At 33.4% G+C, this 71,701-nt stretch overlaps 6 protein-coding genes and 1 non-coding gene across 7 annotated transcripts in view; 3 read left to right on the plus strand and 4 right to left on the minus strand.

Moving 5' to 3' along the window:
- Positions 1 to 2,576, minus strand: part of LOC105786093 (nifU-like protein 2, chloroplastic) — a 2,634-nt gene extending 58 nt beyond the window's left edge. The window contains exons 1-4 of the mRNA XM_012612369.2: positions 2,324 to 2,576; positions 2,130 to 2,241; positions 1,374 to 1,684; positions 1 to 248 (exon numbers count right to left, since the gene is read on the minus strand). The exon at positions 1 to 248 is cut by the window's left edge and continues 58 nt beyond it. Coding sequence (XP_012467823.1) covers positions 60 to 248; positions 1,374 to 1,684; positions 2,130 to 2,241; positions 2,324 to 2,410 — 699 coding nt within the window. The 5' untranslated portion in view covers positions 2,411 to 2,576 and the 3' untranslated portion in view covers positions 1 to 59. The remainder of the gene's footprint in view (positions 249 to 1,373; positions 1,685 to 2,129; positions 2,242 to 2,323) is intronic.
- A 721-nt stretch (positions 2,577 to 3,297) lies between these two features.
- LOC105786092 (WEB family protein At3g51220) lies at positions 3,298 to 4,301 on the minus strand. Its single transcript, XM_012612368.2, has one exon. It carries the CDS (start codon positions 4,217 to 4,219, stop codon positions 3,518 to 3,520), a length of 702 nt encoding a protein of 233 aa, XP_012467822.1. The 5' UTR covers positions 4,220 to 4,301; the 3' UTR covers positions 3,298 to 3,517.
- A 22,342-nt stretch (positions 4,302 to 26,643) lies between these two features.
- On the plus strand, positions 26,644 to 44,179 carry LOC105786094 (DExH-box ATP-dependent RNA helicase DExH7, chloroplastic). The gene is made up of 35 exons (XM_012612370.2): positions 26,644 to 27,125; positions 27,248 to 27,353; positions 27,460 to 27,650; positions 27,797 to 27,850; positions 28,181 to 28,331; positions 28,417 to 28,835; positions 29,103 to 29,321; positions 30,243 to 30,354; positions 30,607 to 30,804; positions 31,225 to 31,304; positions 32,182 to 32,304; positions 32,500 to 32,586; positions 33,187 to 33,287; positions 33,991 to 34,048; positions 34,642 to 34,707; positions 35,106 to 35,188; positions 35,315 to 35,498; positions 35,658 to 35,804; positions 35,890 to 35,991; positions 36,087 to 36,239; positions 36,334 to 36,438; positions 37,154 to 37,294; positions 37,394 to 37,483; positions 37,567 to 37,623; positions 38,920 to 39,003; positions 39,637 to 39,735; positions 39,832 to 39,972; positions 40,238 to 40,308; positions 40,935 to 41,004; positions 41,083 to 41,175; positions 41,842 to 42,048; positions 42,770 to 42,862; positions 43,087 to 43,209; positions 43,550 to 43,640; positions 43,754 to 44,179. Exons 1-34 carry the CDS (start codon positions 26,799 to 26,801, stop codon positions 43,625 to 43,627), a joined length of 4,413 nt encoding a protein of 1,470 aa, XP_012467824.1. The 5' UTR covers positions 26,644 to 26,798; the 3' UTR covers positions 43,628 to 43,640; positions 43,754 to 44,179.
- Positions 44,180 to 50,144: 5,965 nt separating this feature from the next.
- Positions 50,145 to 53,322, plus strand: LOC105786096 (uncharacterized protein At5g49945). Its single transcript, XM_012612374.2, has 3 exons — positions 50,145 to 51,239; positions 52,575 to 52,778; positions 52,871 to 53,322. The coding sequence occupies exons 1-3, from the start codon at positions 50,250 to 50,252 to the stop codon at positions 53,099 to 53,101; spliced, it is 1,425 nt and encodes a 474-aa protein (XP_012467828.1). The 5' UTR covers positions 50,145 to 50,249; the 3' UTR covers positions 53,102 to 53,322.
- Positions 53,323 to 55,042: 1,720 nt separating this feature from the next.
- Positions 55,043 to 61,071, minus strand: LOC105786095 (uncharacterized). The gene is made up of 14 exons (XM_012612372.2): positions 60,495 to 61,071; positions 60,303 to 60,392; positions 60,144 to 60,205; positions 59,878 to 59,984; positions 59,688 to 59,777; positions 59,467 to 59,589; positions 58,894 to 58,971; positions 57,733 to 57,818; positions 57,599 to 57,647; positions 57,265 to 57,321; positions 57,068 to 57,198; positions 56,461 to 56,544; positions 56,157 to 56,226; positions 55,043 to 55,732 (listed from the first exon to the last, which is right to left on the minus strand). The coding sequence occupies exons 1-14, from the start codon at positions 60,755 to 60,757 to the stop codon at positions 55,295 to 55,297; spliced, it is 1,728 nt and encodes a 575-aa protein (XP_012467826.1). The 5' UTR covers positions 60,758 to 61,071; the 3' UTR covers positions 55,043 to 55,294.
- On the minus strand, positions 60,893 to 60,965 carry TRNAK-UUU (transfer RNA lysine (anticodon UUU)). The gene has a single exon. It is a non-coding gene; the product is annotated as a tRNA-Lys (tRNA).
- A 961-nt stretch (positions 61,072 to 62,032) lies between the features above and the next one.
- On the plus strand, positions 62,033 to 63,919 carry LOC105786097 (protein WHAT'S THIS FACTOR 9, mitochondrial). Its single transcript, XM_052634519.1, has 2 exons — positions 62,033 to 63,618; positions 63,775 to 63,919. Exon 1 carries the CDS (start codon positions 62,070 to 62,072, stop codon positions 63,345 to 63,347), a length of 1,278 nt encoding a protein of 425 aa, XP_052490479.1. The 5' UTR covers positions 62,033 to 62,069; the 3' UTR covers positions 63,348 to 63,618; positions 63,775 to 63,919.
- The last annotated feature ends 7,782 nt before the right edge of the window (positions 63,920 to 71,701 follow it).

Raw genomic sequence — 71,701 nt, forward strand, 5'->3', positions numbered from 1 at the left:
AAGTTTTACAAGCCTGACAATAAATGCATTATTTGTTAGTCGAAATTCTTGAATCTAAATCATAGAAGTTGAACCGCAGCAATGGTGGGAATTTTCTCTCGCAATTTTTGAGTAACAGCCACTCTAACAGTCATGACCCCTGCTGCAGGACCCGTGATTCTAACTTTAACTATTGGCTCCTCAATGGCAACTAATTCAAGAGATCCACCCGCTGCCCCCACCAGGTAGGGCCTAATCTCTTCAAGTACCTGGGATCACATACAAGTTCATAAACTTAACATTCCTACCTAACTTCTTCAAGTGCATACCAAGATTCGCAATGCACAATATTTTTACATAAATATTTAGTTCCAAATGAAACTAACAAACCAAGAGATGCATACCAAAAACAGGCCAATCAACCATCAGGACAATCTTGTACAATCATCCTAAATCCATGGCACTCAATATGCAAAGCGCTAGACTAATCCTACATTACAGCACTTATGCATCCAAATATTCAATCATCTAATTTGGATTCCGCAAAGGAACAAAGGCTAGGTTGCTGAGACTTGACTAGCAAAGGAAACATAAGTTGACCACTAGATAAATCATACACAGACCTGGTTACAGTAATTTAGATAAGATGACATATGCCCAATTCAAGCAGTACTCTGGGAAGGGGTTAAACTTTGAGCAAGTGACCATCAAAGCTTACCCAAAAACTAGAAACTATACTACTCATCTTGCAAGGATTAAGAATACTAGGGTAATAATCTAAAGGAAACCCCTAGAAATTAATTGGATTTAGAAAACAACAAAATTGAAAAAAAATGTTGACTATTTGACTTATGTAGTTAGATTGTTTAATCTAAAGAGATGATTTACCATGATGGTTAGATCTAAATGCTACAATAAGGTAGAAAATAATCATAGTTTTCATGTTTGGCAACTTAATGGAAGGACTCAAACATGGTTTGCACTGGATTAAAATCAATACTGCAGATTAGAGCTTAAGTTTCTTAATTATACTGTTTCACTTGACCTATAACACCTTGGAAGTGAGAAACTTGTCTAGATGTCACAAGTTCTGTTTTCTTTTCAGTATTAAAATCTTCTATAATTACTCAGCTAGAAGAATGGTAAAGTTATCATCAAAGGTTTGAAACAAATCTTGAACTATAGGGTCTAAATCCAAGTATAAATCACACATCCTCAAGGTTTATATCACATCTTGTTGCTTCCATTGATTTAAACAAAATTTTGGCTAATTCCCTCAATCTCTTTTTTCCTAGTTAGCTGAACAATATAAAGCAAAAGGCAGACCTCTTTATATGCTAGCGATGGAAATAAAACACACATTTTAAGAGCTAATAAGGCTGCAATGACATTACCTTCTCAATATTTTCTTCATTCAGCTCAAGGCCAGTTTCTTCATCAGTTATAGGCTCCACTGCAACAATTTCAGGTATCTTTTCCATTAAACGTTTCTCAATACCCATCTTCATTGTCGTAACAGAACTCGGACATGAGCCACATGCTCCTTGGAGCTTCAACCGCACAACATTACCATCAATCTCATGTAATGCCACATTCCCCCCATCAGCAATCAGATAGGGTCGAACTTCATCCAACACGCTCTCAACATTCGCAGCAGTTAGGGGCAATTCTAAGGCTGAATCAGGCGTGGCAACAGCCTTTACAACTGCATAGACTCAAAACAAAGCAAGCTTCCACAGATTTAGAATAAGTTCCAACATTCAACAATTCAAATGAAAATGGGAAGAATAAACTATATAAATCAAAAGGAGATTTAACCATTCAAAAAATATTCATGAACAATGCAATGAACATGATAGAATCTTTTGCATTCAACATATGCAGATAAATTAATATAACAACTATCATAATATCTTAATAGAATCAACCAGAAACTCGGAGGAAGAAGAATAAATAAAGCAATAGTAATCAATCGAGTACTGATAAAACAAAAAAGAGCCAGCTCCTGTTAGGCTCTTTAGGTCAACGAAGCTGAAATATCAACATCTAAGCACTTGCGACGAAATAATTGTCTCTAAGCAAACCGAGGTAATAGAGTTCGATATTAACCTAAAATTATAACAAAACCAATCGAAACGAAAGAAACTGACCTTTCCTGCGCGTGAGAGCAGGTGATCGGACCCGCACACAACGCCATGAGCAACGCCGAGCAGGATTACGCCCTTTCTCGAGCAAGACGCGGATGCCAAAGTAGCTAGAGGGCTGGGCAAATCGGAAATTATCATTACAATATACAAAATTCGAACTGAATTTTCAGGAAATATATGGAGAGATAGTTAGGAACCTTGGTAGTTAGGGGACGAGAAGAGGAGGGTTCTGGGGATTGATGGGCGTTGCAGCAATATGTAGGGATAATAACTATGGCCTGCATCTCTTTCCTTTCTGAATTTTGCAAAATATATAGTAATCAATAATGAAATAGATTTGTGATTAATCACTCTTTCCTTTCTAAACTTCCAAATTTTCTTGGGCTTTTCGTTTCTATTGGATTTCTACTTTTTCAAGCTTATGCCTGGAATCTATCTGCATTTGTATTTATTTGGTGATTGTGGCTGAAATCCTCTGTTTTTGTGCAATATAAATTAATTCGTTATAATTAAATAAATTATTAAAAATTATAAAAACGTGTTTATTATATTTTTATTTTTTATTAAAAAATAATAAATTAATTCATTTCTATTCTTAAAAACTTATCTTTGTGCATCAACATGAGACACATATAACTCTCAATTAGAGTAAAATTTAGAAGGATAAGATTGTATAGGGTTTAAATCAATTAGAACTCTCGATTATATATAAACTCTAATCTTAATCATCGATGTACCATAATCTATGTCGCTTATTTTGAGAGCTCAACTATAAATAGAGATCTCTCCCTCTATTTGCAATCATCTGATTATATGCTTTATTCTTGAATTAAGAATATTTATTCAAATATAGCGTATATTATTTTCTTGTGTTTTTTTTTATTTTTTTCATTTCGAGTTGTTTTCATCAAATTTTTTTATAAATACCTTAGAAGAATATTACTCTACGACAGTCTATTTGAAGCGAGATTAAAAGTATAACCCATAACACTTGCATCAAGATGGCCCAAGTTCTCCTTCCCTATTACAATTTCATCTAAGCTCCACCATAACTTTTTCAAATTCTCGTAACTCTCCACATATCAATATAAACAACCACTAATCACCGCCTCTAAATTTTGTCTAAACAAAACTAACCATAATAAAAAGGAAAATTCAATCGCAGCTAGTCTGAACAACGAAACACTGATAAATTTCTTTAATTACATTGGACAAATACAAACACCCTCTCTCCATATGTTACACATGAACTCCCATAATTTTTACCTTTATACGACCAAATTACGAAGATAATAATACATTAAATGAGAAGAAGAAGAAAAAACCCAAGTAAAACAGACATTTTTATGAGATGGATGGTGATCTTTTTTCTTGTTTAATTAACATGCATTTCAGGAGGCATAAAGAGGATTGTGAAGAGTAGTGGGGGAGCCTTTCTTCTTGAAAAGCCAATCTCCAACCAAAGGAACAATGGGTTTCTTCTTCATCAACTTCCTTTCTCTTTTCCCTCCGAAATACCCTTCTTTCTCACCTATACTCAGTATCTGAGACAAGGTTGGGTTATTCTCCATTCTTTTCATCAACTCCTTTCTTCTCTCTTCCTCTCTCGCTCTATCTTCTGATTTATTTCCCATCTCCATACTCACAGTTCTGGGTGTTGTTGTCTCCGCCGCCATTTTAGCTGCCGCCGCCTCAGCTCTAGCCAACTTTGACATGTTCTTGTGAAGTTCAGCATTAAGTGAAGCCAACGCAACTTCGGTTTCGGATTCTCTCTCCTTCAGCAGCTTCAACTCGGCCTTTGTTTCCTCCAGCTCAGTCTCGAGCTTCTTTAAGGTATCAAGAACCCCTTGATGATGGATACTCTCCTGGTCATCTTCTTTACGGCTTAGGGGACTGGGTGAAAACCATGTGATCTCTTGGCTAGGAGGGCGACTGTAAGTGTAAGGCTTTGGAGTATATATCTCTCCAACGAGAAGCCGCTCACCGAAGACAGCAACGGCTTCTTTGACTGAGCGGAAAGGACGGGAAGTGTCGACGTTGGAGCGATAATCTTTGGGTGGCTTTGACGACGGATTTGGGACTTGGGTTTCCATGGAAAAGCTGGAGATCAAATGAAAAAGCGTGCGTGCGTGTGTGTGCTTTGCGTGTAGACTATGGTGGAACGGAGGGGATATATTTGATAATGAGTTGGTTCGAGATTTCTTTGCTTTTACTACAAAAGATCACAGAGAGCGTAGTAGTGATTGTTTTTTGAAGGTTAAGCCTTGGAGGTGCGGGAAATGGACTGGTCAACTACTGGGGTAGGGTTGAATGGCGTACGTGCGGGATATCAGGGAGACATCATTAGCTTTAGAGATCTTTCCTCTATCAGACAGCTGCTTAATTTTAGGTGCTTGTACTGTAATGACAAAACTCGAACAGGACACTGCAACCCGAAAATCAAAGGTTTAATAGTACAAAAGTGCGATTCATTGTTGTCTGTTTGAGAACAACTAGATTGATTAAGCACCTACTAAATTCTAGTATGGTTCATAGAGATCAATTGTGTACAAAAACATGGTTTACTGTTGCCAATTGTATACAAGTGTGGTATGGTTTAGGTATTTGGAGAGCCTCTTACAATGGTGAAACTTGTGAGCCTTTTTTGGCGACTTAATTAATTAGGTTTTGTATAACTAGTTTTTAACTTTGATCATTATCGATCAACCCTATGAATAAACAGGTTTCCTTACTTCTTGTAATTACTTAATTAACTTAATGTTTGGAAAATCATGTAATTACATAATTCTAGCATGATTCAATAATTATTATAATTGATGGGTTTAACTGAATTGAGTATAATTAAAGCACTGTTTCACTCTCTATTTCTATGTAATTAGAAACAATTATTAATTATCTTATAACTTTTCATACAAACATACATGATTTAAGTTTAATAAATTACTTTTTATACAAGTTTACAAAAGTTATTTTTATAGCATAACAACAATTATATTTTAATTGTAGGATACATATTTTGTTTTTGTTTTTGTTTTAAATAATTATACATTCATTATTGGATAAAAATATTTTATTATTGAACACACCAAGTTCAAATATTTTAAGCATTTTTTACCTAATAGCAAATTAGGTTTATAAATGCTCTATCATAGTCAATTTTATTCTTACATGGAAATTATAGTGATTGAACACTTTATAAAACCTCGATTCAATTTTATTCAATTTTATTCAATTTTAAAGTAATGATTTAAAATTCACAACTTCGATTTCTTTGTGACACCTTATATCCGATTTAGTTAAAGGATTCGAATAAAAAATGTCACATTTAGTTACTTCGGTAACCTACTTTTTTATCTCACTTTATTGAAATGGTAACGTAGTGGTAATTTTTTTTTAAAATATCAGCAGGATTTTTGCTTATTTTACATAAAAACTTCCTGCAAAATTTAGATTTCATAATATATCCATATTCAAATCATCTCCCAAGTCAATTCTCAACAGTTCGATATTCCGAAACATACCACAAACTAAGCATATCACATTAAAACCATTTAATTGACTAATAATATTATAGTTATTGCAATCAAAAGTTAAATTTTTCATGTCACACATACAAAACTATAGCCAAATGACTTTACTAAAAACCAAGTACATGCAAGCTTGAAACAAAACAAAATATATGAACTTTATTGAGTCCAATATTTGTCGGTTGGATGCTAACAACTCTAAGTACAAGATCTCAAAATACACCTAGCCTGCATATGAAAACAAAACCTTACGATGAATAATTCCAATAGTATTACTATAACTCACTCAATATAGCATGAAATTTAGATGATTGGACTCAGTTGATTTGTTTCTTTCTTAGACCAATTCAAGTATGTTTCATGTCAAAGTTTATCCAATACATTAATATACACATGCATCCCAAATAAACCAAATTTGATATTTTAACTAACCAATCTATTTTAACGAACTTATTAACACTTTATGCTAACAAAGTATGTAACCTTATTTGATTTTGTCTCATTTCGTCATATCATATTACATTACCAATTTGAATCAAACCACTCTTCCTATTCAACATTTATGTTCGCTAATACATAACTCGGATTCGAACTAATTTACGGATCCTACTAATACTACAATTCGGCACCTAGTGCCTCATCGATACGTCCTGAACTAAACAAATTGCGCCCAGCGTTCATCGGTTCATCCGAAGCAATAATTGTGCCTAGCACTCGTCGGTATGTCCAATGGTTAATGTGCCCAACACTCATCAACCTATAGTCAAAGTAATTCTATATCGGTACATTCGACATAAACAATTCGCACCCAGCGCTCATCGACTCAACCGAAGTAGTAATTGTGAAAGCCACAGTTGGGATGTTCGAAGAAAATGTGCCTAGCGCTCATCGACTAATAATCGAAGCAATTTTTTTACTCGATTTTATAACTCATTAATTATTCTCAACTTTGTCCAACAATTACTACAACAACCCATAGTCTAATTTCATTCACAGTTTAGTTTTCATTCTATTGATCTCAACAACAACAACACTTTCGTTGAATGTCATTTCATATAAAACATGGCATGATTCGCCTCATGTTCAAGCCAAATGCACACCCTTACTAAATTATACTATTTCAAATTTTATACAATTTAACTCTCTATCACAATAATCAATCTTAATATTGTAATTTTAGTCAGTCACTCATGTGTAACTTTCTTCGTTTTGCCAACTTACCTAATAATGAAAATAAAAGGGAAAATAAATAATAAGTTGAGTTATAGTGATTCTTACAGGGAATTTCGAATTATTCGTCTATGACTTTAGCTTTTTCCTTCGCTCTTGAGGAAACCAAGTCGTTGATAACTACAAATTAACATAAACAAATAACACCATAAATAATCAACCTAATTCACAATCAATTATTATCTCAAACAATTTTACATTTCATTCCATTCTAAGCGTCAATTTATAATTCGAATTTATTTCCTGTATTTTAGACTCTCTATTATTGGTTTCTTACAAAATCTCATAACAACTCTACGATATCCACTTTAATTTCCCAAGTGAAAAATCTAACATTTAACTTCAAAATCTAGTCATTTTCCATATATACACTAAAAATCTATCAATTTAACATAGAAAACATAGATAAATCATTAATGGTAACTTCCTAAAACCTTAATAGTTTTACAAATTAATATAGAAGTTAACTAAATTAAGATTCTCCGATCTCAAAAACATAAAATTTATAAGAAAAGTATTAAATTGCACTAACCAATTTGTGGACTAAAACTTGAAAACCCTAAGCAATTTTTTTTTTTTGGCTTTCTTTCTTTTCTTTCTTTCGTGCGTGGAAGGATGGATAAGACAATCTTCTCTCTCCTTCCACTTAACTCATTTAAACCTTTAATTATTTATTTTTTATAATAAATAATAATAGTAATATATCAGCCCACATTTTTTTGTCACATATTTGGCATGTTTCATTACCATATTAAACTTTTGGACTATTAGTAATTTGAGTCCCTTTAACTATTTTCAAATTAAAATTTATAGCGATCTAACTTTATAATTTATATCATTGGACTAGATTAAATACTCAAATCAACTAAATTACTTATCATTGATTCAATTTATTTATAACATAAATTTGTAAATATTTTTATTAATTATTTACAGACTTGGTTCACTAGAACGAAACTCGAAATTGTACTTTTTGACACCATTGTACCTGGTTGTTACAGCCCCGTCCACTGTTGGATTAACACCATTTCAAAGTATGGGCTTCTCTTCATTAACAGTCAACTCATCATCGTTCAAATCGTCTAGATCAAACCTAAAACCCTTCAAGATATGGAACCTAAAACATTGAGTTTTCACTCTTCTTTTACTTGATTTTTCTATTTCTTTCAAAATGAAACTCTAATTTTGATTATTAGTTTATTTGATGGATTCGCGGGTCTTGAATAGGTTTGTGAGGGCCAGTTTTGGTGCGGTGATGATAATTGAGAAAATTGGCTGATGGATTTTGATGAACGCTTAGTGAATGTAGGATCGTACTTACGAGAGAGGTGGAAGGTAATGGTGTTGCTGGTAAGGATGAGAGAACCAAGAGAATGTCTGTGTTTAGGGAGCAATTCCAAGAGTTTCCCCTCTTCCGCCTTCATGTTTTTTTATCTTCTTTTCAATGGTATGCCAAGAAGGAGAGGTACAAGGATAGTGATGAGAGTTATAGTCAGTTATGATAGACTAACTAGTAGGTGGGTACCTTGCCAATAGTGCAACTAGTGAGGGTGTCGTGGTGGGATCAGTTAAGAGTAATGGCGATGATGGGATGTAATGGATGGTGTAGGGATCAAGCAGCAAATCCTAAAGTTAGAAACTTAGGGGGTCAAATTGTAATGTTTGTAGAAATTGGAAGGGTTTTTTTGTAAATTTCGTAATTTTCCCATTTTTGGTAATTTGTATTTTTTTGATATTTTGTAATAATATTATGATATTAAATAATAATTTTCATTTGATGTCAAATTTACAATTTTTTCTGAATTAACTTTCACTATAAAAATATAAACTTATGTAATGTGTTTCTAACATATAATGTTTCTAATCGAGGCCTTTCTATATTTCATTTTTTTCATTTGTCACTTTTTATTTATGTTCATTCTTTTTTTTAACGTATTGTATAAATTTGGTATTAGAGATCAAATACATCTCCTTATTGTTATTACATTCCATATTTTTCTTTATTCTTAATTTTGGAAACATAAATTGTAATCAATTTTAAAAATTATTAATTTTAATTTGATTTTAAATTTAATGTTAATAAATTAATTATTTAAAAGTTAAAAAGCAAAGCAAATTTTTTTCAACATTCATACTATATAAGGGTGTTTTGTAACACCTCATACCCGACCCAATCATCAGGTCCAAGCTATGGGATGTCACATTTGTTGTAGAAGCAATTATGATAATTTATATACAACTTCAATCACTAAACATTTAAATATGAATAATACATGTGTATGATATAATATACAATCATTTTCGGGTCTTATACGAGCTTACAAAAGCTCATTACTATCCCAGGATCTAACAATGACTAAACTGTAAAGTTTTAAAACTTTTTGGGCTAATGTCACGACTCTCATGGTTCGGTGTCACGACCTTGAAGACAGTAAGAAAGCTTCGTAGCTTAAGGACCAAATTGAAAAGTTTTGAAAACATTATAGAGTTGACGTCGCGACCTCAAATAGGAGATGTCGTGATAAGGGGGCTAGTGTCGCAACATCTAAGGAGTGGAGTTGCGACTTCCTTGGCAGAATACTATACTTCTTATTCCCATTTGTTTCAACCTAACATGCGACAACAATATTTGATCCTAAGACCATAAATGACTATCCACCATTTATAAAACATGTTTAACATGTCATTCCTAAATCATAAAAACCATTGCCATGTATGAACCATCATCATTTTCATATGTTCATAACTTAATACACAAACTCAAACATTTTTAACTTATAACCAAATCTATCCTAGGTGCATGTTATTTGACAAAATGAAAAGAACTTTACAAACTTCGTTGAGTCAGTGGCTACGATCTGGATGTTAAGTTCACCTTTCGGGGCTTCGAGAAATACCTATACTTGTGCATGGGATAAACAAACCGTACGTTAAGCGATAATGCTCAGTGATACTTTCGTGATTCAAGATAACATGACATTAACATTCGAGAACAACCATATTGAGTTCAAATACAATACTTATCCAAGTTATATCCTATTATGCCAAACAATTTCATATCATAAACATAGGTGAATACACATATACCTATATACCATCATTTCAGTATTTGCAATAGAAATTGCCAATACATACTAATTGCTAAGTACCAATTCTCATGTCTTAATAACATCTAATACCAATCATGAATAAATCACATGTACCTATATGCCATTGACATTATGCCATCCAAGTTTCATGTTCAACTCATATCATTTACTCATTTAACTTACCATCCAAATCTCTTTCTGGAGTCTATTGACTCATTCGAATTCGTTTTGGCCCTCATGGCTCGTTTTCAACCATTTTGCATAATCCCTTTTATTTAGTATTTTTAACACGAATCACATATATGCATACATATAATTCCAGGTACATTTATCAATTCACAAACTCATTTCAATTTCATGTAATTCATTTCATTACCACATTCTATTATCAATCTATTTCATTACATTTTCAAGTTTCCAATTTCATTTATAATGTTTCATCCGATGAAACCCTAGTAAAACATATTCAGATACATGGGTAAAGTGCACCACACCAAGTTACTCATCCAAGCTGAAATTGTATCAGGTTACCCGTTTGGGCTAAACCTCTACCACATCACATCAGGTTACTCGTCCGAGCTAAACCTGTAATAAGCTTTGTACAATCACATATCCCTAACCTTTTACTAAGTTCACACAGGCATAAATTATACATATCTTCATTTCCATCCCTATAATCTATCAATTTCACATGTTTATACCTTGTTATCAGTTACACTTTCATTTTCACATCTTGTAATTATTCACATGCGCATATTTATACTCTATAATTGTTTACAATTACCTGTCATACCTTGTAGACTGTACAATTACATAACAATTTGCCCATTTCATTTCAATTCAAACTAATTCGTGTATATATATATATATCTTCACATTGAATTTCACAATTTCATCCCAATTAATCATTGACTCACAAATAACTCATACCATATGACATGTTTCAATTCATTCTCATAATACACATAATTTTCCATAAAATCATATGTACTTTCCATTTTATTCTATTCAGTTCTTTTTCAGGATATTCAATAACAATCACAACAAATCAATTCATACAACAATTATATACTGACCTCGATGATTAATCATTAAATAAACAAGTATATGCAAGCAATATTTCTATCCCAAATCATAAAGTACGAACCGAAATCTCACGTCTCTTGTCAACAACTCTCATTTTTCCTCTCTCTCGACAGCTCAGCGTCGTTTTTAGCTACGTAAAATCATACAACAAATAAACTATATCAATTCCCATCCAGACATAAAGTCAAGCATATTTTACATTTTATTCAATTTAGTCTCTAAACTCGGGACAAACATAACTCTCGATTCCTAGCTTCGGGTTAAATCTGATTTCACATATTCTCATTAGGGACCTTATATTTCTATTTCTAACATAATTTTATGGCATATTTTATATTTATTTGATTTGGTCCCTAATGTAACAATGTTAACAAACAAACTAAATTAACTTTATAATATAGCCCTTTTCATAATCTAAGCTTAAAATCTATCCATTTCAAGCCTATTTCATCAATTCATTAATAATGACAACTTTTTAAAACTTTAATAGTTTATCAAATTGGTACATGGGCCATCTAAATCAAGCTCTCATGATTATAAATCTATAAAAATCAAAGAAAAATTACTTAGGGACTTACTTGAATTTATGGCCGAAAGTCTAAAGAATTTCAAGCTTTTCTTTCTTTTTCACCTTCAAGGACGGTGAGCTTTTAGGGAAGAAGATGATCCACTAATTTTGTTAGTTATAGATAGATTAATACGTAATTAGTTTAATTTAATCATGCCTTATGCTTAATAAATATTAATTTATTCATAATTTATTTATTAATTGAAATATTCATCAAAATCCACTAAAATCTATTCAAAATTGGTTTATTAATCATTTTATTTCTTTGAATAATTACTATCTAAGTCCCTAGTCTTTTCCTAATTGAAAATCTATAGTGATTTGACTTTTACAATTTAGTCTTTGAGCATTAATTAACTATTTTTTTGACTAAATTACTTAACTGAATTTCAATTTATTTTTATAATAACTTTGTAAATATTTTTATTTTATATTTACAGATTTATTTTACTAAAATGTAATTAAAGCTGTATTTTTCGATACCACTAAATTTTGGTTCGTTACATATTTTGAGGTTAACAAACAAGTTGCATCATTATAACTATTCAAGATTACATTGAACTTAATTTTTATAACTATTTAAATTAAACCTATAAATATAAAATTAATTTTAGTACTCTATAATTACTTCTTTAACTTATTTTCTTCTCCATTAATGGAATTCAAGTTAAGTGTACCCCAAAAATTGAATTTAAGTTAAAATTATAAATTGTAAAAAATTATCATATATTAAATTAGTAGTTAATATTCATATTTAAAATGAATAAATATGTAAATATTAAATATAAATTCTAAACTATATTTTAGAAAAATAGGATATTAATTTTATATTGTTGTGTTATGAATGGTAAGTATATATGTTGTACACTTCCGTGTATCATACGATATGTAAATTAGTTATTAAAATATTTTTATTTTTATTTTAATATTTCTAGTAAACAAAATGTGATAAACTTGTATAATACCCTTAAAGAATTTGAGAAGATAATTAAACATAAAACAAAAGGAAAAATAATATCAATCTAATAAATATGTAAAATGTAATTTTATCATTTTAATAGCTTATATGTTTATAATTTTAAAGGATTAATTTAAATTTTTATCATTTTTAGGGGTCAAAATGTAATTTTATCATTACTAATTTAAAATTTCATAAATGATAAAAGACTTAAATTAAAAATTTACCATTTTAGGTATCCATGGGTCTCTACTAAACTTAATCATGGGTCGGGCCACCCGGCCTGGTCCGAAGGCCCGCCCAAAATGTTGGAGGGTTTGGGTAAAAATATGGGCCCGAAAAATGGGCTTGGACAAAAAAAAGGCCCGTTTAAAAAATAGGCCGGGCCTCGGGTAAGGTATTTTTGGCTCGGGCCCAGCCCAGTCCGAATTCACTAAAAGACAAAAAAAATGTACTCTTTTTTTTATGTTTTTTAATGTTATTTTCTTATTGTTTTCTCCCTATTTTGCTACCATTTTACTATTATGTTGCTACTATTTTGTTGTTATTGTTTGGATATTGTATAAAACTTATTTTATTGTTAATTTTGTTATTATTTTAAAGGCATTTGTTGATTTTGTTATTATTTTAGAGGCATTTGCTTGTTAATTTTTATTTATTATTTAAGTCTAAATATTTTTTAAAATTTATTTTCAATTTGTTGGGAAATATTTATTTTGATGTTTTTAGTATTTTTGATGTATTATATATATTTAAAAATTATATAAAAATAATATGAAAAATTAATACGGGCGGGCCGGGTCAAGCCCGGGTTCTATAATTTTTATCCGAGTCGGCCTTGAGCAAAAATTTAGGCCCATCTTTCGGGCCTGACCCGAGCCTAGTAAATGAGTCTGAATATTTTTAGTTGAACTCGGCCCGGTTCATAAGCACCTCTAGTATTTACTAAGATCCACTACTGTTGAAGAGTACAGTAGAGCAGAAGCTTCGACAGCCACTGATTCATTTTCATCTTGAAGGAGCTCAAAGCCTTCAAGCCAATTTGTTTACCGCAATAGTATCTATTAGCACAATCTGCCAGCAACATAATAACAACAATTAGAATCAAAATATTAATTTTTTCCAAAGGTTGTGGAATTTTTAATTTTAAGAAAAATATACATGATGATAATTTAATTCTGTAAACAAGAAAAAGTTGATGAAGCTGGCTTAGTGATATAGAGGACAACTTAGCAATTTTAAGGTCTTAGGTTCAAGTCTTATTACGTGTAGATTCTTTTTATATTTATATTAACTTGTTAGTGATGTGTCTAAAATTCTAAATATGTTTTGGTTATTAACATCTATACTACTATTTAAAATCTTAATTGAGTTGGTGTCACCGGTCAATCGAGCTCCAATTTAGTTGTAAAATTATCAAAACCCCTTTATTTGTACCCAAAACATCAAAATCTTTATCATCTCAATTTTACCATTTCAACAAAGTCACATTTAGTCTTTATTTCAAATTTGTTTTTATAAATTTGTTACATAAAATTTTTACCTACATTGTAGGTGTACCACAATCTAGTGATAATTTATTGTATTATTGATTAGTGGAAATTACAGTTGGTCACTCAACTTTCATAAGTTTTCATTTTAGGCATCAAAACTAAAAATTTTGTAAATTGGGCATTGTTGTTAACAATTATTTTCATTTTAGTCACCCAACTTTAATAAGCTTTCATTTTGATCACTCATTTTATCTTTTAAAATTAATTTTATCTTTTAGAACTATTATATTTTTTACTGGGAAAACCAAAGGTTTTATAGGAACCTTGGATTTTTACAAGAAAAACCATTTTATCTTTTAATTTTTTTCTATATTAGAATTAGTTTTATATTTTCCAATAAAAGGAAAAACATTTGATTTTACATTGAATTATTTGTTTTTTTATAGAGAATAACTTATTTTCTTTTAAGTTTCCTTTATTTTTTTCATTGTTTAGAATTAATTTTAGTTTTTCTCAATGAAAGGGAAAACTTAGGTTTCATCTTCATAGTTGGATAACTTAATTTCTTGTAAAACTCAAGTTTTTTTAAAATAAAATAAAGTTATTTTTAAAAAAAAGTAAACAAGCGACTAAAATGAAAACTTATTAAAGTTGGGTGACTAAAATCAATGTACTATTATATTGAATTAACGAGGGTGACCAAAATGAAAACTTATAAAAGTTAAGTAGCTAAAATGAAAACGACTGTTAATAGCAATGCCCAATTTGTAAAATTTTTATTTTGGGCACTGAAAATAAAGATGTTTGCAATATGAGTACTGCTATTACATACTTTGATCATTTTAGTCACTCGCTGTTAATTTGTCATTATTTACATTAGTTTTAGTCATTCAAATTTAATACATTTTATTTTAATCACTGTTTTCTTTTTATGAAAATTTATAAAAGTTGGGTGTAGTTTACCCTTATAGTTATTTGTAATTATTATTTAAGTGTACTATTTTTTAAGAAATTAAGAGAGATGACCACGAACCCTAAAGGTAAATAAAAAATAGGGAAAACTACACCAACAATAACTAAACTTTGATTATTTCAATCACTAATCTTTCAAAAGTGACAAATTAGTCATTAACGTTTACAAAAAGTGACAAATCAGTCACCTGAGCCCATTTTCTATTACAAACGTAACGGACAGATGACGTGGCCTATTAGGGTGCCATGTTGGACATGACCAAACGTCCATATCAAATCCTTTTATCAGTTTATAAGGATTATCAATTAAATAAAAGAACTCTAGTCGAAAGAGGAAGAATAAGAAGAAATGGAGATACCCACTGTGATTTCGGTGTGCTACTGTGGAAACCCAACCAATTTAAGGACTTCTTGGTCCAATGACAACCCAGGTAGGAGGTTTTTTGGGTGCAAGAAGTATCGAAGTAGGTTTTAAAATGCATGCCATTTTTTCGCTTGGTTTGTTCCACCATTGACGCGTTCATGAATTTTGTTGTTGGATGTTTTGAAAAATTTACGACAATGGAGAATGCAATAAGGAGAGAGAGAAAAATATGGTTGATGTGTTGTTATTTGTAATTTTTTTTGCGGTTGTTGAACTGAAAAACCAGCTTATGGTTTTTTTTGGATTAATGGTTTGAGGGACATTGGTATTGTTCAAAGACATTGGTGAAGGTAGTGTTAAATGTAAGAAAGGGTTTAGGGGGTGAGTTAAAAGTATGTTATCTATAATTTGGTTTATGTAACGGATGTTGGAAATTTTAATTTATAGAATCTTTGATTTTGCTTTATGGAATGGATTAAAAACAACAAAGATATTTTGTACAGATGAAACAAAAACATAAAATATTGCAAAACATTGTAATTCATTCATTAATTAAAGCCAAATTGTTTACAAAAACAAGATCATCCTATATGACTTGTAACTACATATGCTTAGAAGGCCAAACTACTTCCAAATTTGCCTACAAATTTGTACAATTGAACTCAACTGAATTGTAGGCAAATTTACAAAAAAATGTAATTATCTACCTAAGTTTAGAAATCAGTAGCAATAATAGGCAAAATTACACAATAAGCTCAAAACAATCATAAGCATCTTGACTGGTATTCTTCAGTTCAATCATGGCATCCTCAAAATCCCTTGGAGTGCTTGCTCTGGCAGCTTTCCAAAGCAAGTCTTTCAATACTTTTTTTTAAGAAGCTTTCTTGAAATGTTGATGTAGGTGTCTAACACTGTTTCTTGTTTCTGTATTAAAGAACATCAAACATATTGCTTCTACAAGTCCTTACAAATAATTTAATTTTTTGACATCTTAGCAAAAATAGAAACATAAAAAGAAAATAAATTGTGTTTTACCTTCTATTTGTTAGACATGAAAGATATATTATATGAGCTCACAATTTCTAAGTCTAATAAGAGCAACTCTAAGAACCAACACCATGATGCTTGGTTTTCACTTTCAACTGCGGCATATACAATAGGATAAATGCCATTATTTGCATCTATCCCAATAGTTGTCAGTAGGTAACCACCAAAGTATCCCTTCAAGAAACATCCATATAAACCTATTATTCTCCTACAATCAACCTTATACTCATCTTTGCATGCCTGCAGACAGACATGCATCCTTTGAAATAATATGTTATCTAGATAATAAATCGTTGTTGTTCCAACATTTTGGGTCTCAAGCTTTAACAAATACTAAAAAATCTTCTCATATTGTGCCTTATATCCTATGTCAATTAATTATAGTACCCTAAGTTTAACCCTCCTACATTTGGTTAATGAGACAAGGCAAAGAAAATTAATTTTGACATCTTGTTGTGATGATGTCAAAGAATAATTAGATTCAACAATGATATTTTCTTTATAATGTTGAGTTACCCTAGCTGAGTTTATATGCCTATTTTTAAAGACATTAGAGCAAGTATGATTAGGGTTTAAACTCTTAATTTGTTAAATATGGTCATTAGGGTCAAGTGGGTTAATTCTAGAGGCCCATATGTATCATCAACAGTGTAGCTTGTAAACTGCCTTTAACCTCTTGTGATCATTTTTTGGGAACTTCACATAGTGATTTTTTACCCTACCATGCTGTCTGACAACTTCTTTTAGACTATCTTTTTTAGGAAATAACAATCCAATCTCAAGTTTTGGATTATTCATGTCAATTTCTATGTTGAACTCGAGCCAAGTTTTGTCATCTGAGTCAGATTCATGTGCACTATTTAATGTTTCAGATTTGCCACTATCAGACAGTTCCCATAATTGTACATTGTCCATGTTTAAGCCATCTAAATTAGCCCTGACCCTATCACATACATTTATTCCAACATTATTAAACATATCTTCACCTATTGTACAACCAAATCCATCAAAATCACTTAGTTCTTATTTACTCTCACTCTCATTAAAACCATCAACTAAACTTGCCAAACAAATTTAATGATACGAACTCGTCTGAAGGCTCAACTAAATTTGTTCGTGATCCAATCGAGCTACTAGCTGGTCCAACTACTCGAGCTCAAGCCAAGCAGTTCAAATAAGTAATTTCAGCCTTAGTTGAACGAGTTTAGAAGGAAGCTTCAACTGGACTCCTCAATCATGTTTGGGATGGCTCATCAAGTGCCCTTGCAATTTATTTCAAGTCGATTTCAACCTAGCTAGCTAATTAGCTACTGAATAAGATTTAAACATTTTTTTAATCATTTCAATTATATTAACTATGTTTTAATTTCCTACATCATTATTACATGTCTGATTGTTTTTGTTTAAGTCTATTAATTGTGTCATTGTTTGTTCAGCATTTATATTTGTCTTAGTTTGATTTATGTCTATTAAGTATGTTATAGTTCGGACAACATCAATGCATGTTTTAAGTCAGACTGATTAACTATGCTCTATTTTGGACAGCCTTAATGCATGTTAATAAGTCAGACTCCTTGATTGTGTCTTAGCTTATTATACATTTAGTTTGTGTTTTAGTTTGTCTTACTGATGCTTTTAACCGAGTTTAAATTTGTCCTGCAGGTTACTAAATAGACGATTGGACATTCATGCACTTTTCCATATTCATTAGACTCATTTAAGAAGGAACATTCATGGAACCAACAAATTCATGCATTTCTTAATGAGGAAGAATTCATGACCAAATCAAGGGAATTGAGTCTCATACATTCAGCACATTGAATGAGGATATACATGCACCAAAGTGGGGAATGAACTTCAAAGATCCATGCATCAAATTCATGGACCAACATTCTCATTATAGCGTCATTAATGGAAATGCATGTCCCATGCATTATACATTTGGTCAAAGGGGATGGAGAGGAATTAAAGGTGGCCAATTCATGGAACATGGAGCTTCTTTATTAGTAAGCATGCATGCACGCACCAAGGGGGAAGAAAGTGACCATTCATAAAACGATGAGCCATCAAGTTGAGCTGATCAGCCAGCAATTCAATTGACCATTTGATAATTGGTGTTCATACTAAATAACTCTCCAAATCCGAGTGTTCATACCTAAGGGCCATTGGGTTGCCACCAAATACATTCATCAGCTGATTTTCTATTTAGTGAACCTTCAAGCATTAATTCCAGCTCATAACAACATTATTCGAACAAGTTAATGCTTTCTTCAGCTTAATCATAAAGTCTACTACCTTTGGCTGTTCGGGAACATCAATTGACAAAGCCTCCAAGACCGTTCGGGAACACTGATTGTCAAGCTTATCATTTAAACCATTGAAAGATTCGTTCAGTTGAATTAAGTCATCCTTAGCTCCAATTAAGTTGTAATTATTTTGTGGCTATTCAGTTGGACCTTTAGCAGCCTATAAATAGCTTATTTGTAACTTGTTGAAAGAACTTTTGCACATTGAATGAATTATAGCAGATTTGTGAGTTGTTCAACTCTTGTTGTTCTTGGTGACTCGAATTGACTTATCTAGTTTTCTAGTGGCGTCATTCTATCTCCATTCTGAACTTATCACTGTTTGAGTGTGGCGTTCAACCCATCGATACCGATTGGTTCCTATCTTCCTAGATAGAGGGTCACGGTCCTATCAATTATCCATTACTCATCTTAATAGCCTGTTAAGATTCGGGTCTCTATTCCTTAATAGAGGTTCTTCTTTCCGATGTTAAGTTTGTTTTCCATCAATCCAACAACCTATCTTTTATTTATGTTCTTTGTTTTAAACTATCATATTATAAAAATAGCCTTTTGGTAAAAAGAATACTTAGTACTTAATTTAACGATCGAGCAACAAACAACTTAGTTTCGACAACAAATACAAGTTTGTATCATTTGGTATCAGAGCTAGTAAAATTAACTAAGTTTTATCGTGTTTCATACTCCTGGGTTATAAAAAAGTAGTAAAAAAATTTCATGTATAAAAAAAAGTTCTGTTGCAAAATACAAAAGTGAGCAATACAAAAGGGGGAGTTTCGGTTTTGTGCATTTCAAACAAAACAAAAGCTAGCTTGAAATGTTTATTTCTCGATTTTAACCCATCTGTTCTAAAAAAATGAATTCTAGCTACACTCCATTTATTTTCGTTTCTTTCAAACCTACATTGACCCAACATCATGCCTTTCTTTGTCTAACCCTTTGAAGCCAACCTACAAGGCTTGCTGATAAGTCTAAGGCAATCATTAAAAACTTTGAAAAATAAACGTGAGAGGTAAAAGTCAAGAGAGGAGAGTTCATTAAGAGGTAAAAGCCAATATTTGAGTGTAAATACAATTAAAGTACACATATTTTGATTCTTTGCGAGAGATTGGTGAGGGTTTGTAGTGAGGTCTTAAGCCATAATGTCAAGAAGTCCTAAAAAAAATGTTGCTAGTGAAGGCGCATCCAACTCTACCGAAGGTGGTGGTATGCGACCTGTAAGGAACATAGCTGATAGAAGTGTACCAGACTTGCAATACCAAGCCATACTTCAAGAGATGACCCGATTGCTACAACAGTAATTGGATCCAATCCAAGAGCACTTGGATCAAATCGAAGAGAGAACTTAACGAGAAAATACTTCTCCAAATCCAAGGAGAGAAAGAGGCCGACCGTGGTAACATGACAATGATCTCTATGAAGCTAGCGATGTGGAGAGCGACCAAGCCTCCAATCAAAGTGAAAGACGTCGAGGCCAACGAAATCGAGGGCCAAGGGAGCGAGAACATATCGATGATGATTTGAAGAGCATTAAAATGGCCATTCAACCTTTTCAAGGTAGAACCAACCCTGAAGCCTACTTGGAATGGGAGAAGAAAATTGAGTTAGTGTTCGAGTGCCACAATTACTCTGAAAGCACGAAAGTTAAGCTTGCTGCGATTGAATTCTATGATTACGCCATTATTTGGTGGGATCAGCTAACTATGAGCCGAAGAAGAAACGGTTAGCGTCTGGTGTCCACTTGGGCGGAGATAAAGGCCATTATACGCAAACGGTTCATTCCCGCTTACTATCACCGGGAATTGTATCAAAAGTTGCAAAGCCTTACCCAAGGCAATCGTAGTGTCGAAGACTACTACAAGAAGATGGAGGTAGCCATGATTCGTGCCGATGTAGAGGAAGATCACGAGGCTACTATGACGCGATTTCTTGCTGGCCTCAACCGTGACATTGCCAACATTGTGTAACTGCAACATTATGTTGAAGTCGTCGACATGGTCCACATGGCAATTAAGGTAGAGAAACAGTTAAAGAGAAAAGGAGTATTTCGAGCCTTTCCCAACACCACTTCAACATCTAGGTGGGGACAAGGTGTTAGCAAGAAAGAATTCCAAACCAAACTAAAGAGCCTGTTGGAGCCACAAAGCTTAACAAGCCAAGTGGTGAAACAAGTAAAGGAAAGATGGAAGCTGCCCCTAACCAAACCCGAGACATCAAATATTTTTGGTGTCTTGGAAGAGGTCACATAGCAAGTCAATGCCCCAACCAAAGTGCTATGTTCATTCGAGAAGACGGAGGAATCGAATCCAAATGTGAACAAAAGGAAGAGACTAATGAGCCAAACGATGATGAAGAAGACTTGCAATATGCTGTTGATGGCGAAATCCTTGTCATCAAGCAAAGTTTAAACCTCCAAAGTGTGGCGAACGAGCAGCAACGAGAAAATATCTTCCATACTCACTGCCATGTATAAGGTAAAGTCTATAGTGTCATCATTGACGGTGGGAGTTGCACCAAAATGGCCAGCACCATGATGGTGGAAAAGCTTGGTTTACCCACTACCAAGCATCCGCACTCTTACAAGTTGCAATGGCTAAATGACGGCGGTGAACTAAAAGTGACCAAACAAGTGCTTGTTGCCTTTTCTATTAGCAAGTACCAAGACGAGGTTGTATGTGACATGGTACCTATGCATGCCGGACATCTGCTGCTAGGAAAGCCATGACAATTCGATTGAAGGGTTATCCATGACGGTTATGACAATAGGTATATGTTTAAGCACCAAGGCAAGAATGTAACCTTAGCACCCCTTACACCGAAGCAAGTGTATGACAACCAACTTAGGTTGAAAACTTCTGTTGTAAAATCAAGAGTGAGTGAGGTAAAAGAAAGTGAAGTGCAAAAACAAGAAAAAAAAGAAAAGAAAAGAGATAATGAGTTTGAAAAGTAGAATTTTTATGCGAGAGAAAAAGAGAAAAATGAGATCGAAGAAATAAAAGAAAGTATGAAAAAAGAAAGAGAGATTGAAAAGGAAACGAGTGAAGAAGAATAGTACTCGAACAAAGGGAAGGACTATTTTTGCTAACCTACATTTGAGTTTGCCTTTTGATTTCTCTTCATTTCAAGTTCATAAAATTCCATCCATAGATGAGTTCCAACTTTATTATCTTACCGACGAGCGACGATTCCAATTGATCGAAAAAGGTAAGTTGGAGAGTAAAATAATCTTCAAATCTTCGAAGGTAAGAAAGGTAAGATACCTTTCGAGATTCAATCAGATTGGTACTCTTTGAATTCCGTTGACAAGTTTGCCCATGTTGTTTATCTTAAAAAAAATTTATAATGACCTATTTTGTTGTTATACGTTGAATAGAGTTGTTGAATCTGTTCCGAATAATGTCTTAAGGTGTTTCTCTCATTATTTGTTTTGTGCTGATTCGAATAACATCAAATTACAAGATGATTTGGAAATTGTTGTTATTGGTTCAACTATATGCCAACAAAATTTGATTGTCGTATATGATAAAGAATTGTCACGAAAAAAGTTTAATCTGTTTGATTTAGATTGTTATGTGAATTCTCTGAATTAATGTGATAAAATTTTGTGGATATCTCTATCTAGAGGTGTTCATGGGTTGGGTGGACTGACCCGACTGACGACTTTGCCGAAATATGGGAGGGTTTGGGTAAAATATAGGCGAAATATGGGCTTGGGCAAAAAAATGAGGCCGATTAAAAAAATGAGACCTCGGGCACCACTTTTTGGCCGGGCAGTCACCTACCGAATAATAAATTTTTTATTTTTTATTTTTAATTTTAAAATACTTTTAAAATACTTTTTAAAATTTTTTAATTTTAAATTTTTTAAATTTTTAAAATACTTTTTAATTTTAAAATATTTTTAAAAACTTTTTTAATTTTATTTTAATTTTAAAATAAATTTTGGTATTTATTTAAAAAAGCGAATTGGTAGGGCTCGGGCTTATGAATTTTTTCAGTAGGGCACTGGTAAAATTCTAAGCCCATATTTCGGGCCGGGCCAAAATTTTTTCTGGGCCCGGCCCGGCCCATGAACACCTCTATCTCTGTCTGTTCGAAGGAATTTTGTGAGTTCTGATTGTTTGAACATACCCCTGCCTAAATTTTATTTGTTTAACATATGTGAATTGTTGCTGAACGAAAATGATCACAACCATGTGTTCGAACTTGGAGCAAGTTTTCCTAAGTTATTGTTGAGAGAAGGTGAGCATCATAATTCTATTTTGTATAAATATGTTGGCCACTTTCATTTGCTCAACGATTTATCATTATTTTCGAAAACAAAATATGTGAATTCAGATGACTTACAAAGTCGGAATCAAATCTTTGATCTTGGAGATTCTTGTTCCCTATTATGGTTGAAAAGATTTAAGCATATCTTGCATGATTATAACTTTCAACTACTTCATGTTTCTTCTATGTTGCCAGCTATGAAACTTTGGAGTCAGAATGAAATGGTAAGACAAAACTTTGTTTTTGATCCCGGAGTTAACCTAAGTTTACATCTTTTGGAAGAAACACTTAATATCCATTATGTTTATACGAATTGCAACAACTTTGAATTGTTCCAAGGTCGTGTAAGTGATGGATTAAAAGAAATTCTTCTTTTTAATTTTGTTACTGAAAATGTTCTTGACTTTCAGGTTCTAGAAAGATTCATGTTCAATTCGATGGAAGGTAGATATAATTCAAGGAACTATGATCAGTAAAGATTCTTCTCAAGCAAATGGCCTAGTTTCAAGCAAATGGTCCAATTTGAGGATACAATTCAAGGAAGATATAAGTTGGACCTACCAGGTAAGTAGCATGTAAGTGCAAGTTTCAACGTATCTGACTTGTCTCCTTTTGATGTAGGTGGCGATTTGATGACAAATCGCCTTGAAGAGGGGGGATGATACGAACTCGTCCAAGGGCTCAACTAAATCCGTTCGTGATCCAATCGAGCTACTAGCTGGTCCAACTACTCGAGCTCGAGCCAAGCAATTTAAATAGGTAATTTCGACCTTAATTGAACGAGTTTGGAAGGAAGCTTCAATTGGACTCGTCAATCATGTTTGGGATGGCTCATCAAGTGCCCTTGCAATTTATTTCAAGCCGATTTCAACCTAGCTAGCTAATTAGCTGCTGAATAAGACTTAAACATTTTTTTTAATCATTTCAATTATATTAACTATGTTTTAATTTCCTACATCATTATTACATATCTGATTGTTTTTGTTTAAGTCTATTAATTGTGTCATTGTTTGTTCAGCATTTATATTTGTCTTAGTTTGATTTATGTCTATTAAGTATGTTATAATTCGGACAACATCAATGCATGTTTTAAGTCAGACTAATTAACTATGCTCTATTTCGGACAGCCTTAATGCATGTTAATAAGTCAGACTCCTTAATTGTGTCTTAGCTTATTACACATTTAATTTGTGTTTTAGTTTGTCTTACTGATGCTTTTAACCGAGTTTAAATTTGTCCTACAGGTTACTAAATAGACGATTGGACATTCATGCACTTTTCCAGATTCATTGGACTCATTTAAGAAGGAACATTCATGGAACCAACAAATTCATGCATTTCTTAATGAGGAAGAATTCATGAATAGATCAAGGGAATTGAGTCTCATACATTTAGCACATTGAATGAGGATATACATGCACCAAAGTGGGGAATGAACTTCAAAGATCCATGCATCAAATTCATGAACCAACATTCTCATTATGGTGTCATTAATGGAAATGCATGTCCCATGCATTATACATTCGGTCAAAGGGGATGGAGAGGAATTAAAGGTGGCCAATTCATGGAACATCATGCATGCACGCACCAAGGGGAAAAAAGTGACCATTCATAAAACAATGAGACATCAAGGTGAGCTAATCAGCCAGCAATTCAATTGACCATTCGGTAATTGGTTTTTACACCAAATAACTCTCAAAATTCGAGTGTTCACATTTATGGGCCATTCGGTTGCCACCAAATACATTCATCAGCTGATTCTCCATTCGGTGAACCTTCAAGCATTAACTCCAGCTCATAACAACATTAACCGAACAAGTTAATGCTTTCTTCAGCTCAATCATAAAGTCTACTACCTTTGGCTATTCGGGAACATCAATTGACAAAGCCTCCAAGACTGTTCAGGAACACCAATTTTCAAGCTTATCATTTAAGCCATTAAAAGATTCATTCAACTGAATCAAGTCAACCTTAGCTCCAATAAGTTATAATTACTTTGTGGCTATTTAACTGGACCTTTAGCAGCCTATAAATAACTTATTTGTAACTTGTTGAAAGAACTTTTGCACCTTGAATGAATTATAGTAGATCTGTGAGTTGTTCAACTCTTGTTGTTCTTGGTAATTCGAATTGACTTATGTAGCTTGCTAGTGGCTTCATTCTATATCCATTCTGAATTTATCACTCTTTAAGTGTGGCGTTCAACCCATCGATACCAATTGGTTCCTATCTTCCTAGATAGAGGGTCATAGTCCTATCAACTATCCATTGCTCATCTTAATAGCCTATTAAGATTCGGGTCTCTATTCCTTAATAGAGGTTATCTCTTCTGCTGTTAAGTTTGTTTTCCATCAATCCAACAACCTATCTTTTATTTATGTTATTTGTTTTAAACTATCATTTTATAAAAATAGCCTTTTGGTAAACCGAATACTTAGTACTTAATTTAATGATCGGGCAACAAACGACTCAGTTTCGACAACAAATACAAGTTCGTATCATTTAACATCAAAAATCACAATAAAGGCATTGGGGTCTTTGGCTTTTTCATACACACTAATGACAAATATTATTCAGTTACTATCTTATATTTGGCAAGCATCCACAACCTAGGTCCACATGCCAGACAATTTAATACAATCATATTCAGTTCTGTCATGCACATGACAGACAATAATCAAGCAACACATGTGCAAACTATACAACACAAACATACACATTGCTTTATCTAAATTTTGCATGCATCCACAACTTGTTTCATCACACAAAACAAAGGACATTAAGACAACATATTTCACTCCCATTAAATTTGAATAGCTTACAACCTTAAACAATTTTTTAAACAAATTCCAATTCCAATAGCTTACAAAAAAAAAAACATAAACCCATGGCAGTTCCCAGGAAATTAAATAATTGATAGCATAAAAGCATAACTCCATGTCAAGCCTGGGCGAATGCAACATGTTTGAACTAACAAATCTGAAAAATCATAAACCCAAATCCTGCTAAAATCGAAAAATGATGAACCCAAATTAGAAACATTATTAAACCCTATACCAAACCTGAATCATGTCCTTAAACCCAAAAATAACTCAAATTCTAAATAAACTTACTCGTTACAATCGATGAAACACCTTCGACAGGTTCTCTTCTATTAACAATTCCAACAATGTTGAAATTTTGCACAATAATTCCACAATTTCGAATATTTTCAATCCCTTCTCTAACTATTCTTTAAAAATTTCAATTGTTTTCCACTTTCTCCTGAACAAATTTTTTTCTTTAACCAAATTGTTTTTGCCTCTTTAGTTTATTCTCATGTTTTAATTGATTTTTTTGGCACATTAAGTTAATTTTTTTCGGATGATACTGTAGAAATTAATTATTCATTAAATGGACATCCATTCATGTCTAACATGGTACCCTAACAAGCCACATCAGTTGTCCCGTTAGGTCTATAACGAAAAATGAGCTTGGATGACTGATTTGTCATTTTTAAAAATTTAGTGGCCGCTGGTGTACTTTTCCCTAAAAAAATATCAAAAAGAAATTAATAGAAAATTCCGATAAAAGAAAAAGTTGCCCGTTAACGGTTACAATATTTTGCATCTTTAAAATGAAGCGATAAAGGCGGCTTTTTTACGGTAGGGTTTGGATCCTGGCGCCAGAAATTTCTTCTTCCAGTTCCAGTTAGGTCTAATTACCGATTCAGTCCAATCATTCACTGCGTTAAACACTGTCCCAAATTTGAAGGGAAAATATGGCTCCGAAAAAGAAGCCTCAGAAGCAAAGCAACCGAAAAGCTACTTCCGCTTCTTCTTCATCATCTAAAGCCAATCAAGCGACATCGTCTGCCCCTCGACTTCAGATATCGGCCGAGAACGAAAACCGGCTTCGTCGGCTTTTACTCAACTCCGGCCACTCTACCCAATCCCAATCCCAATCCCAATCCGAATCCGATCTCAATCCTCCTCAAGATTCTCTATCCAAAGCTCAAAAGGCAAAGAAGCTCAAAGCCCTGTACGAGAAGCTTTCTTGCGAAGGTTTCTCTAATGATCAAATTGAATTGGCTCTCTCTTCTCTCAAGGTTATATCATTTATTTTTTTCCATACATTTTTCTTACAAACGAAATTTCATTTTCTTTTCAATTTTGTCATCGTATCTCCTGACTATATTGATCGACCAGTTTATGTATTTACATTGAGTAGGATGGTGCTACTTTTGAGACTGCTCTCGATTGGTTATGCTTGAACTTACCTCGAAACGAGCTTCCTTTGAAGTTTTCAAGTGGAATCTCTTTGCATTCAGATGGAGGTGTGTATATGTGTGTGTGAATTTCTATCTAATAAATATAATGATCAATTTCAATGCCTAGTTTGTCTTGGCACTGATGCTTAAATTATGTGATCTAATGTGTTAGGAGGGTCTATCAGTGTTATATCTGTTGAAAGGGAAGACTGGACTCCTTCAGTGGACGCATCAACAAGGATTAAGGAAAACTTACATGGACTTTCTGTTAGAACCAAGAGCAGTGAAGATGAGAATTCTCTCAATATGTGCCAACCATCACAAGCAGATTGGATTCGGCAATATATGGAGCAACAGGAGGAGGTAAGGAAATAAAATGGACTGTTACTGATCTTGTATTCTGTTGCTGTCTCTGCTGTTTTAGGTTAGGGTTTATTCATTTGAATGTTTTCTACCTTTATTGGAATTTGTTTAAAACGGATTTTTAGCTAATAGTTTATGTCTGTCAGGATGAATCCAAAACTTGGGAGGATGAAGCAAGTGATGAGGGTTCAGCCGAAGAGGTATTGGAAACTTCTTTTTGATTTTTGTTCTGTCTCTATCTTCTAATATAATATAAAAGAATCTAAGGGACTTCCAATTGATGAATAACATTTCAGTCATTTATAATTATCTTGTTCTAGAATGTATTTTGCACTAGTTTTGTTGTCTTTGTCATAAAAATCCTACCCTTTTATGTAAGAATGGAGAAATAGCTACGCATTTCTAAGTATAGACTTGGAAATGGCCTTTCTCCTTTTTATTTTCCCCCCTTACTGCTAAATACTCAGGTTTAAGTTTAGTTACTATGACAAGGTATAATTTCATTCTTATGCTTTTTTCTTGGTTAATAGGTTTCTGGACCTAGGCCTTATGATGTTATTGCAAAAGAATACCATGCAGCACGATTAGAAGCTACAAAAGCTAAGGAAAAAAAGGATAAAAATGGCCAGGAAAAGGCAGGCAGTAGAATCCGCAAACTCAAGCAGGAGTTGTCTGCTTTAGGTCAATTTTAGTGTTTTTAGTGATTTATGTTGAAAGATTTATCACTTGATCACTTTGTAATGAGTTGTTTAATTTTGGTGAGCAGGATTATCAGATGCTGTTTTAGCATCAGATTTTTTGCATGAACGAGCATCTGCTTCTGTGTCTGAGGGCACAGTGACTAGTTCCATGCCTGAAGAGCAGCCTGAGATGATATCTCTAGGTGATGCTGAATGCAATTCAGCAGCCTGTGTGATAACTTCAGGTGTAGCAACAGGCAGTGTAAATGATACAGAGACCTCTAAAGAGTTGTCTACCAAATCTATTCCTTCTTTGTTACCTACTCAAGAAAAAGGTGACGCAGAAAATATGTCGGAAGATTTGGAGATTGGGGATTTCTTCTTAGAAGATTCTTCAATTAATGATGTTCTTGCTTCTGAAGTACTAAAATTGCGAAAGCAAGAAAAGATGAAAGAACTATACAGTGAGAAAAATTTGGAGAAATTGGATGGAATCTGGAAGAAGGTAATTCCCAGAATGCAATGATCTTGTGAGGTTAATATTACTAATGGTTGGTGATAAGGCGTTTCTGATACATAACTTTATATAATATTGATCGTGAACTTGCAATGCAATGGATTTAGGAAGCTGCTAACTATGATTCCTGATTTTTTTATTTTCAATTTCATTTAGTGCCATAATATTCACCTTCCAAGTTTTAAATGTTTGGTTTTGGCCTTGTTCTACTGAATTCATTATGACTTCTTTGGGATATGATCTAAATAATGACAGGGAGAATCGAAAAAGATTCCGAAGGCTGTTCTTCACCAATTATGTCAAAGATCAGGGTGGGAGGCTCCAAAATTTGATAAAATGCCTGCCAAAGGTAAAAGTTTTGCTTATTCTGTTAGTGTGTTGCGTAAAGCTAGCGGGAGGGGCAAGAGCAGAAAAGCTGGGGGGCTAATCACCCTTCAGCTTCCTAATGAGCAAGAAGCTTTTGAATCTGCTGAGGTACTTGTTTGTCCTTATGCTTCATGCTGATAATATGAGATACTCTGATTAAGAACGTACAGTGCAATGCTACTGGTGTCAAAACAATTAGAAGATGAACATTCTTGGAGAACTTTGGAGGAAAGTACTTAGTTCCTATGTTCGCTTTCTAGATCCTAGAAACTTGAATGCCTGATTAGCCATATGCTCATTTACATACTTATGTTGCATGTGAATATGACAAATAAATATGTTTTTGTCTTCAAGTTGACGCCTTGGGTGGTATATTAAGACTTTTTTTATTCTGTTTGGTGGTGTCTGGTCCTCAGGTCGATCAACCAGAAATTTTGGTTTATGTCTTCTGGAGTAGTAGCGCTTAACTACAAATATTCTTTTCTAGATTATCTAAGGAATGACAGCATTGTTGTTTTTTATTGGATATAGGGTAGGTACTGAAAATTAGTTTAATTGCATCCTTTGAAAAAGTTTTTTATGAATAAATAGTCTCAGATGCTCGTTAAACATGCTAATTTTATAATACCAGCTCTCACCACCCTTTTTTCTTTCTTTTTAATATTTCTTATTAATGCATGAAATGGCTTGATTGAGTATGATGCACGGGAGGGTATAATCTAACAGTGTGCTTGGAATTTAATTTGACAGTTACAAACATGATTTTAGGATATATCCTGTCTTCCTTTTGAACAACCTTTTTCATGCTTCCTTGTGCCCCTGTTAGATTATACCCTCATGTGGATCATACTCAATAGAGTTCTTCAATCTATGGCGTGTTCTGTCGAGCCTGTTGTATTATGTTAGTTCTCACATAATGGGTATATGACTGAATGTGAGCTTGTTCCTTCTTTGTACAGTTAATATACATTTGTTACAGATAAAATATATAAAAATGGTAATTTACCTACTCCTTGATTTTTTTTACAGGATTCACAGAACAGAGTTGCCGCATTTGCTCTTTGTCAGTTGTTCCCTGATCTTCCTACTCAACTGATAGTTACCGAGCCTTACTCTTCTCTCATTTTTCAGTGGAAGGGAGGTGATGCTTTAAACATCTATTTTGTATTTATAGATGCAAAATAACTTTTTGAAGTTTTGTCTTATTTATGCTAATGGTGTTATGGCATCTCTTCTAATATTATGCTGGATCCTCTTTCATTTTCTGGTTCAGTTTGTCAGTCTTGATGTTTTCTATCAATTCAACATAAGGAATAAGAAAGATATTTATCAGATTTCTAAAAGCAAGTGACCACTGCTGTTAATGTTTCTTAAAGTATTTGAACACTTTCAGGGGAATCATTGACCAAAATAGAAGACAATGAGGAAGATCGAAGGGCTGGTTTTGTTGATCGGTTATTGAGAGATGAGGATTCCAGATCAAAGGCTCCTGGTCATGATACTAATGAATCTGCTTTAAACGAGTTCCAAAAGGCCTGCCTTGAAGATAATAAAACCTCGAGTTCTTCTGTAGCTGATCCAGTATATGAAAGTATGTTATATTATTGTATTTGATGCATTTATACTAAATTATTTTGCTAAATTTGCCATTGATATGGAATGTGAAATGGTTAGTTTAACCCTATTGTTTTTTATGTCCTGTTTCTCAATTTTTCTTTTCTTCCCTCCTAAGGAAGTGCTCTTTTTAATCCATCCATGAAAAAATCTACACATAATAGTTAGAACTGAACTGGAATTGCAATGGATTTTTCATTCATGAAAATTTTAGATATTGTTTGGGGAACTCTGAATGTGCTCACATAATCAAATGAGGGAAGACTGGGCACATTGCTATGAGGATCATAGAAAAGAGTGTAAAGGTTTAGTTCGAGGTGTAGATCAATATGGTATTTTGACTATGGCTGGGTGATAAACTAATAATCTCTTCGATCTGACACATTTCTTATTGCAGGGAAAAGCCATGCAAAAGAAATGGAAAGTGTGTATTTGAGACAGGAAGAAGAAAAGAGAAAGCATACTCAGAGATACAAGGTTGGTGTATTCTTGTTGCTGTGTCTCAGGAATATAGTAATTGGATTTATAAGCTTTTGGTATAACTATACAAGTATTTGTTTTCAATTGGTTCTGCTATTGTTGTTTCTTTCTAATTGGATATCATTTTAATTTGCTTGGGGGATCTGAAACTTTAATTTTATCGCATTGAAGTAATTTGAACTTACTATTTGCTAATGATTAGTGTGAAGTTTACTAGCTTACTTGTGCACAACTTGCAGTGAAGAGCTCCTAATTTGTGTTGGAAGCTTTGTTGTTCCACCTATGTGTCAAAATGTTAGCACTTGCTGAAACATAACTTGTTATAATTTAGTTTAGCTCTGATTTAGTTGGAGAGAAAGCGCACGTGTGTGTTAGGGGAGGGGTTCTGTGTTTTATGAATGATAAATTTGCTTCTGTTGCACGAAATACATGAAGAGATTCTGAATCCTGTGGTGCCAATCTCCTAATCTAGAATCTGATGTCAGAATCTACTGATGCATGTACACCAAGAGACTATGAATATATGATGTTTGTCATAGTAGATTATCAACCTTCCACGCATATTTTTGCTGTAGTTTTTATAGCTGAACTTGTAAAATTCTTGAAACTATTTCTGGTGTCTTGAGTTTGCTATTTCAAACTTGATGCTTAAAGAGCGATATAATTTACCATCTCTTGCTAATGATCATGGTAATCTCACTCTTAATTAATGTTCCCATTCATGTTGAGCATTTTATGTTGCTCATGGTAACATCATGCCTGTTCTTGTAAATTGTAATGATGCTCCTTAGCATGCAACACATGCATTATGCATTTGGCTTTTGCTGTTAAAAGTTCTATATTTATTTTATTTTATTTTATTTTTGTTTTGCAGGAGATGTTGAAAACTAGAGCTGCTCTTCCTGTTGCTGGGTTGAAAAATGACATTTTGCAATTGCTAAAGGAAAATAATGTTCTTGTTGTTTGTGGTGAAACAGGATCTGGAAAAACTACTCAGGTTTAAACTTATATTTCCCTTATTTTTGTGCAAGCCCTTATCTTTCATGATCCTCCTTGACCCAGTTAACCCCCCCCCCCGGCCCCCAATATAGACCCAGTTAACTTGAGTTTCATGATTTGGTAGCTTTTTGCATTACTAATTTCTTTGCTTTTCCCTTTGAAATTAACTTATACTTTTGTTCCCTGAATGTAGGTTCCTCAATTTATACTGGATGATATGATTGAATCTGGACATGGTGGACATTGTAGTATCATATGCACACAACCAAGGAGAATAGCGGTGGGTGAATAATATGTTGATACATGCTTAACACTAATTTTTCTTGCACCTCTTCTCATTACTAACTCTCACTTGTTTCTTTTAGAAACCAATCAAAAGTTAATTCTGTCAACCTTTCTTCTTTATCTTCTTCCTTGTCTTCTCTCTGATGTTCTAAGATGGTTGTGGGCAATTTAAATGATTAGGTAGACATGATTAGAGCAGAAGAAGCTCGGCAATATTTTCACAAAGGAAACCCATAAATGGCCAATTGTTGCCTTTAATGCACATTAAGTTACGAATATATGCTTCATCTATTTGAATTCTTTTATTGCGGATATGCAGTAGTTTTCAAATGTCTGTTCAACTGGGAACTAGAGGGAAGAATTTGGGTAGCATATTACCACTGATAAAGTTGACTCATAAATGCACCAAGTCTGACATTCCTCCTAGAAAATCAGAAGTAATATTTGGTTTCAGTAGAGTTTGTTCTTTTAGTTTTTCAAGTCTCTGCCTGCCATATTAGTGCTTTATTGCAAATTTCATTTATGCTTTTATATATTTATATTTGTTTTTTTAGATTTAGTAAAAGTATTGTGTGGGGTGTCTATATCATTGCAGGCAATTTCTGTTGCAGAGCGAGTTGCTGATGAGCGTTGTGAACCATCTCCTGGTTCTAATTGGTCTTTGGTTGGTTATCAAGTTCGTCTAGATAATGCCAGGTGTTTATGTCCTGATCTTATAAGTTACAATAATTTGCTAGTTCCGATTGCATTTCCTCTGTGTAGAAAGTTGACATGTTAGTGATTTTGCTGTCAGAAATGCAGCAGCAATGATGAATCCTGTCTATAAACCTAAACTTTTTCTTTATGTTATTTCTTAATGAAATCTATCTGGTGTCAGATTCGATTGTGCATTGTGGTTTGATCAAGTTTTCTAAGCTCAAAATTCAGGGCGTAAAGGATGAATACTTTATGTACAGATATTCTATGGCATTTACTGATTTTGCAAACTGCATAGTGGTTTACTGATGATTGATTAGGTTGGCTTAAGATAGTTGCTTAAGGAGCTTGAAAATAATTTTATTCGATTTTCTGCCTTTTGTCTAATTTTTCACATGGCCCTTAAATACCTTTAGTGCTTGTTGGTGCTGACATTTCATATTTATGGTTATGTTTCATTGTCTTTTGAATTGCTTGATCACTCCATAAGGTAGCAAATATTGTTGCTATTACCTTTTTTTAAAGCTTTACATTCGTACCATATTGTATGTGCTCAGTTTGTTTTGGTAGAATTTTGTATTTGCTATTCACTTATAGAGTCCTATTTTTATTTCTTTCATTGAAAAGACTAATGTGGTCTTTTTTTAATTTTTTTTTTATTGAATAACTAATTTCTCCTTCTTGGGTATGTTGCATTTTCTAGGAATGAAAAGACAAAGCTTCTCTTTTGTACAACTGGTATTCTTCTGAGGAAACTTGCGGTAAAGCCCTAGTCAGCCACTATTATTTTAGTTATTGGCTTCTTTGAATCTATCATAGCTTATATTGGAAGTCTTTTCATTTCGGGTGCTTTTGATTTTTGCTTTGAAGTCTTTTTCTCCATCCTTCATTTGTAGTTGTGGTGCATCATATACTGTTTTGTTTGTTCCAACTGTACTTTTTCAGGATGCTGAAAGGGGATTTTGGAACAGTGAAGTAAATCTAGATACTGCTTGCTAGTTGTTGACATTTTCACTAGTTGCTGCTGTCTTTGGGTTTCACCTTCCTTGATTTTAACTTGAATATTACATGTGGATGCTTTATAAATATGCAGAAACTTTAATTCATGCTAGAATATGTTTCTATGGATGCTGATTTAGCTCAGAACTTGTACATTGTGGTCATATATTTTATGTGAAGAAAGATGGAACTCTTGAGTGGTTATATCAGGAATGTTTTGATTCAAAGAGGTTTTGCAATGTGTTTTGTAAAATTAGCATCTAGGCCACTCCTATATGAAACTACATTATGGTTGCTGTTTAATATACTTCCCCCTTAACTTCCCTTTTATGGTTTCTCCTTTCAATTTTCACAGGGGGATAAAAACTTGACTGGTGTTACTCACATCATAGTAGATGAAGTACATGAACGGTCTCTTTTGGTAAGTGGATGAATTTGAAGTTCAACTATGGCTATTTCAGGTGGATGTTTTCAAAATTTACGAGTTCTTTTGGTTTATAATGTCCTTCAATGATTTAACATTCATAGCAGTTGAGTTTTCTTAAATGAATTAATTTGCAGCACTTCATGCAAGACTTTTATTTGGTTTTGAGCTCTTGGCTCTAGAATGACTAACAAAACTATTTGTCTGGAAGTTGTTGAGATCATTCATATTGCCATAAAAAATAACTCCATAGCTAATCTACTCATAAAGAATTTGTGGGGGTCAAACAATCAGCCCATGAGGGAAATAGTTTTTCAATTCTAAATTTTCAGGCAATGCTGAAATGTTAGTCCAGATCTCTGAAATGGACTGATTTGTTTCTTTTTCCTCAACAGGGTGATTTTCTACTCATTGTTTTGAAGAATCTTATTGAGAAGCAATCTGTCTCTAACACACCCAAACTGAAAGTTATTCTTATGTATGTATATGTTTTTTTTTTTTTGTATGTTTCTTATCAATCATAGTTGTGTAAGCTTGTTTTTATCTCCATCTTGGCCTTACCTTATTCGTATCCTGGTTTCCGAATCATGATCTAAATGATTAGGTCTGCAACAGTTGATTCTGATTTATTCTCAAGATATTTTGGGCTTTGCCCAGTGATTACTGCACAAGGCCGGACTCATCCAGTGACAACTTGCTTTCTTGAGGATATATATGAACGTATCAATTATCACCTTGCTTCAGATTCTCCTGCTTCTCTAAGATGTGAAACATCCACAAGGGACATGGTAATTAATTTATTTTTATATTATTCTTACTGGGTGTTAGCTAACTGCTTCTGAAATTTGGAGCTGGAAAAAGGTAGAGTATTTATGAGTAGGTTATGAAATATGAAGGGTTATCTTTGTTTCTGTCATGCAAGTTATGAACTCTTCATTCTGCTGCAGAGGGGTCCTGTGAACAATCATAGAGGAAAGAAAAATCTTGTCTTGTCTGCATGGGGTGATGATTCCCTTCTGTCTGAGGAGTATGTAAATCCACATTACGATTCAAGTAGTTATCAATCATATAGTGAGCAAACTCAACAAAATTTGGTAAACTCTTTCAGCACAAGCAACATGGTTTATTCTATTTTCCTCGGTGAGAGGATGAATAATGACTTACAAATTCTTAACACAGAAAAGACTGAATGAAGATGTCATTGATTATGACTTGCTTGAAGATTTGGTCTGTCATGTAGATGAAACGTGTGATAAGGGTGCTATACTCATCTTTTTGCCAGTAAGCTATCCTAAGTTCTTTTGATGTCGATATACCTTATACTTTGATTTTTCTTGTTTTGATATTAGTTTGATACATATTCCATGGTTTAACAGGGAGTTGTTGAGATTCATACACTACTTGATAGGCTAGCTGCTTCTTATCGATTTGCTGGACCATCTTCCGACTGGCTTCTGCCTCTACATTCATCAATCGCAGCAGATGAGCAGAAAAAGGTTTTTCTAAATCCTCCTGATGGCATACGTAAGGTACGTTCTTCACTCATGTTTGAGATTTTTATTTGTTATGTGAACTTTCTCTAAAATTGATTTAACTCCTACTTCAAATGCATTTCAATTTCAGGTTATTATAGCAACAAACATAGCTGAGACTAGCATAACAATTGATGACGTAGTCTATGTGATTGACTGTGGAAAGCATAAGGAGAATCGTTATAATCCTCAAAAGGTTTGCATTCATATTTTCTTATAGTTTAGTAACCTCCATTGTTGATGTTTATGTTGCTTGGAGTACACATGGTTTGAGTCAGGCCCATTCTATGTTCTCAAGGAAATGCTCGTAAAAAGGTTTTGCTGAAAGAATCTTAAGTTAATCTTACTGTTGTTTAGCTCTATTGTAATAATTGATTTCTCGTTTTACTTTGACAACCAATTTATATCTATTTCCAATATCTTGTCTATGGAGTATATTTGTAATTGCATCCTATCATTGACCGAAGCTTATGCTAGATGTCACCTTGGGCATAGTCAGTGGTTAAGAACTTGTATAGGTTTTTAATAATCTAATTCTAGATGAGTGTTAAAAGAAAAAGTGTTCTAACAGGGGTAAACATAATTAGTTGCTAGGCCCAAGGATGGAAAATGCTGATTTCTGCTTTGGGCTTTCACTTTGGACTTGAGAAGTCAATACAAAATGGGAAAGATGGGTGTAGTTGGTAATGGTTGTTTATATTGGAATAGTATATCAAATTTGAGCAGAAACTTTGGAAGGGAATGCTTAAGCATTTTGCCTCAATAATAAGTGAATTGTTGTCTGTATACTTGCAGCTTCATTAGTGGTTACCAAAGAAAAAAATGTCTTTAGATGTTATGCATGGATTCCTTCTATTAAGTCTTTGGTTATGTGCTTAATTTTTGCTTATTTATCTTATATGTTGCTGTAGAAATTATCAAGCATGGTTGAAGATTGGATATCTCGAGCGAATGCTAAGCAGCGTAGAGGAAGAGCTGGTCGTGTTAAGCCTGGAATTTGCTTCTGCTTGTATACACGGCATAGATTTGAAAAGCTCATGCGCCCATATCAGGTAATTTCTTCTTTATTAACATATTCATTAATGTGCTAATAGCTAGGCTAAAATTCTCTTGTCCCAAATCTTATCAGTTTTTTCTTAATTATCATCTAGGTTCCTGAAATGCTTCGGATGCCTTTAGTAGAGCTCTGTTTACAAATTAAGCTACTTAGCCTTGGTCAGATAAAGCCTTTCTTATCCAAGGTACAAATATATTTTACAGTATCTATAAGTTGTCATATTTATTCTCTTCCATAGTGTTCTAATGGCATAGCTTTTGATTCTAGGCTTTGGAACCGCCAAAGGAAGAAGCTATGAACTCTGCCATTTCATTGTTATATGAGGTAAGTTTCATTCTTTTAACCAACAATTGTTACCATATAGTAATATGGGGATAAGATTTTGGGCTTCAAGATAGAAGCACTTAATTTTGTATTCTCTCTGTCGTGATTTCCTGCTGTCTTTATTAGATTAAGATATTTCATGTTTATAAGCATTATTGTTTGGTCATCCTATCATCCCACTCAACCGGTATTTTTGAGTACTTGGATGATAAGGAATCAAATCTGGATGCTAAGAGAAACGAATAAAAGACTCAATTAGCATGGTTTGATTGGGGAAGATTTTTATAAACCGCCACACTTTATGGAACCTTCCAAACCTAAAGTGATAAGGTCAACACTAACACAAGTGTTAGGGAATTAAGAGATACTAAATATCACCACTCTTAAATGCCTCACACACACACAGCTCATACAAGAGCTTAGCTGATCATTTGAAGAATCTAATTGTGTCAGCTTCCCTACACTAACTCCTTCAACTTCACTATGACCTTCATCTTGTTCAGATTGACGGACCTGCTTTTGAACAGTAACTGGATCATAAAATGCCATCTTACTACCCACTTTTGCATGTTTGACATTCTTTTTCAGTGGGGCTTGGTAAGTGTTTAGTTGTTAGCATCCACCAAGAACAAGAAAACAAAGGATAAATTGCTAAAAAGCAAGTTTTGATTCAAATTCGCATTTGCCCTTCACATTGAGAGTGCTACCCAGACTAACTTGGGACATCCCCCCAAGCATAGGTAACTTCAAATATTAAATCCATAAACTAATTCCCAATACAATTGAATCCCCAAGAATTAAATCCCCATACATGAATTACTTCCTAATATATGACAAAGCATTGAATAAAAAGATTGCATTTTTTAATGTGTCCAGGTTCATCCCCTTGAACAACCTTCATTAAAATGGCCATAACTATTTGTAAAAGACACTGTTTGATGCATTAGAAAATAGACTTCCAGATCTTTCCGTCCATCTATGGTTTATAATTTTTGAACATGTGAATCAACACAAACTTTAATTTCGACTTGATGCATGAATTCCAGATTTATTCTTGACCAGCATTTAGTTCTCCTACAAAAGCATTCTCATCTTCAACCCCAAAGTTGGATATTCATATTGTGGCCCATTAATCTTTTAAAGCTCAAAATATTCTTAGCTCCATTTCCTTCAATTTGGACCATAGTTTAGTAACTTAGTAGATTCTCTTGCATCATTGGACCTTGCTTTAGTTGATTTTTTTAGTTGGCAAATGATGATGGCCTGTGAATTTTGGTAATTGGGAGATTATTTCAGGTTGGTGCTGTTGAGGGAGATGAAGAGTTGACACCTCTTGGTCACCATTTGGCAAAGCTTCCTGTTGATGTTTTGATCGGAAAGGTGCACTTAATATATTTAATCCTCCCCCAATTCTTTTGACTATAAATCTTACTCCTTGCACTTTATTTAAAATAAAATTATGGGTAGTAAATGTTTTAATGATATTTTTGTCTCTTTTTACTAATTGTGTTAAGCTCATTGTATTCAATTTTGAAAAAAAATGTAATTTCTTTTTACTTAAATTCGTGTCTGTGCTGGTATGCATGCTATACATTTGTAAAGTAGGTCTTGCGAGAAATTAATTTATCTGCTGATCTGCCCTCTGATAAAAGGAATGCTTGCGTCCCCTAGGCACAGAACACATTTTAAAATAGTAAAAACATCATAAATTGAACCTAGAATTTGGATTAGGGTTTCTTTGTCAAAATACCTAGAGGAAGTGCCAAATCTGAAGATTTTACATAGACTATGAGTCAAGTTATGCTTGCTGTATTTTGATCTCCAGCCTTTAGTTTATTCTTGTTAAAGACTGCTGCCTTTTTTTTGCCTGATGTTCTTACATGATGAGGATTGAATTGTTTCCTTCTTCTCTCTATGAAATGGATTCTCATATCATTCAATCTTTCGTTGCATAAACTTCTATAGAGCGTCCATTGACTAGAATTTACTAAACTGTTTTTGGCTGAATTGCAGATGCTGCTCTATGGTGGAATATTTGGTTGCTTATCACCCATCTTATCTATCTCCGCATGTCTCAGCTATAAGTCTCCATTTTTGTATCCAAAGGATGAGGTTCTTTTATTTTTTATTTTTATATGTTTATATTGTTCTTGCTTTCTGAAAAGAAAGACGTTGCATCACTTCCGTTATTTTGTTTCTACATTACAGAAACAAAATGTTGAAAGAGCTAAATTGGCTTTATTAAGCGAGAAGCTGGATGAATCTAGTGACTTGAACGATGCTGAGAGGCAGTCTGACCACTTGCTAATGATGGCTGCATATAGGAAATGGGAGAAGATTTTCCGAGAGGTATGTGAATGATTGTGATATGTTTTCTAGCGATCATTAACTCTAAGAAAAAGTGATCAGAGTTGTCTGCTTCTGCTAGAAAAGTCTTGTTTGGTAAATGGCACCCTGATTCCTGATTGATTTGCACTCTGATCTTTAGAACCTTCCTTCAACAACATTGAGAGGGAAAGAGAATCATGTTCTCTTTCTCAGTGAATGCAGTTCTCTCTATCCGTTTAATTTGTGTTTAATTCATGTTACTTATGTGAAATTTCTATCCTTGCAGAAAGGAGTAAAAGCTGCCCAGCGGTTCTGCAAGATGTACTTTTTAAGCAGTTCAGTTATGTCCATGATAAGGTTTACCTTTACTTCTCTCTCTCTCACCCCTGATTGGAGTATTTTGGTACTTTCCTGTCATTTAGATGATAACTCACCATTCTTGAGATACTTAATTAGCTGTTGTCATATTATGAATTGGAATGAGTTGTCCAAATTGCAGATGATAGTTTTGACTCTTGTGCAAGTTCTTAAGTTGTCAATAGTATAGTGATATGTTGCCTCCTTGGTAGTGGAATCTTTTTGAATTTACAGTTGGTAAAATATGATGCCTGTTTATACATATTTGTTATTACGTATGTTTACCAGTTATGATCCATTTGGAGATCCCACTTAGAAGTGAAAGGATTAAATTGCTCCTATCATATTTGTCATGGTACTCTATCCAGAAGTCAAAGCTACCAAGTCGGTGGTAGTGCGATAGCTGCTTCTGCCTTTCCTGCCCTCCCATCTGCAGGGTCCACTTGGTGGTTGAGTAGTGTAGATTTAGATGTTTACCAAACTGCCTTTCTAAAATGTCCCTTTTATGAACATAAAATGATAACTTATGCAATCATGATAACATCCACTGAAGTATTCACTTTTCTTTTCTTTTTTAATTTGGCAACTAATCTTGGCCTTTTGACTTGTTTGCTTAAAATTTTCAGAGACATGAGAATACAATTTGGGACACTGCTAGCAGATATAGGATTCATCAATCTTCCAAAGAATTATAAGGTATGCATCCGTTGTTTCAGTTGATATGACTTTTATGGAATTTGATGCAGTATATGTTTTCTCTTGCTCATCTTACAGAGTGGGGGTAAAAGGAAGGAAAATCTTGATGGTTGGTTTTCTGATTACTCACAACCATTCAATATACATTCACATCATTCTGCTGTTGTGAAGGTAATTATGAACGTAATTTCTGCTCATTTTGTGTCTATTTGATTTTGAATTAGTTCACGTTTAGTGCTACTTTGCAGTTTTGCTCGCTTATGTTATGGCAGAGGTCATTTTTTGTGGTCTTTATTCACTTCATTTGTCTGGATTATTTGTTGTCCATTTACAACTTTATGAGCAATTTTTATTCTGTGGACAACCTATTTTATTTCTGAGGAGGCTATTAGATGTTCAGTTACATATTTGTCCCCAAACGGAATTATATCTTCTGTAAGCGTGTGTTGGAATCGTCCTATATACTGCCCACTTGGAAACTGGGCCCCTTTTTATTACTATTTTGTTGTTCCAGTCTTTTTTATATCACTAAATTTCTGTTTTGTTCTTTGAGAGTGCTATATCTTAATTTTCCTGTAATTTACATATATCTGTAGAACCAACTTTCTCCTAATTTGTGGTCAATGATTTAATCTTGAAATATCTGAAGTTCCTACTTTCATTAGTTGAACAGTTACTTATTTTCTTCCAGACCCTTAGTTGTACATTCATCTACTGACTTGTGAGGATTATGATGTGCTGTTAAGTGTTGTTTATTTATAAGTTTGTTGCAGCAACAGATGATTAAAATTAAAACTGCATCTTATTCTGGATATAATTGTATTATCATCTTTGAAGGCAATACTATGTGCTGGTTTATATCCTAATGTGGCTGCCACTGAGCTGGGCATTACTGGAGTAGCTCTCAGCAGGCTTAAACTCAATCCTGCAACAAAGGGTCATCCAGTCTGGTATGATGGAAGACGAGAGGTTCATATACACCCTTCTTCTATCAACAGTAGCTTGAAATCCTTTCAACATCTCTTTCTTGTCTTCCTTGAAAAGGTATGTAGACATCTATCTAGTGGATTTAATTTAATCGTCTATTGTCTTCTAATTTTCTTCTTTCTCCAATATTTGAACGATAGTTATTTCATACATGATATACATAGGTCTGACAAACCATTGCATGTTTGTTTCCTATTGAGTGATAACTAACCTAACAGAGGCTATAATGTAAAAGATTAGCTTCTTTTTCCTTGAAAAGTCTGTTTATTCGTTTGCTGGAGTTGTTTGTTATAATATACAGTATAAGTGTAAGAAGTTTCTTGAAAGTTGATGGGCATATGCTGCTGATAATGTAGATTTAGATAGTTTTTTCTAGTTTCAATCCGAATTGGAATTCTTTTTTCCTTTTTAATGAGCTAGGTTTGAATAGTCTTAATAATTTAACAGCTTCATGTTGCATAATCTTCTTGTTGTGCAATTTTAGCCTTTCATAGGAATAAACTATCCTATCTTAATTAAGAGCTGCAATGTAAAAGGGGCGTCATTATTTTGGTTCTTACTTCTTATGTCTTGTTTAATGTTCCTTGTAATGATTATCTTTTTGCTTATTCTAGTTTTCCATGTTCCATGTAAAAGGAGCTGCAATGTTGCACTTCCTGTTCAATGGTGAAATTCACTTTTCCTTCATTAAAAAATAGGACGAAAAAGGAAAACTTGTTAGGAGCAAGCTCCATCTTCAGTTTGCTTTTAGATTGCAATCTAATTTTGACAATAACAGGTTGAAACCAACAAAGTATTTCTGCGAGATACTACCATCATATCTCCCTTCTCTATTTTGCTGTTTGGTGGCTTAATAAACATTCAACACCAGGTATTTTCTGTATTCCTTAGTATTCGTAAGTAAATTTCTTCTTCATATGCTGGTGAATTTGATGAAATGTCTTATGGTTTGTTTCATCTTTGACTTATTTTGGGTTTATGTGCCAACATTGTACTGTTCCACCTTATTCGAAACTTTTGTTTTTTTATATAATGGTCCATTTTGGTTTTTTAGTTTCTTATTTGGGGAATAACTTTTTTTTTTTCTTTTTTTAGTCTGGATTGGTTGTTATTGATGGATGGCTGAAGCTGACAGCGCCTGCTCAAACTGCTGTATTGTGCAAGGAACTTAGATCTGCTCTTCATTCAATTTTGAAGGAGCTAATTAGAAAGCCAGAGGTAATGTTGTTTGTGATTATTTATAGTTCAGTTGTCTTCTTTTGATTGCATAGAATTTGAACCTCAGTACACGTGAAACGTGTGCAAATGCCTAAACTGAAGGGTAATGTTAAGGTTCTCAGTGTGTATTTTCTGTCAAGTTTACTATCTTTTTCTGGTTAATCAGTATTTGTTTAATAGCTCATAAGCATGGTATGCAAGATATTGTTTCTTCTAATCATGTTTCTTGGTTATTTAACCACATACAGTTGCTGAGATTCTCATTCAGGTATCGTCTTTCCTTGGTGAAGCCTGTGCCTATAATGCAGCATTACTTATTAATATTTTTTTCCCCTTATAGAATGCTACGATCGTAGATAATGAGGTAGTCAAGTCTATGATACATTTGTTGCTAGAAGAAGACAAACCCTCAAAATAGTTCAGCACTGTAGGTATGTCGCTTACTCGCTTTGAGTTTTATAATTCAGCTCGAGAATACATCATTAAATTTTGACTTACATCATTTTATTGTACATGATAGTCTTTTAATCTTTTCTTTTTACAGTGACTCAGCTCCAGTTTTGTATCATTTGGAAGTGACCAGTGGAAGTGCAGAGCAAAGTGAGGTTGAGTTCAAGAAGTAACACACTCTTGGTGGCATGCGAGTTCTCAAATAGCCTTCTCTTTTACTTCAAATTTTGGCTGCCCCTGTTTATTTATTTCCTTTTTTCCCCTCTCAAAGGCATGAACAGTTCATGAAAATGGTTTAAATTTTCATGCAAATATAGTTAACTAAGATTTATTTAATCTACAATTAAGGTTAGTCAAAAGGTAGTTGGTATAGAGTGGGATGGAACTAGGATAGGACCAAATGGAGGAAGGATTGATAACTGTAATAATGTTAATTTACTCCAGAAAGAAATTGTATTGAATCTACGAGTCTAAAGCCTAAACTTGGAAGTTTCATTACGACATAAATTAATTTTAAGAACACAGCTGTAGACACAAAGGTGTCGTCATCCTATCGGTTGAAAAAGAACCCATGTTTTCATGCTGACGATCTTTTCTGGAAAAATAAGAATAAAAAAAAGTTGGCAGTGCAACGAAATTTCGTAAATGAACTAGGTCGAAGATTATATATTCATTCTTCCACTTACGTTTCATTCAAGTATCCCAGAAAAAAGGGTTTTTTCATCTAAGTAGTTGATTACGCCATGGAGTTTCTAATGTGTGGGCGCCATCGCAGATAGGGATGCCCTCGTAGAATTGAATTCCATCACGGTTTTTGAGCGAGATTTTCCATGTCGACAAAGAACTAAAAGCCGCAAACCTTGAGTCTTTCTTTTTAATCTTCTGGGTTTTATGATTGCAAGAAAAAAACAACAGAAAGCTGCAGAATAACGGAAATATAGAAGCTTGCGGAAACAGCAAATGCTAGACGCAAACACTACTACTGACCAGCTTGAGATCGAAGCAAATCATAATCAGGCAGACAATAGAGGACATTGTCTATGGTTACATACTATGAAAGCAAAGGTTGAAATGTTGATGTCTGCCATGCATGCATGCATGATATATGTAACACTAACGGGGAAGGAAGATGGGGAGAGCAGGGCATTGAATCACGATGTGGGCGATGTTGCATTTCTTAATCATCAAATTCTGGAGCCGTATACGTCACCTGAATTACAACAATAAGAATACAGGTAAATATTGAAAGACTTCGTAAATTTTCGATGTGGTATTTATTGTATTGATGGTTTCTCTGTTTTTGCAGTACTTGAAACAATTAAAAGAGTTCATAAATCACCAATTCATAAATCACCAATGTTTTTACAATTAGAATGGTGGTCAAATTGGTTATATTATTGGTTTTCCGTTTCAAATCCAACCAAAACCTAAGTTAAATAGAGTCTCTATCTTCTTGATTACAAAATCAAATATGAAATTTCATACACCTTAAAATTCATAAGATGAAAAGAGCATTTTTGACGTTATTATACTTATTATGACTAGCATTAAATAGATCAAGTATTCACCCTATCCCTATCAATATCTCAAATCAATGATGGGTTAAATTCTAATCTTGCCTACACTGCATCCAAATTGGACTGAACCATTTGTTAGATTATTGTTCTCTTGTTTTGTTCCTTCAAAGCAATAGAGTAAGACATCGATTGTTCAAAAGAATCAATTCTTTTGATTACATGATAAACTTTTTTAAAAAACATTAGCGCTTGTGAAAATGAGGTGCTCTACCAACTGAACTAGTTCAAGCAACATTGGAAATTAGTGAAAGACTTTTTCTTTTAACCAAAGTAGAAAGCAAATTGCAAGAGTGAAGAAAAAAAACCAACCTAATCAATCAAGTTCAATCTTATTAGGTTAAATTTTTTTTTTGAAAAAACAAACTTTAAGTACATATAATTAAAATTTGCATTAAGATTAAGGTGAATGAAAAAACTATTATGTCGTGACAGTGAAATTAAAATTTTTATATTGAGAGTCAAAATTAAATCGTAAATTTTTTAAAGCTAACATACAAAATTTTCTATTTTATTAACTATAATTTTACAAATTTAAAAATTTTAAAATAATTTTATCAAATCAAAGGGTCAAAGGCTTCTTTTTAGCCCTTAATGTCGCCCTTGTTTACTTATGTCCGTTGCCATCCCTAGCAAACTCATATTAAAAGATAAAACTTGAGCTACCAATAAAATTTTTCACTATTTGCTACATTACTTGCTACACAAGCAGCAAGAAAACTACAATTTTGATAGTTGATTTGTCGATAGTGACAAATCTGAAAGGGGTAGGGAGGAATTTTGGCCTCCAAAAATTAAAAAAAAAAATTCAATTGAGTCCTCTTATAAATAGAGAAACTATAAATTAATATAGCGAAATTGCAGTTTGCCCTCAAAATAAAAAAAATTTCAATTCAATCCTCTTATAAATAAAAAAACTATAATATAAGATATGATAAAATTACACTTTAACCCTCTAAAATGTTTTTAACAAAATGATGAAATTAAAATTAATACATTTTGATGTATGAAAAATTATAATTAAATTTGGTAAATTTATTTTAGATTCACCCTGTTTGTTGAGCAGGTGAGTTGGGAAATCTCTCTTAGCTTCACATTTTCAATTTTATCTGCTCTTACTTTCATTTAAATTTTTTTAATAAATATTGGAATACGTTTTGAAACACAAATTTTGACTTAATGCGATTTAACTCACTTCATCTAGAACACAAATAGCAACATTACAAAATAGATGGTGACATGAAGATAAACAACATACCTTAAAAAAAATTATAAATTCACAAAGAAAAAGTAGAACTGAATTAAACTAATCTCTTTATTATTAAATAAATTAATTTATTTCTTATATTAATTTAAAATAAATATATATTTTTAAAATTAGTAAAAGAATCATAATAATTTTAAAATATTAACTTTATTAAATAGTAAATTTGGTATTATTTAATTTTTTTAATTCATCCATGTATTACATCACCAAAAGAAAATGTAGAAACATGTACTCCATTAAGTTCAAGCAACTGCTGCGGCATTTATTGCATATTGACCTCGTTGATATGGTTTCTTTTTGCCGTTGTTGAAAAAGATAGTTGTTCAATATTTTTAAAATATTATATATGGGTTTAATCTTTATAAGGATTCTATAGGCTCTTTGTAGTAAAAATTAAATAAATTTTGACATGTTTAGAATATAAATACTACTTGAAAAGAATAAAATATAATTTGAAACTTAATATACGACATTTGAAAAGCTTTTATTTGACCACTTTTGAAAAAATTTGGCCATTCATTTGAATACTTTTATATGAACATTTTGAAAATTTTAATCCTTATCTGAGTAACCCCTAAAACGTCATGTGTTTTGTTACGATCTTGTTGAAAAAGTTTATAGTAAGCTTTTACTTATTCAACATATTACAAGTTAATAGTTGTTATACTCTTGTAATATTTAGTAAAAATATTATTTTTAAATATTAATAAAGTTGAATGGGATTTTGTAATGGAAAAAAATGATAACTTTTAAATTATTATATTTCAACAAATGATAATTTTTAAAATATGAATAAATAAATAAAACAAATTTACTAAGACGAATTAAAATGATATCCCATCCTAATATTTGGTATTTTTTGTACTTCTTCTTTTTTTATTATTCTCTTTAATTTTAATACTTTCCCATATTTTTGGTATTCCTCATTTTTGATACTTTCTCATAACTGTTGGTATTGTTTGAAAAGAAGATTTGGTATTAGATATAATTTTGGAGTCAATAAAATATTATTTTCAGATATTAAGAAATTTCAATGGGAATTTGTAACGAAAAATTGTAATTTTAAATTATAAATTTTAATGTTAAAATTAGGTATTGAAAATTATATTTCATGATAAATTTTTAAAATGTGAAAAATTAAATAAAGGACTAAAAGTTATATTTCATGATAACTTTTTAAAAATGTGAAAAATTAAATAAATGAAAAAATACTAGATGAACAAAATTGGTATCCCTCATAGTTTTGGTATTCCTTCAAAAAATTTATACTTGCTTGTATTTTTGTATTCTTTCATAAATTTTGTATTCCCTCATATTTATTTGTACTCCTCATAATTTTTGTATTATTTTGAAAATGAGAATTTGGTAGGAGATACAATTTTGAAATAAATAAAATATTATTTTTAAATATTAAGAAATTGGTATCACACATAACTTTTGGTATTCTCTCATGCTATTTTATATTCTTTCATAAATTTTGGTACATTTGCATATTTTTTATATTCCTCGTAATTTTTATATTTTCTCGAATTTTAATGCTTACTCATTTTTTTGTTGTATCCTCGTAATTTTTGTATTTATAATTGTTAGAATCGACTTGATTAAGCAACAAGAAAAAAATAACAGAATAAATTGAGAAATTGAACACACAAATTTAACGTGGAAAAACCCCTCTAAAGAGATAAAAAACCACAAGCAAAGATAATTTTACTATAATGGCAAAAGAACGAAGAGTACAAAAGATGGAGATAAAACTAAACCCTAAAAAATCCAAAAACAAAAAAATCCTCAAAACGTAAACACAAAATTCTTTAAATGTGTTATGAGTATATCTTTCTAAGGTTGTAAAATAGCCTATTTATAGGCTAAATTAGTAAGTCAAATAAACTATGCTAATAAATGCTAAATATATTATACTAATAAATACTAAATCTTCTAAAAGAAAATATATTTTTATTTAACTTGACTTGCGAGCAATCTCTTAGAATTTGGGTCACACAACTCTAACAATAATTTTTTATATGCCCTCATAATTTTTGGTAATCCCTCGTACTTTCTTAAATGTTTTGATATTCCCTCATAAATTTATGTATTCCTTCAAAAATTTTTGGTACTTCCTCGTAATTTTTGTATACCTTTATACTTTTTGGTACTTCCTTGTATTTTTGGTATATTTTCATAATTTTGTGTATAGATTTGAAATAATAATTTAATATGAGATATAATTTTGGAGTAAAAAATATTGTTTATAATTATGAGGAAATTTTAGTGAGATATGTAACTGAAAATTTTGATTACTTTTAAATTATTATTTTCATGCTAAATTTTGTAAGAGAAAAATTATATTTCATGATAATTTTAAAAATATAAAATATTAAATAAATGAAATGAATTTAATAAGACGGACCAAAATTGGTATTCCTTTATATTTTTTTTACTTATAATTTTTATATTTCCTTATAATTTTTGGTACTTTCTCATTTTTTTTATATTCTCTTATAATTTTGGTATTCCTTCCTAATTTTTTATATTCTCTTAAATTTTGGTATTCCCTTGTTATACCCCTCCTTTAGTTTTGACATGTGGCAGTACGAGAGGTAACTTAGAAAGCACCCATGGGCAGTTTGTCTTATTTTATTAGTTGAGACCATCTAGCTAGTTATGAACTCGGCTAGTCACACTCGCATTTTTCATGCCACGTGCTTTTCGGCCACCCACTTTCAACCACTCACTACGGATTGTCCAAAAGAACCATTAGGCAGCCATTGAGGCATAACAAAGGAAATGTCAGAGCAGAGTCACACAATACTATGCTTGACAACAATTAACATATAATGAACATGCCACCTAGCCGACTACATGAGTAGGCCACTGTTTGTATTGTCGATGACATGACACTACCAAGCAAGGGGACCTTCCCCTACATATACCCCAACACACGAAGAGAGAGAGAGAGATCTATTCCACCCTTAGAAGCACCCTACAGATAACCCATACTCAGACAACTTCCCATTCTCCAGATATTTGTAAGTCTTTTCCTCCTCCCTTCTTACCCTTTTACTCTAGCTCTTAGCCTATCACAAGTAAACTGACCTTCAAACAACTACCACATTCTCCTCTCTTTCTCCTTGCTAAACAATAGTATCAATATCCCTCATAATTTTTTGTACTTGCTTAGAATTTTTGGTAATCAGTCAAAAATTTTGGTACACTTTCATAATTTTTTGTATGGTCTTAGAATTTTTGTATAGTTTCAAAACGAGGATTTGAAATGAGAAATGTAATTTTAGAGTAAAATAAATATTTTCTAATATTAAGAAATTTCATTAAGATTTTGTAACGAAAAATTGGTAACTTTTAAATTTTTATTTTTTCATACAAATTTTTGGTACAATATGTGTAAATTCATATTAATTTTTTTCTGGTAAATTTAATGAAATTCTTGCAAGCAGACTAATCAGACAGATTAATCAGAGTCATAAGATCAGAACTCGATTGGCAAATTAATTTAAAAGAAAATTGAATTGATTAATTGAAATTTTTATTTTTAATTAAACTATGAGGAATAGCATTTCCCAAGATTGGAGTGTTGATGGTTCAATGTTTGAGAGATTGGACATTGGAGTGTCTACCATATAGCTCGCCGCACCGCATAACAAAACACTGCGACTGCCTCTTTATAGTATCTCTCTCTCTCTCTATATAACGAATCAGAGCCCAAAAAGAACAGCAAATTCCCAACTCCAAAAATGGACCTTTCTTCCTTCCGCTTGCTTTTTCTCTTCTCTCTTTTGGTTACCCATCTCTCTTTCTCTCATGTCCTCGCTGATTCCCACTTCGAAGGATTTGACGCCGAAGAGGATGACCCTGTTGAAGATGACATCTTACATCACCATTCCATCCCATCGCCTCCTGTAACTCAGTCCGATTCACAGCCCCTTTCAGATCTTGAAACCAAATCCCATCCTGATCCCAATCCTGTCCCCACTTCGGATTCTCCGTCCCAGTCGGATCTTCAAAAGCCCTCCACTACTTCTTTCGACTACTGGGATGAGGACGAGTTCGAGGGTTTACCCATCGAACAACCGCCACCCGAACCTCCAAAAGTTACTGAAACCGCTACTCCCGATGACCCAGAATCGGAAACAACTTCGAAACCCCAAAACGCTACGGTTCCGAAGAAATCGTTCACGGTGGAGATTGCCTGTGGGTCTTTCTTGATTGTTTTTATAGTCAATTACTTTACCGGTAAACGTGAAAACGAGAACCTTGCTTTGGCATGGGCAGCCAAATTCGCTACAAAAGGTTCTATCTTTGAGAAAAATTTCAGTCTTTTGGGTGTGGGAGAAGGGGAGGACTCGCCGTTACTGTTAAAAGAAGGGCAAACCGTATTCAAATTCTACGCGAGTGGACGAAGATACTGCCAGGGATTGCTGGCAACGATGGAGTTAAAGAGCAGACATGATCTGATATCGAGATTGTTTAATTTGGTGGTCCCGTGTAAAGATGAAATTACTTTTGAAGTTTATATGAATGATGAAGCAATGGATCAGGTGGTTTTCGCGGTGGCAAAGAAGAAAGCGGCCAAAGGGATGCAAAAAGAGGTGAGAGATTTACAAAGATTTGCCGGGTTGATGCCGACTCCTAGTGGAAGAAAATGGGTGGTGGATGAACTATCCGTCATTTCCGAGTCAAAGGAGGTTGCTGGGGATCTGATTACCGAGACTGTGCTTGAGCAGGTTAGTTGGTCAAAGCTTTAGACTTATGTTGATTTTATTGTTTCCTTAATTATTTGTTTGATTTAATGGAATAATTTTATCTGCCACTTCGTAGCATGATTTGGATTTCTTTTGTTATTCATTTGAATAAGTTGATTGGTAAAGAAATTGGATTTATGGGGACTAATGCATTAGTGTTGTTTGTCATAGGTTTTGATTCGAGGGTTTTAGTACTTTAAAGTGGCAGGCTACAAGCCTGGTTCATGTGGTTGAATTTTTGTAGCATACAGTTCTATGAAATTCTTCTCTGATCTCTCTTGTTGCACTCTGTGTACTCGGAGATTCATTAGTATAGGAACAATAAAGTCAATGCTGAATGAAGCAATGCATGATTTTATAATAGTTTTGAAAATATTTAGGGGCATATCATTAATTTTAAGTCATTTTGGATAAATACCTAGTTAGAGTTCGTAGGGTTTATTTGCCTGCTTGATCCATTATGTTTTAAACATTAATGAAGATGGATGTATTTGAAAATGATCAGTAGGTAATCCAGAAGTGGAATTCATAACCATTTTAATTGTTAGTTTGTCATTCCTTTGCGTGGATGGGAGCTTCTGTACATGTTAAACCTTAAGCGTGTTGTGTACAATAGTTCAGGCCGCTGGCAAGCAGTTGCTTTAATTTGTTTTGAAACATGTATTTGTGCGAGTAGGATGAAAAGAATGGAACATTGCTACATTAGTAGCTAAAATCACAAGTTGGGTGTTAAATTTGCTGGTCGTTCCATTTTGTACTGAAGCTTGTGTGATCAGATTTTATCAAGGATTTCTTCTCTGTTAGATTCCTAGCTTTTTAAGGTCTTGATTGAAGGGATGGCTGCGAGCTTGTGACAGTTTGTCTTAAGGATTTTCATATAGATTGTCTTCTGCTTCTTTTGTCTCTTCAAAGTTTTTATTAATAAGAATCATGGCATGAAGTTCCTTTTAAACTCCATGGCTTATGGATAAAGGCAAAATTATCAAATTCTTCTAGCTGCAAGCGTGTGAGCTACACAACCATCGTACTTATTATTACTATTTGTAGTAGTCCTTTTTGGTTGAGGGTGTCCAGAGAGTGGGAGAATGCGATAATTTTTATTAGGTTTCAATAATCCATGTGTTTTGCTTTCAAGTTCAGTGAAGAGATTATGACCCATGTAATCCAGTACATTATGTGGTTCTTGCGAATAGTTCAGTTGTTCATACTAATTTTTGGGGCCCATTGTAACTACCCTTTTATTGTCCTGTTAAGGTTTGCTTCAAATTCACTTGGCAGATTTAACATGCAGAATTAATTGTGATTGATAACCTGCAGGTTTTTGGGGACAAAGCTTTTGAGAAATACGGAAAGAATTTCATTTCGATGCATTTTTCAGATCAACATCCTGGTCTGCTCAGGAAGATGCTGTTGTTTAAGTTTGCCCTCCCTGATGCCAACCACATGGCTGACATCACTCGCTTGGTAGCTCTTGTACCATACTACATTGACTTAATTGGGCGGTACAAGCTCAGCTCACAGGTGCTTCAGCTGGGACACTAGATTATATATCAAATTGTCAAATACATGTCCAACTTGGTAATCTTCTCGATTTCTTTTCTTTCTTATTGCAGGCTCGATCCAAAACTGAAGCAGCAAGAGTGAAGGCTGCCCAAGAAGCATACAAAGAACTTCAAAATGCAAGGCAAGAAGCATTGCAGAGAAAGAAAGCAGAGAAGAAAAAGATGTTAGAAGAGGCAGAGGCAAAGCTCAGTGCAGAAGCGGCTCGCAAGAGAGAAGCAAAAGATCGTGCTCGGCAGATGAAGAAGGCAATGCCAAGAATGAAGATGACCCGCGCTCATTAGATGGCTGTGGGCATTAGTAGTATGAATGCTTACTCATCTGCAGATTGCAGGTTATTAGTTCCCTGGTTTCTGTATGTCACTGGGAATGTATTTTTAGTTGTCAACTACCGATTCGGAATGTTCCTGAAGATACTGCTCCAGGAACTTGATAAAGTTTCTTCCATGGATGACATTTTAAACGCAATTCCCAAGTAATGATTTTGATGTGCTGATTTTGTCTATCGAATTGAGCAGTTTTGTTCTAGTTATCGTAATATACACCATACATACCAATCGGGGAATGATTTTAGAAGACAAAGAGGTTGGATTTTAATGGTACTAATACTTAATTTTTAATTATTTTAAGTATTTTTTTCATTATTAGCTGAGAAATTTTGTATTTTGATATTGTCTTTATTTTTATTTTATTTTTCATAGTTAGCTTCTACTTTGAGTATGGTTTATATAATTAAAGATAAATTAATAAAATCTCCCATTCCAATAAAATGAACTAAACAATTTAGACTAGATCATGAACCGTTTGATATAACAAGTATCGAATGGGGTTTTGTTAGAGAAATAGTAATACAAAATTTTTCTTTTCATTTTTTAAAAGATTTTCTAGCTGTAGTAAAATCTTTATTACAAACCATCGTAAAAAACGAGGACTTTTTCTATTATTTCTATATTCAAATAAGTACTCTTATTGGTATTTCTGAAAAAGAAAAAAATTTCAGCCATATCAAATATGGAAAATCCACAGAATGCTCGGAAGCCCCCGACTATCTACTGTAGATGAAGACAAAGATTACTTGGCAAAAACAATTGACAAGTGTCAAGATAATTTAAGCTATTATCAAATCCAAGCCGGTCTTGATTTAATAGCTAAAGCTAAATATCTTCTTCAAGAAAGAAATTATCAATTCAGAACTGATGGAAGAAGAATATTAGCATATCATTCATATCTCATTGAAGAAAATGATGACGGCATCAATCTGCTAAAAAAGATAGCAGCCATGGACGTTGAAGATTTTCCATCCAACATTCTGCAACAAATCAGAAGTGCATGGGAAAATTGTCATCAAGACATATCTACTATCCATCATTTTGAAGGATAAATAAATAAGACAAAAAGTCTTAATCAAGTCTTAATCATCATTAAAACAATGATGATGTAAGAAATGACATAAAGCAGCTGTGACACAAGCAGTGACAACATCGGTCATAAATGCAAGCATGACACATGGAAGCAACCATAACCATGCAAAAAGATGGAGACGTGGAAGCAACCACATCCACAAAGAAGCCGAGTCTTTATCAGAAACACTATACGGGATTCAAAATACAATTGTATAGAATTTTTAGAATTCCTCTATAAATAGGGAGGAAAGTTCAATTGTATAGCATCTTGTAAATTACCAACTACTTTACTTTTTAGTTTTCTCTTTTGTAAACTTTCCTTTTGTAATCAAAGAGTCTATATTCCCTTCCGCTCATACTCTATAATACCCTTCCTCCCCACCCCCGCTTGGTATCAGAGACATGCTTTCAATTTGATTTTTAAAACTTTGTAGTTTCTCTCAAGTCTAAACTAAACAATTTCTTTTTCCATTTATTTTATTTTTTCTTTTCTGATATTGTTTTTCACGCAACTTAGAGATGCTTAAATAAATAATCCTCTATTGTGCAATAATTTATGGTGTTTTTATGCAATATCTCTACTGTATATCAAGTCTTTATATTAGTGTTATTTTTCGTTCTTATTAATGAAAATATTTTTTATTCAAAAGAATAACCATGTTAAATAATCTTATATTCCAATAATATTATTATCAAAATAATTTTACATTTTGGTGAACCAAACAAATCTTATAATTTTATGATGTAATTCTACTTTCAAAAGGATCATAAGTAATATTCAAGTTTTGTTTTCTTCACACCTTAAAATGAAAACTAATCGAGTTATGTATACCATGTTTTGTTCATTACTGAAATGGCCTCAAGCATATTGAAGGCATTTAATTATATCATCAAGGAGATTACAAGTTTAGCAAGGAGGATGCCTCTTGAAATACTATTATTTTCTGATACAACAATGGGTACTTACTGATCAGAGCAGTTAGCATCTTTTATTATCCCTCAATTTAGGGCATCAATGATATTCTATAGATTGTATTTGGTCATGATTGACCCTATACCCCCTGCTAACTAACTCTATTTTCTAAACAACGTACCCGGTTTAAAAGTTTTGAACCTTCTCTTAAGAACTGAAAGAACAACAGAGCCAACAAACGGCCAAGTTGTTATGACGGCAATGTACACAAGCAACCAGATTGATTGTCTGCTCCGCCGTGAAAGCTTATCAATGCGTCCTTGAACAGGGACAATCAAATCCTTTACATTTTGCTCCACTTGCTGCATTATTTGCTTCTCAGGGTTTAGTTTATCTGTCAAGTCAACACTTGTTCCCTTATCAGAAATTGTACCTTCATCCTTCTTACTGTGAGTTGTATGCTCGTTTGAAATGTCTTCTACAAAAGCATCTGTTTGTTCATTGCTCATTGCAGTCACCATTCCATCTTCCATAACATTCAAATAAGGTGCCTGATCAATTGAACTTTGCAGTGGCTTGGGCATAGTAGAACCTTGCATCTGCAAGAAAACATAAAAGTTGAATGAATTTGTAGAAACAGGCAGTTAGTTAACACAAAAGCCTCTTCCCACCACAATTGTTAGGAGACTTGTCACCAAGTTAACCAATTTTCCCATTAAACATAAAGAATTCTAATGGAGTTGATCAGATCCAGATGGTCGCTGATCAGTTACTAGTTTGACACATATTTTGCTGCCTTGCTGGGAGGCACTGGAGAGAATTTTTGCTAGATTGGTTCAGGCAGCACGAAATGAGGTAGGAGAATTAACTATTTAGCTGCTAAAAGAGAATTTTAATTCACAGGCTTTTGACTTTGGAGGAGTGCCTGACTGCTTTATCATCACAAAATGGGTGCAGATATGTCCATTTAGTTCAAATAAAGTACAACAGTTTCCTACAAAACAAGTTAACTGAAACTTTTACCTTCTTTCTTCCTTCTATATGTGGGCTAGTCCTTAGAACACCAAAGAACTCATTAACAACTCTTACCCACCTGCAAATCAATGAATAAGAAACCGTGTAACTTGACACAATGAACCTTATATTACAACTTGTTACATAATCAGACACAGCTGCTAGTATAACAAATATATGAAATTACACAGTCATAGCATGTCTTACGAGATGCTCAATCCTGAAATTGTGAACATGATATATATATATACACAAAGATAAGCTTTTGTTTGCGTGCGTATATGTATATAGTATCAAAGATGCCAATTATTACCATATGCTAGACGCTGTTATCCCCTCATAGAATGCTAGATGTCCTCCATGCGGTGTAGTAGCTAGAATAATATTTTCATTGAGCCTAGAAGTAAATCAAACAGAAGGTTAGCTTTAAAAAGAAGGAAGTCATGTATAATATTGTCCTTGTTAGAGATGGAATATTGATGATGACATGAAACATGGGTAAGACGTATAACTTTACCATTCAAGTGGAGAATGTAATAGAGCGTTTGGCAATATCAACAAGGTATACTACCAACATGTTAAGACTCATTTCAGTGTTGGCAGTTTAGACTAGTAGTTCAGGTTTTACTTGATGTTGGAATAAAAATGCTCTGCTCATAAATCCCTCCTTGTTGTGACTGCTATGTTAATTGTATAAAAAGATAAGATGCAATGTGAGCTTGAACACATAAAGAGTTTCATACAATAAAATATGTCATGCTGATAGTGGAACTGCAAATTTAATGCACATAAACCTATAATAATACTAAGGAATCAAATGGTTCCTCTCACTTGAATCTAAAGGAAGTAGCACACTGACCAAGTGCCCCAGAGAAGGCTTTTAAAGAGAGGTTATTGGAGAATGAAGAGTGATTTCTTACCTACATTCATCCCATGGAATAGCTTCACTGGTGCACACTGGATCATCCAAAGCACTGACACACAGGAGAGGCACTGACACATTTTCTACATAATTAGTACTGCTTGATCTCCTATAATACGTATCCACAGTCTGAAACGCATGGTGGCCTTTATTAGAATGGAAATATGGAAAGGAAATAGAATAATAATTTTTTACCTCAAATTTCCCAAGAACTCGAGTAGCATGGTTGTCAAAATCCCTAAGAGAACTTGACTGTGAAAACACAAGCAGAAAAGAATTAGGAGATTCTTCATTAGGAAAAAAGAAACTGAAAATTTCTTTGAAACAATGTTGGGCGTAAAGAGGATGAAATAAAATGAGATGAGGCATTTGATTTGGTGGAAGTTTATCTCCATTTGAGGACATATTACATCTATTTTCAAACCAGTAATATCTGTGTCAAAGCAGCTAGCAATGTTATCCTTCTAAGATGCTTCAACTATGTGACTGACTTGTTTGTTCTTGCATACAGTAGGAATTTTTTGAGTACCTTTTCAATGCCTTCCCAATTTGCAAGACGAGACAAGATAGACTGATGCCTAAATAAAAGCACAAAGTATATTATGTAAAGGTACCTCGAAAGTAAGTAAACTGATTCTGCAAAATGAAGTAATGAATACGTACAATTGTGCATAACCTTGCAGGCCAACTGTTAGTGCTCTGTCATATAATTTCTGCATAGGTCGACGGTTTATGAACCTATCACATATCTGCAAGGAAGAGATTTAGTACATAACCTTTCCAAAAAGAAGACAAAGTGGCAGCACTTTAGTTAAGAGTTCATGAGAGACAAAAGAGTAAGTGAGATTTGATTTAAGCAGGAAGTGGTCCAAGATGCCACTACAGCCATTGGCCATCCATGACAGACTTGGCAATGGTGGCAGTAGCATAATTGCAGAAGGTTTCTCCCCTTATATCTGCAATAGGAAATGCCGACATATTTAAGCTCAAAAGAAACAGGCATGTTTTCAACTGATATACCTATATAAGGCAAGGAATTACTTGGTTCCATGGTTAGGTCATGTGGGACCAGATCAACGTAATGGCAGTTGACTATCCCTGTTTGTTCTTCTAAACTTGAACCTTCTGGTGGGGTTTCGAAAAGCAATTACCTCGCAACAAATGCATGGAACTTTATTCTCAATAGGGATAGTTAAGTCCTCTTATCATCTATCTCCTTTCTCTCTCTTTTCTATTCCTATATTTTAGGCCAAAAGTGGATGTATTAAATTACAGATGCCTTTGTGGGCAAGACATGTGAGGCGTAGGCCGCTAGAAGTCAAAGGTGTTGAAGACGAAAAGGAAGACAAGTAATCTTAGTTTTAGAAATACTCCTAATTAGAATAATTTATTTTAGCAAGTATCTTATTGCGTTATTAAAAGCCCTTCCTTTTTAGTTTCCTTAATTTTGGTTTCCTACTCTAAAGAGTAAACCCTGTGTACCTCCATTTAAGAAGGATGATTCTGAGTAATAAAACAAGTTAGAATTTTATTTCAATTCCAAGGTTTAAGACTCCCTTCCTAACTAACCTAAGGTTAGGAGCCCCCTTCAACGATAGGTTAGGCTCATGCTACAAATCTCAACATAGGGAAGCTCCCTCAATTGAAAGCGAACTTTCCTGTGAATCACCTGGTGACTCGATCCATCAGCCGTGAGCTTAACACATTAATTTAGTGCAATAGAAGCTTTCACAATTTGGGAGCAAAAGAGGATATAGAATTTGAAAAATGCAGATGAAATAGAGATCGGAGTCTTGGTTGTATGATAGCAATAAAAATACTAACCAAGAGGTCCCAAGGAGAGCATATAGCTGCAGCACCAACAAGAGGAGTATTTGCCCCATCCTCTCCAAGATATTTTACCTGAGAGTGGAAGGAGAAAGCATATATTTGAGCTTGCAAACAATAACTAAAACAACTCTATATGTGGAAAAAACAAAATATTAAGAATTTAGCCATATGGACATCATTTGTCAAATGGGACAAGGACATTACTAAAAATACATTGAACTTAGAAGGCTGGAGCTGAACCACAATTATCTTTTATAGCAAATATTGTGCATTAGGAACAAACAGAAAATGGGTTTATATTCATAATTCAAAATTAAACCCAGAATTAGATTTGACATTTCTTTTACCTAACCTGACTGCAGCAGATGAAACAAAAAGTAAATATTCATCTGAAAGTTAAGAGTAATAAATCAGCTAAAGTACATAAATATCTTCACAGGTGATACAGTTAGAAAAAAAATAGAAGAAGCATTATCACATCCAAGGAAAATTTCTAAATGACGTGCAAGTTCTAACACTCAACTACTTTCGTGATGCTCATAAACATAATCAGAAGAATTCAGATACCAGAATATTGGCACCAATGCTAGTTCCAACAGCATACAGAGGAGCTTCTGGATATTCACAACGTATATGGTCAATGATTTTCCGTAGATCTTCAGTCCATCCAGCATTATAACAGCAATCAGACTGAAAATAAGTTCATTTACGTGGAATTGACAAGTTTGAAAATGGTACTTAGATGATTCAGAATCTAGGCAGAAAAAGGGTTCCGTAACAAAACTCACCGTTAGAGATACACCTCCCAGTCCACGATGATTGCTTACAACAACATTCCAACCCTGTCTTGCCAAGTTGAAAGCAAGATGCTTCACATACTGTACACGCAGCAACGCTTCTTTAACTACTTCAACGACAATATGAGAGAACAAATATAAATATAATATCTATACATTTAAAAAGAAAAAAATAACTTACCGCAGCAGCAGAATCGCTGGTCAAGCCAGGAATCACAATCACAATCGGAGTTTTATCACCTTTAAGAGCAGCGGAACTATCAAGCATGCAGGAGGTACCACCCACAACTGTTATTAGTTACAGATGCACAATATTAAAAATTAAGCCATATATATTACTTTAAAGAATGAATTCCCTCCCATTCTTAAATTTGAATAACACACATGAATGTTCTAAAAAATTAAAAATAGAAGAATAAAATCATGAGAAGATGAATAAAATCTGACCATCCGTGTAAGTTAGCCAGTCCAGAGCAATTGTTCCACCATCAAAAGCACGGAATAAATGTCTAAGAATAATAAACGCTTAGCAGATTAACATTTATCCAAAGAAAATGAAATTGAAAAAAAAAATTGAAAAAGGAATAGAAAAAGAATTGAACTGACCGTCTATAAGTAAGTGGAGGAGGCCTTCCCAGAAAACTCAAGAAAGCAGTCTGAAGATGAGGACTAGAAAGCCATGGAGTGGCCAAGTACCTGCGCCATTGTTGAACAAATCGTAAACAAGTAGAAGATGTAAATTCGAGTTTCGACTGATTAACTGAGAAATCCAGGAATAAAAATAAAAATAATATTTACCTTCCTTGGAGTATCTTACAGTTGGCGACGACTGATTGGGCGAGTTCGGAGCAGGAGTTGTAATTTAACGTAACGGGATCGCCTCTGAAAAGAGTGAGTAAATCCTGAAGAAAATGAATCTCCAAAAAACTGTAAAGAAATATGAGAAAGAGAAAGGAAGCGGCGAAGAAATAATGGGAGAAGGGGATTAAAGCAAGTGCTTGGAAAAGAAGATCGTAGGGAGAGATGGAGGCTTTTGCTGCAGCTAACGGTTCCCAATCCATTGATTTTGGAAATGAATCCAATGAGAACAGGGAGAAAGAAATAAAAAAAAATGAGAGGAAAATCCAATGAGTATATGGATAACATATGACGTTGGGATTTCAGTGAAGTTTGTTTAGACGAAAAATTACAAAAGCCGCCGTCTGTGGGAATCGAAGCCACGACCACGTGGTTAAAAGCCACGCGCTCTACCGGCTGAGCTAAGACGGCTTGCCTGAAAATTTTCTGTTTGGATTTTAAATCTATAAACATATCTACAAGATAAAATTTTGTCCGAGGGTATTTTTCTGAGTACGGGGAGGCTGTGCCTGTGGTAGCGAAGATGATTACGTGTAGACTTTTTCCCATTAAATGGGGTTTAAATATGCATTTATTATTCATATTTCAAATTTTAATTATTTTATTAAATTTAGATTTATTATTTAGTTATATGGCTATTAAGTTATTATTATTTTTATTTTAAAAGGGACACCAATAAATTTAACAAAAAAATTAACAACATTAATAATTGGACCTGAATTTTAAAATTTAAAAAATAAAAAGACGAAATTTCAAATTTATGAAAAATACAATGACCCATGGTATAATATTAAAAATTTTGTTAATTAAATAAATAAATTAATTTCAAAACATCAAAATCAATTAAATAAATTTATTCAATTTAATCTCTTTCTAAATTTTAAAACTTTATTTTATGTTTCCAAATTAAAATCAACTCTATTAACTCATATTTTATAATGGTCTACAAAACCCAAATTTCTTTTGATTATATGACCTTCAATATTTCATGCCAAGTTTAAAGTGAAGAAAAATCATTATAATTATTTTTGTTGCATCAAAGTTGATTTATAGGAATTTAGTAGCATCAAGCGGTTAAGTTAGTCTAAAAAGAAAATTTTGTGATATATTATATTATATATATATATGTTAAAAATGGTATTAGAATTGATTTCATAAGTCTCTATAATATCAATTTGAATGTTTTTCATACAAATTTATTTGAAGATATTACTAATTTAGTTTTGAGAGAAATATTGAGGAAGAAGTATTTAATGATATAATTTTTTATCTTGTTATTGAATTTTATTGAATGTTATTTTTTATATTTTTAATTAATTTTTCGAACAACAGTATTTTTGAGATTTTATTTTTCTAAATTTTTATATAGAATTTTCTATTTTCAATAATTTTGAATTTTTTTTACAATTTTTATACAAAATAAGAGTCAGACTAAAATATTATTATATTAATTTAAAACAAAAATTTACCAATGGTGCTGTTAAGTTCTCCAGTTCAAATGCAAACTGCATTGATATGCTAAGCATGGCGCTCTGGAGAAGAGTCCCTCACCGGCTGCTTCTAATCCGCAGCTTCGTTGACGCCAGGATCAAGTGGGTTCGTGACCCATACCTAGACATTGCCGTCGAAAGAGAGAAAAACCTCAAAGAAATCCTTTCCCTCAAAAACCAAATCCTCTCCTCTCCTTCCAAATCCCTCCCCCTTTCCTCTCTCTCCCCTCTCAAATCCCATTTCAATCTCCCCACCTCTACATCCAAGCTCTTTCAAAACTACCCTTCCATTTTCTCCCCCTTCCAACCCTCTCCCTCTCTTCCTCTCCACGTCAAGCTTACCCCTCTAGCCATGACTCTGCACAAAGAGGAGCTAGCTATTCACAACTCTCCCCCTCATCGAAACGACGTCGTAAACAGGTTGGTTAAGCTCTTAATGCTGACTAAAGCAGTTAGGCTGCCTTTACATATCTTAGACAAGTTCAAATTTGATCTCGGCCTTCCCACTAATTATATTACCTTTCTTCTTTCTGATTATCCTGATTATTTCCAAATTTGTGAACATAAAAACCCTTCTGATGGAAAAGAAACCCTTTTTTTAGAGCTTATTTCTTGGAGGAATGAACTTGCCATTTCCGAAATGGAAAAGAGAGCTTCTTTTTCTGACGGTGTGAAATTGAAAAAAGGATTGCCGTTAAGGTTTTCGATGAAATTACCCAATGGGTTTGATTTAGAGAAGAAGGTGAAGAATTGGGTTGACACATGGCAAGATTTGCCTTACATTTCACCTTACGAGAATTCATTTCATTTAGGGCCTAATAGTGACCAGGCGGAGAAATGGACTGTGGCAGTGCTTCACGAGTTGTTGTGGCTGTTGGTGTCAAAGAAGACTGAAGGAAAGAATGTGTTTTGTTTGGGAGAGTATTTAGGGTTCGGGAACCGATTTAAGAAGGCGCTGATGCATTTTCCGGGGATATTTTATGTTTCGAATAAGATTAGGACACAGACCGTGGTGCTTAAGGAAGCTTATAGGAAAGATTTCTTGATGGAGAAGCATCCATTGATGGGTATGCGGTTTAGGTATATTCATCTTATGAATAAGTCGGAAAAGTTTCGAAAAAGAGATGGTGTTCCAGTGTTTAGGAGGAAAAGAAAGGTTATGTCAAATGCTGATGAAGGGGAAGTTATAAAAGAAGATGATAAGAGTGTGGAGGAAAATAAGGATTTAAACTTGTTGTCTGGTTCGGGATCTAATGATGGTTTTGATGACGAGCCTTCTAAAGCTCAGGTAATGGATATATAGTCTGTAAAGGATACACCAATAGATGAATAAAGATAAATATGATTTCAGGGAGAATTCTGCTAGAGCAAGCATGGCTGCGTATACTTGGCGTATCAATGTATTTGAACTGCACCTATGCAAAAGAAAGAAGCATAAAACCAGACATGGGCTTAGAGGGATGATCAGTTTCTCAGAATGTCGATTTTTGAAGTTAATATAAGTAATTATGAAACAGGGCAGACAATGGGACGATAGTTGTGCAAATGATGTGAACGCAATGGTCCGAAATTGGGTAATGACTTTGACTGGATGAGAATGTTTAATCTTTGATTTGTGGCTGTATAGGCTACAATTAGTTTATGCCTACTATAGTATTTACAAGATGCAGTTGTGCTTTTTAAGTTTCACACTCTATTATGATGCTGTTCTGTGTTGAATGTGTAAACAGGCACAAGCATCTTGGTACTATCCATTGAACAATATAAGGTCACACATTGGAGATGACAGAGTGACCAAGTGTAAAAGTTTTGTCTACTACAGCCAGAAATATTATAAGAACTGATTCAATGAATTGAACAAAACTTTTGTTTGAATGTGGTGATGCATTAGTAAAATTGTGGAAGTTTGTTGATCACTTGGTCTTTATAAAGGGCCACAAGGGGTCATCATCACAATATTCACAAATCTTAAGGAGAAACCTTATAGAAAGTGCAAAACATTGTAAAAGTGAGGAAGTTGGATCTGTAAAGAAAGAATATGCTGATGTTGTAGGAACTTAGAAAACAGAATAAGAAATTTCAGCAGAAACTTAAGTTTTAAGCTTCGATATATTGCTAAACAAACAAGGAGTTAAGCTCAAGCTATAAGGACATAATGCTTGAATAAAAACCAAAAACAAGAAGAAGAATTTGCTGAATGATTCATCATCAATTTCTGAAAACAAAAGCATTACATATAACAAGTAATCAACTTGTCAAAAGATGAAAAACATCACCTAAACATACCCAACTCCACTAACAAAGTCTTGAAACTTATAAAACTTTGCTTGCACGCTTGGTTAAGTTGGTTTATCAAATCCATCAGCGCCAAATTACATCAAGTGTATCACTAACATAGTTCTAATGTAACTAAGCAACAAAACATCAACTAAAAAGTAACAAAACAGCAATTTATGCTTCAACTGCAACTAGAATGGCTTGAACTGCTTTGGTTTGCATGTAAGCCACCTTTTAACACTCCTCCTTGGCTTCCATGCTGCAAACTCCTAATTTGGCTCTCAAATTTTTGAACCTTGATACACAAAGAGACTTTGTCAAGATATCAACTAACTGATCTTCAGAACTGCAATGAACCAGTCTGATTTCTTAAGATTGTTTCATTTCCCTAACAAAATAAAACTTGATTTTAAAATGCTTTGTTTTCCCATGAAACACTGGATTCTTTGCAATTGCAACAGCAGATTGATTATCACTTCTGATCTCTGTTGTTTCTCTTTAGTGCAAGTCCATATCTGCCATGATATTCCTTAACCAAATTGCTTGGGTAACAGCTCCTGCAGCAGCTACATATTCTGCCATGATATCACTAGTTTGCTTCTTTGAGCTCCAAAAAAAAAAAAAAACTAATCCAAGGGTAAATAGATACCCTGAAGTGCTTTTCATGTCATCAATCGATCCTGCCAGTCACTGTCAGCAAAACCAAGGAGGTTCATGCTGTCAACCTTGGTAAACATCATTCCGAAGCTCAGAATACCTTTAACGTACATGAGAACTCTCTTTGCAGCTTGAAAATGATTCAAATTGCAACAGTGCATGAACCTGGATAGGAGACTGACTGCAAACATTATGTTTGGTCTTGTGGCTATTAAGTAGAGCAAACATCCCACTAGGCTCCTATAGGTTGATTCATCAAACTTTTCATAATTTCCTTAACTTGATAGCTTTTCTCCAACAGCAACTGGAGTGTTGGTTGCTTTGCAATTCTGCATGGAGAATCTGTTTAGAATTTTCAAGGTAGATGCCTTTTGGCTTAAGAAAATTCCTTGCTGAGTTTGAGGCACCTTCATGCCAAGGAAATAGGAAATTTCACCCAAATCTGACAATTCAAACATGCTCCTCATTTTGTCTTTGAAATCTATTAGCATGGCATTGTTTTCACCTGTCACCAACAAGTCATCCACATACAGGGAGACTACAAGCAGTGTTTCTTCACCTTCCTTCTTCACATACTATGTTGGCTCACTAATGCTTCTCTCGAACCCCAAGCTTGTTAGGTAGGTGTCGATTCTGTCATACCAGGCCTTTAGTGTCTACTTTAAGCCATATAAGGTTTTTCTCAGCTTGTACACTTTGTCTTCTGCACCAACAACTTTAAAACCTTCTAGCTATTCAACAGATATTTCCTCATTAAGAAAACCATTAAAGAAGGCAGAATTTACATCAAGTTGATGTATTTTCCACTGCCTTTGAGCACCCAATGCAACCAACAGTCTGATTGTATTAAGTCTTGCCACTGGTGCAAATATTTCAAAGTAGTCAATCACATACTTCTGACTGAATCCCTTTACTACTAACCTTGCTTTCAGATTTTTCAAAGTTCCATCCGCATTGTGCTTAGCTCGAAACACCCATTTTACTTCTATGTCCTTCCTATGAACTGGTATTGCAACTAACACCTAGGTCTGGTTTTTTGTGAATCATGCTCATTTCATCAAACATGGCTTGCCTCCAGCCTTCTTGAGCTTGAGCTTCCTCAAAACATGTTGGTTTAATAGTAGCCACATCTTCCCTCTCATATATTTCACTAAGTGGTCTGGTTCCTCTAACTGGCTCATGATCAATGTACATCTGTAACAGCCCGTTTTTTAATGGTGTCAAAAACAGTTGTTTTGGGGCCACCAAATTCGACGAGTAAGTTCATAAATATTAGTATTTAATATTTAAGGGTCAAATGTGATTTTTAAAAAGGTTTTTGATTTGACAATTTATGTTATATAAGTGATTTATTAAGTTCAAGTGGTTTTAGAAAATGAGGTATCGGGACCTTGTTTTTATAAACTATGCCGTAAATATTTTTATAAATATTTACGGAGTGTCATTAAGGTGGTATTAAAGTTTCGTTAAGAAATTTTAATGTTTGGTAGTTAATTAAGAGAAAAGGACCAAATTAAAAAAAAGTGCATTTTTGGGACTCCGTTCCTGTAAATCGGACTCGTAAATATTTTTAATAAATATTTACAAAGCTAATTGTGTAGTTAATTAGGTTTCGATTAAGTGAACTTGCTTGAATTAAAAGTAATTAAGTATAAGGACTAAATTGCATATAGGGTGAAAGTTGAATTATATATTGAAGAAAAATTTAAGGGGCTAAATAAGCAATTATGTCATTGGCATTAAATGAGGCGGCATAAGGATGAAGATATTTATAAAATTTAAAGTTAAAATATATAATATTATATCTTAATTATTAAGTATATATATATATTATATTATATTATATTATATTATAAAATAAAGAATAAATAAAAAAGAAAGAAAGATAGAAACGAAACAGAAAGAAAAAGAAAGAAAGAAAGAAAAGAAAAAGGAAAGAAAGGAAGGAGAAAGTCACGGCCTTAGGGCTTCAATTGTTCAAAGTTCAATTGGTTAGTCAATTTAGTCCCTTTTTCTTGTAATATTTATGTTTTTAGAATTCCGGTGTTAAATACTACGCGACCGATGTCAAAAATTTAGAAATTATTGAGTTTTTAAGTGTTGTCTATGTTGAATAATTTTAGTATTAGGGACTAAATTGATAGATTTTTAAGCTAGAAATGAAAAAGGATTAAATTGTAGAACAAATTGTAAATTTTGAGTAATAGGGATTAAATTGTGAAAATTTTGAAATTTAGGGATTTAAGTGAAATTCGAGAGTTAAATCTAGTTTAAAGTGGAAATTGAATGAAAATATAGGATTAAATGTAAAGAAATAAAGTTAGTCTCGGTTTAGGGACTAAATTGAAAATTAGGCAAATATTGAGCAAAAATTGAAATATGCAATATGAAATTGAATTGTGTTGTATTGATGAATTTTAATTGTTTTAATTTTGCAGCTAACGTCGTACCGAAATTCTCGATTAAAAAGGGGAAAGATAAAGCCGACGTGGAATAGCTCGGAATTCCTAGTTTGTATTTCTATAATCCGAATCTAGTTATTAATTATTGTATTTTGATTTAATGCTTATGACAAGTGGTTGAGGTGAGTATTTGGTATTTTGATATTGAATTGAATTAAAGTTGATGGAAATTGATTGAATTGGTATATATATTATGATTGTATTGATTATTTGATTTGAATTGAATTTATGTGATTATATGAAAAATTGATATTGGTTATTGGTTGTTTTTGAAATGTGAAATTTAAACCCAATTAACTGTATCGGGCTGAGTTGGATATAGATGGCATGCCATAGGATTGGAAGAGTTCAGGGATTTCTTCGACTTTGAGTCGATGAGACACTGGGTGTCAAATTATTACCTCAGATTAATTCGGTGAGGCACTGGGTGCCAATTTATTTCGGTTTAGCCAATGAGACACTGGGTGTCAAATTATTCCTTCGAATTATCTGATGAAGCACTAGGTGCCAAATTGGTGTGTTTTGGTTGGATCCATGTATCCGTCTAAGTCCGAGTCATGTTAATAGGGGTAATTAAATGAAATGACACTATGATCGGTGTTGGATGATATTATATGTGAAATGAAAATGGGACTGTGAATTGAAATATAGATTGAGACACATGAATTGTGTATTCATGAATTGGACATGGAATGAACATTATTATTGTTTAAGTGAAATGTGTATTATATTGTGAGAAGCTATTTTATGGCAAATAATGAGAATTGAGTATGGTATAAAATGATGCATTTATGATTTGAGTATTGAATGATTAATGCTATTGTATAAATAAATGTGAATTTTAAGTATTCAATTGTTCTTAATATTTAATTGTGTCTATTATATTATTGTCTTTAAATATTCGGATTATAGAAATACCATTGAGTTTTACTCAACGTACGGTTTTGTTTTCCGTGCGCAGGTTAGGTACTTAACTTTTGATCGCCGATTCAGCATCCAACAACGATCCCAAACTCAAATGTGGTGATGTTTATCCTTTGTATCGGCATGTACCTAGGGTGTCTAAATAATAGTTATTTTGTGGTTTGATTGTAAATGAGGTTATAAGTTTAATTTTTATTGGTTTTATACATATAAATATGTGTTTGTTTTTGAAGCTATATTATGGCATGGAAAATTGAACTAAATCTAGATAGGTGCATGCGAATTTTAATTCTATGTTTAAGTGTTCATGAACTAGGCAAAATTGATTAGGATTTGATATGTTTATAATTTGGATTAAAATGATGCTTTGATGACTTGTTTTGATGATATGAAATGTTTGAAATTTCTGTCTGTTTGATCTATAACTCCGGTAATGCTCTATAACCCGGTTCCGGTGAGGGATACGGGTTGGGGGTGTTACACCATTTCTGGATCATTTTGATCAACTTCAGTTTGCACTGTCACTAGGTCTTCAGCAGTACATTCTAGTTCACTTTTATCCTAATTCCAGGTTGACCTCTCATCAAATACAACATCTTTACTCACAAAAACTTTGTAAGTTGTAGGATCCAGAATCATATAGCCCTTCTTGACACTGCTATAACCCACTAGAATGCCAGGCTGAGCCTTCTTTGCCAATTTTTCCCTTTTGATCGCAAGAATGTGTGCATAACATATGCAACCAAAGACTTTTAGGTGAGCAACTGATGGCTTGAACCCAAACCAGGCCTCAAATTGTGTTTTTTCAAACAAGGCTTTAGTTGGTAGCCTGTTTTGAAGATAAACTGCAATGTTCACTGCCTCAGTCCAAAAACTTCTAGGCAAATTCCTTTCAAACATCAAGCATTTGGCCATATCCATTAGAGTTTGATTCTTTCTCTCACTGACACCATTCTGCTGAGGTGTGTAGGTGTTTGTGAACTAGTGTTCGATCCCTAATTCTTCACAAAAACTTTGAAACATTGCTGAGATGTACTCTGTCCCATTGTCTGACCTTAGTGTCCTGAGCTTGCAACCTAATTGAGTTTCTGCTGCAACCTTGAATTTCCAAAATACTGAGCTACTTCTGACTTGAGCTTTAGAAAGTAAACCCAGCAGAACCTTGAATAATCATCAATAAAGAGAATGAAGTACCTACTGCCATTCAAGGATTGTGTCTTCATAGAGCCACACAAATCAGCGTAGACTAACTATAACTTTTCAGAGGCTCTCCAGGCCTTTTTTACTGGAAATGGCAGCCTAGCTTGCTTTCTTAGCTAACACACTTCACAAATATCCTGTTTTTCAACTATTTTTGTGAAGTTTTCAACCAAGTCTTCTTTGGGCAACTGAAGTAAAGACTTATAGTTGAAATGGCCTGACATTTTATGCCACAATTTTGACTCATCTAAGGCAGTTGTGTAGGCACTAATTGAACTCTTGTTCCAATCAACAATAAAGCTTCTGTCAGTCATGGTTACTGATATGATCTTGGATCCACTTGGATCACTAATTAGGCATTTTTTTCCTGTAACAACCCGATTTTGACCCTAGTCAGAATAGTGGTTTCGGGACAACGAATCCAAGTTAGAAAAATATTTTAAAATTATCTTCTGTGTTTATTATTTATAAATTTACTTGTGTGAAAATTTCGTGCTTTAATTTTGTCGTTTGAGTGTCCGATTAAATAAAAGGATTAAATTGCGTAAAATGAAAATTTAGTGGTTATTTCAAAAAGGGTCGAATAGTGGTTGTTCTTTAAATATGGGGTTTTATGTTGCAATTTGACCATTGAAAAGATAGTGGACGGCACTATGTTTAAAATATATAGTTTTATACTATTTATAAAAGTTATAATAATAATTTATGTATTATAATGTTATTATAATAAAAGGAAAGGCATAAGAAAGTGGGGAGATGGATTATCTTTCCGAATGAAAAGGGAAGAAAAGAAGAAAACCACTGGGTATTGGCCCTTCCTCAAGCAAATTAAGGTATGTTTTGGTTTTGGTTTTGATGATTTTATGTTTTTGAGATCGTTGTTTGAATACTACTCGACCCATGCTTCAATTTCGATTTTGATGAATATTTTGAGTTATGCCATTGATGAATAATTGTGTTTTGTGATGTTTGATGATGAATTATTGAATATATGTTTTGGGTTAGTATGTTTTGTATTGGAAATTTTGATGAATTTGAGTAATTAGAGCTAAATTACAAAAATATTTATTGTTCATAAGTGTATGTTAGAGTGAGAATTTGATGTTGCCATAGAAGGGAAAAGTGTTTAGTATGCTGTAAAATATAAGAATAAGGTGTGAAATTTAATTTTCGAGCCTAGGGACGGAATTGGAAATATGCAAAAGTTTAGGGGCAAAATTGTAATTTTCCAAAGGTTGAGTCAATGACTGTTTTGAATAATGTGAGTGTTAAATAAGTTAAAAATGTTATTATAAACCAAGAAAGATGAGGAATTGAACTTGAAAGCATGATGGTAAGTTTATAAGCAAATAGACGTTATAATTTTTTTTTAAATGTGAATTATATGTGCTAAAATGAATATGTAAATAAATATATATTAGTTGAATTTGTACAAGCCTGGCAGCTATGTTTATGAGTTCGTTTCGACTGAGTTACGACATTCGAAAGCCCCGTATGAGCCTTAAGAATAGTTAGGATACATATGTCATGACATAGGATTTTGATATGTATTTTCGTGTAAGACCACGTCTGGGACGTTGGCATCGACTTGTGTATACGTGTAAGACCATGTCGGGACATTGGCATCGTATTTGATTTGTGTAAGACCCATGCGGGACAGTGGCATCATATGTGATTACATGTAAGACCACGTGGGACGTTGGCATTGTCTGAGCCTTCCGACTATCCGAGTATCCTTTTAATTCGAATGGTTCAACGGGTAAAGATAAGTTGTGTACGAATGTTTAAATCAGGCTAAGTGACTAGGTATGTGATAATTGAATTATCTATTTGAAAATAAGGTAAGTTGTATACTTGAATTGATGATATGAAGTTATGTGAAATATGAATTATGTGATTGCATATTTGAATATATATGTATTCGGCCTTTAATGTATATGTGTATTGAGGAAAGTGCTGATTCCACTGTGTAACGGTTAATATTCTGAAGTGTTCATTGGGAAAATTGGATAAGTGAAAATATGTGTGAATTGAATAAGTTTACGTGACGAATATTGGGTTCGATATTTAATTGACCCTTGAGTAAGATGAAAAGAAGTAATGAAATTATGAAAAAGTAAAATGTACAACAAAACAG

This window comes from Gossypium raimondii, chromosome 1 (assembly GCF_025698545.1).
Source record: "Gossypium raimondii isolate GPD5lz chromosome 1, ASM2569854v1, whole genome shotgun sequence".
NCBI lineage: Eukaryota > Viridiplantae > Streptophyta > Magnoliopsida > Malvales > Malvaceae > Gossypium > Gossypium raimondii.

Coding starts and splice junctions, on each gene's coding strand:
- LOC105786092 (XM_012612368.2), bottom strand. CDS start 4,219: ATGGAAACCCAAGTCCCAAATCCGTCGTCAAAGCCACCCAAAGATTAT.
- LOC105786094 (XM_012612370.2), top strand. CDS start 26,799: ATGGCTCCGAAAAAGAAGCCTCAGAAGCAAAGCAACCGAAAAGCTACT. Junction 36,439..37,153: donor ATCGTTATAATCCTCAAAAG/GTTTGCATTCAT, acceptor ATGTTGCTGTAG/AAATTATCAAGCATGGTTGA. Junction 40,309..40,934: donor TCAGTTATGTCCATGATAAG/GTTTACCTTTAC, acceptor TAAAATTTTCAG/AGACATGAGAATACAATTTG.
- LOC105786096 (XM_012612374.2), top strand. CDS start 50,250: ATGGACCTTTCTTCCTTCCGCTTGCTTTTTCTCTTCTCTCTTTTGGTT. Junction 51,240..52,574: donor CCGAGACTGTGCTTGAGCAG/GTTAGTTGGTCA, acceptor GATAACCTGCAG/GTTTTTGGGGACAAAGCTTT. Junction 52,779..52,870: donor GGTACAAGCTCAGCTCACAG/GTGCTTCAGCTG, acceptor TTCTTATTGCAG/GCTCGATCCAAAACTGAAGC.
- LOC105786095 (XM_012612372.2), bottom strand. CDS start 60,757: ATGGATTGGGAACCGTTAGCTGCAGCAAAAGCCTCCATCTCTCCCTAC. Junction 60,206..60,302: donor CCTCCACTTACTTATAGACG/GTCAGTTCAATT, acceptor TATTATTCTTAG/ACATTTATTCCGTGCTTTTG. Junction 58,972..59,466: donor GCATTGGTGCCAATATTCTG/GTATCTGAATTC, acceptor TTCCACTCTCAG/GTAAAATATCTTGGAGAGGA.
- LOC105786097 (XM_052634519.1), top strand. CDS start 62,070: ATGCTAAGCATGGCGCTCTGGAGAAGAGTCCCTCACCGGCTGCTTCTA.